The sequence below is a fragment of the Eretmochelys imbricata genome, chromosome 10, assembly GCF_965152235.1.
Source record: "Eretmochelys imbricata isolate rEreImb1 chromosome 10, rEreImb1.hap1, whole genome shotgun sequence".
Lineage (NCBI taxonomy): Eukaryota > Metazoa > Chordata > Testudines > Cheloniidae > Eretmochelys > Eretmochelys imbricata.
Window position 1 is genome coordinate 68,310,937 of NC_135581.1, and position 72,089 is coordinate 68,383,025.

General features: G+C 40.5%; 1 long non-coding RNA gene across 4 annotated transcripts; it reads left to right on the plus strand.

Annotated features, from left to right (window-relative positions):
• Window positions 1-25,481: 25,481 nt before the first annotated feature.
• Window positions 25,482-53,994, plus strand: LOC144271727 (uncharacterized). Of its 4 annotated transcripts, XR_013347414.1 has the most exons (9): window positions 25,482-25,671; window positions 26,384-26,465; window positions 26,826-26,946; window positions 28,273-28,454; window positions 30,945-30,991; window positions 31,402-31,544; window positions 32,687-32,788; window positions 48,550-48,643; window positions 49,262-53,994. It is a non-coding gene; the product is annotated as an uncharacterized LOC144271727 (long non-coding RNA). The 4 variants fall into 4 exon arrangements; XR_013347413.1 differs by having other exon boundaries at window positions 26,365-26,465; window positions 48,550-53,994; XR_013347412.1 differs by having other exon boundaries at window positions 30,940-30,991; window positions 48,550-53,994.
• The last annotated feature ends 18,095 nt before the right edge of the window (window positions 53,995-72,089 follow it).

Below are 72,089 nucleotides of genomic sequence, written 5' to 3' on the forward strand. Positions count from 1 at the left end.
TAGGGGTTTATAAATCAGTCATAAAAATTCACACAAGCTCAAAATTTACCATATAAAGCCTGTCTGGAATATTTTTTCTAAAAACCCATTTGGTCATTTTAAATTTGTGCATGTTTAAAGAAAAAAGGGGTATGTGTGGCTTCAGATGCTTATTTTGTGTTTCTATACCTGAAACCAGCTTTGGTTTTGGTGCTCAGATCTTATGTCCCTTGCGTGTACCTTGTGCAAAGTCTGCCTTAAACCAAATGAAAAATGACTGAGATATTTTTGAGTTCCTCTGGACCAGTGGACCAGTTCCTGCTACAATAAAAGATAACTGAAGTTTTATCTTTTGTTTTGAATGGGATCAGGATTTAGAAATAGTTTTGCAAACCACATTTTGAAAGTAGGTGTTTTTTTTAAGCACAATGGATGGGCTGAAATGCAAATGATTGAGTAAACAGATTGTAGTTTAACAATTGATCAGAGGTGTTACAATCTAGTCCATTTGATAAATACCTGTATTAAAATAGATGTATAATACATTGGATGATTGAGTTCACGTGATGAAGAACGTACATCAGTTTTTAACTAGAGATCACATTCAAACCATATTTCCTTCAGTATTGGAATGACTCCAAGTGATTAGAACCTTTGAATCTGGGAAATTCTACTTGGAAATTCATTCATGCCTCACGCTGAACGATACACATTATGTTGAAGAAAACTGAAAGGGACTGCTACAATTAATTACATTTAACAGTTAATAAGGAGAGAACATTGCCCCCTTCTTTTCTGGCGTGAAGTCGATAATATTGGTGTGAACCAACAGCATGATCTCTGGTTGTGAGAGATGGACTGCAACGATGGTCTCTGTTTATGAAAAGTTGCATGGAGGACAAGCAGTTAAAGGCATTGAATTTCTTTGGAGACAAGTTACCTCTAGGTCGCAAGCTCTAACATAGGATAGGTTAGTAGTGACTGCAAGCATAGCCATCTTAGGGATGTGATGTATGAGAAATGAGTTTGTGATTTGTTTTCAGTTGGTCTCGGTGGATTCTCCATCACTGACAACTTTTTAAGTTAAGATTGGCTGTTTCTCTAAAAGATCTGCTCTAGGAATTATTTTGGGGAAGTTCTATGGCCTGTGTTATATAGAAAGTCGGACTAGATGATCACAGTGGTCCCTTCTGGCCTTAGAATCTACTGTTGAGTAGGTGTCATAGTCACAAAATAAACCTGCCATTACAGTTGCCATTAATCAGCACCGTGTTGATGGTCTTAGTCCAGAGGCCAAGCAGGGAGTTGAGACCGAAATACTTCTTAGCCCTTGGCATGTTCCCTTCATGTCAAGGTTAGGGTTCATTAGCAGGGTAGTGTGAGGAAGCATAAAGAGAGGACCTTGGTTTCCAGAGGTATCAATCATTTCCAATCAGGTTATTTACTAAAATATCTTGGCGACAGCTAGAAAATGCTGTGTGATGAAAACTGAACAGGTGTGAAGTGTGGCACATCTCTTGTAACTTTTACCATGTTCACGCTGTGTAAGCAGTTTCAGTGCTCATGTAAGTGAGTGCCTAATGGCACCAGCCATTGCTGGGTGTGTTGCAGGAAAGTGTTTGTGAAAGGCATTTAGTTTTTTTCCGTCGTCCTCATAGTCCTGACCTGCAATGCCCTCATTATTCCAGGCTTGGATCTTTCTCCAGCAAAGACTACTATTCTTCCTAAGTCGTGTGGTTCTGGAATAAGGACAGATGTTCACTAGAGTTTTAGGAGTGAGACCACCTAGCTTGTTTCTCTCAGTGACCTAAGACAAGATTGAACCCAGGACTTTAAAGGTGAAAAGGCTTAGGCGTAACACATCCTCCCCAACTCTTAACTTTTAACTTCCTAGGTTTTGTCATTACCTTAATGAGATTTAGATGCTTTTGTATTTAATACATTACAAATGGAATAAAGGAATAAATGAGCCAAAGAAAATGCAAAAGAAATCTTCCATAGCAGATCTGTTACATTGGGTTGCCCTTGATAATGTTACTATTTTCCCCTTTTTCAACAGCCATTGTAATTTGGCATCTAGAAAGATATTCTTGCACTGCTAAACCCTTCTCTTTCCTTAGACCCTAAGCATCTCGTCTCTAATTTGCTCAGTCAATGATAGCTCCAGGCTTTAGATCTGGAAGCTATGTGTTTGGCTTTCCCACATGTACAAGTATGTAACAATCTACTAACTCATGGGACAACTGGAGCTGTGTTTTAGTTCGTTGCTGTACAAGATGCCAGGGCTTTCTGCCTTTGCACTCAAACCAGTGTCCTCTGGGAGTATGCATCCACTCAGATTCTGAAATGGGCAAAATTGTTCAGAGTGGGGTCTTCCAAAAAATTAGTATAGGGTCCCATTCTAAGGATTTCATGCTGAGGAGGGAAGTAGAAGAATGATTAGCTTAGTGCCTTCTTTCACCAAAAAACCAAGGAGGAAGTGAGAATGGGAACCAAGAGATCTGGAAAATATGAAAAGCTAAACAGATGCAGTTAATATTTTAAAGAATATGGCCAAGATTTTCAAAAGTGACTCAGCTTTTGTGTGTTCACACTGAGAATTAAGTGGACCTGATGTTTCAGAAAGTGCTGAGTTCCTGCTCTCTAAAAATCAGGCCTCTTTAAAATGTCTCCTGTAGTTCACCCGAAAGTACTAGTCACTTTTGAAAATCTTGGCATCGGTATTTACAAACCGTGGGGACTCTCACTTAGGAACATTGTAAGAAAATCCTTTCTCTGCGTGCAGTTTCTGAAAGACAGAAATGTTGGCAACGGTGAAGGAATGCGATTGGTAAATCAATTCAAAGGAGTTAAGGATCCAGATAAAGAGGGGGGCAAGGTGGGAGGTAGAGAGTAGTTGGAATTCAGTTTGACATTTTCTTTTACGTCTCTTGCCCTCAGTGAGTTCATGCCGTAATAGTAATTTCTCAGCAGAGTGTCAGGTACATAAAAAAGTGTGATAGCCCTCTCTGCTAACTTGGACTGCCTGCGAGACATTTTTATCATTCGTTCATTATTATTATTTTAACTAACTATGAGCCTGAGCCTGCTCCCATTGAAGTGGAATGGCAAAAATCCCACTGCCTTCAACAATACAAGCTCAGGTCGGATGCTCCCAATTGCTGTTTAAAGAAGGACAAGTGGCTGTCTGTGGCCATATTTATATTGTGGGGGTTGGGATTTAGGCTCTGATTTGTTAATGAAGTGTATGAGAGGGTAAAATAGTAGCTGCTTTTACGCTGAGAAAATGAGTTTGATGTGATTTTGGAGTATTGATATTATTCATTACCAGATGGAGCCACTCCATCAACATAATAGCTTTTCTTGGACAGTATTCTGATCCAGTGGATAAACTTAAATAATTACTCTACCACCACACTAAAAAAAAAAAAACCAACCCAACTCATCTAGATTCCTTGATTTCTAATTTGTTCAAGTTGATGGGAAACTGATAGGCTGGAGTTTCAATGCCTCTGACATGCTATCACTCAGCAACATTCAAATGCAGAATATTTTAAAATCAAATCTGCAAGCCTGCACACTACTGTGAAGAAATGTGTCAACAGATGCTGTCAGCTCCTTGCCTCCTGACAGGCTGTGCAGACTTCAGAACATTCTGAGCTGTAGCTTGTCCATCAAATCAGAAAATGTCTTTTGTGGGGCAACTGATCGTTATTTTTTAAAAGGCCAGAACTAGACAGTAATTGTAGCTAATGTTTAAGGTCTGCTGTCAGTGTAGGGTGCAGAGATGAGCAAGTGAAACTTCATGCAGGGAATGAAAGCAGTAGCATTCTTGCAGTAGAAGGAAACCCTGTAGACAGTCACACTTTATTAATTTGAATTCAGATAGGGATGAAGTGTCCAGAATGGCTAATTGAAAACTGTTTCTCTTCCCCAGCCCTGGGAACAGAGACAAATGCTTTAGAGAGACAAGGTGGGTGAGGTAATATCTTTTACTGGACCAACTTCTGTTGGTGAGGGAGACAATCTTTTGAGCTTACACTGAGTTCTTCTTCAGATGCTTTGGAGCAGTTGTGCTGTACATCACTGATCTTGTTGGTTCTTTCTGCTCTCATTATAGCATATAATGTTCTAGTTTTTCAAGAGGCACAGCATTGCAACGCCACAGATTCTGTATTATGAAAAAATCCTTTGCTCATGAGGTACCTTCAGTTGCCATTATCTTTGGTTCTCGTGAGCTGGCTTGGCTGGGTAGAGTCAGGTGTTTCTGGTTTGCACTGAAAGGAAAGATAATACATGGAGTCATCGGATTCAATTGGTTTAATATTTTGCATGCCAGTTTAATAGGTTGTTAGGCTGAAATATCTTGTTACAAGATAAAACAGGGTTAAAAGAAATTCTGTCTGTTTGCTCCACAGACTTGTATATGGTATCTCGCACACTTCCATGTGCTTTTCTTATCTGGTGTCTTCATGAGTTCATAAATATTCTTCTGTTGCCAATGGCTTAACAGCTATATGTTTCTCATATAACACAAACTGAAAGGCTACTTCCATTAAGACGACACAAAAATGGAGGTAAGAATTCACTATTTTTAAATTATTTCTTGCAAAGCTTAGTCTTGAGTTAAAAGATAAGACGATGAAACTGTATACTTCCAAGAATCCCAATACACATTTAAAATATGCTTTGATTGCTATCCTTTGTTCATAAGTTAAATCTGATTTTCCTGTATTTCATAATAGCCTATACTTTTATTTTTCCTGGCACAAAATTCCTTCTGTAATGTCCTTCAGTTAGTGGAAGGCAGAATGCTCTCCCTGAGAGAGAGAGATTAATTTGTTTCACTGGAATTTCATACTGTCGGATGACAGTCTTCTCTGGCACACATTAAGTTCACCACAGTCAACAGTATACATGAAATCATAATCAAAGACAGATGCCTTTCCCTGTTATAAATAATCATTGCTTCTTGCATATGCCAGGAAAAATCCTTGTTTAGACTGGTCTGTCTTACTTTCTTGGACCTCAGTATTTCCCTTGGCCTTCCCCTTTTTCATCTTTTCTCTGCCTCTAATTCTTTATATTTGCCTAAGGAAATAAAAGGAATGGGAAAAGTATTTTTTGGCACTCTCCATATTCTCACTGGATTACCCTATAGCATGAAATTAAATACACATGACATGTAAGAGGGGAATGGCCTTTTAATTTATAGAAGAAAAACACAGTTCAAAATAAATCTGTGCTTTCCTGTTTGTTCATGTGTTTGATGGGAGCATGTCACATGCTCCTGCAAAACCAGTGTAAAAGCTTTGTTCAGAGTAGGATTAATTTTTTGGAACCAATGAAATATTTCATATAATATCAAACAGCAAATGATACACTTTTAAATTGGTGGTCAAATTTATTTGAACTCCAACAAAACCAGAATATTACTGTTAAATACAAATATTTTGTTTGCGTCTTGTACAAGCCACAATTCTCCAACTTAAAAATACCTTTCAGATACAAATGAGCTTTGAGGGCATTCAACACCAAGTTGGAAGCACTCATCTTCTTGCTGGACTCGTCCCTAAGTGGTTTGTAAATGAGAACACTGAGTACGGACTAGAACCTAAATGGCAGCACCCAGTATAATTAAGGTGTCACGACAGTTTTCATGCTAGTCCCAGATTTCAACTTTCTGTAATTTGGGCCTTTTGAGTTAAAATTAACCAGCTTTATTTTCTGTCTGAAAATAAATTTTATTTTGAAAGTTTGAGCAAAAACAGCTCAGCTATTTTTGAGTATAGGAGCGAGGGTGGAAAGTTGAAACACACCAATGTTGTTTAAAAAGAAAAAAAATAACAACAAACTATTTGACTTCATTATGATCAGCTTGACAACTAAAACAGCAAGACGTTTGGCCTGGAAATAGCCCTCATTGTGAAGTAGTGTCTTTGAGTGATTAGTGAAAATTGGTTTTGATTTGCACTTTGAAAACTGCATGTTGCACATGTGCAATATATTTTGCAGGGTTTTCTGCTAAGGTTGTAAAGTGCACAACTAGGAAAGCTGCACTATGCTTTCCTAGCTCAGTAACAGACTGAAAACGGTACTGTAGGTGTGTATAGTGAGCCAAAGGTTCTTTGGGGCAAAGTTAAGGTTGCACATGCATTTCTTGACTTTCAAATGCTTTATCCAGGCAAATTTAATGTTCTCTTAACACAGGGGTTTGTACAGTATTTTATTCTTGGGGTGAAGCCCGTTGTATCACCTAAGTTCTACAGTGGGCTATGGAGGGATTTCTCTGCATCAGCTGTGCACTGTGGAGGGTTTCTCTGTGCCAGCTGGCCAGAGAGTGACAGTGGAAATGGTTAGGGGAAGAATTCCTCATAATCTATTACTATAGCGTGGGCAATAGCACAAAGCAGTTGTGTGGAGTCTGGTCTGCAGTTCTGCCCAGGGCTTTAGATTGGGGGTCCATGCTCATCCCCGTGACCCCACTTACATCTATATAATCTATAAATCTAGATATTTTTGCTGTGTGTCTGAGCAGGTAATTCTGTGTAACCGTTTCACCTCTGCATATTGCATTCTGGGCTTCCCACTCTTCATTCTCCATTCTTTTGGTCAGTCCTTGAAATAAAAATGATTGGTCTTTGGCTGCTACACAACCAACATTAGGAACCCTAATCTTTTTAAACATCTAAACACTATCGCTGACAAGCCCTTATCATGTTCTTTCTAGTTGTGGGATTTTGGGCAATGGCCTGTCATTAAAACATAGGTGGTGTCCATGGCTTTGCAGGGAGGCTTGTCAAGTATGCCTAGTACGTCAGTTTCACGGTTCATTGATTTCACCACCAAAGACCATGCTGCAGAAATGTCTGCTTGCATGATGCACTATGCTCTGACACTGGTAGGACTGAGGTTGGTACTGCAGAAGTAATAGGTGTGATCATGCTTATGCCATCCATCCATCAGTGCAGCTTTCTGCTGAGAACAGTATTTTAATAATGGCCAGCAAGATGGGGCAATAGGTTTTTGTTTTTAAATCCTAGCGGGTTAGCTTTTAAAAAATGGTATGGTAAACTCCAGGTTCAGCTGCTAGTCCCCTTCTAAGAGCAATGGCATTCCCACCACGCTGCCGCCACACACGTATATTAAAGGTCAGTGCTATTCATGATAATTTGAGTGCTGACAAGTGCTACTTTTCGGGGGGAATGGTGGAGAGGGTGGTGTATAAAAATAGCCAGCAGGGGCCAGTTACCTAAGTAATTACTGGCACTCTTCTGCTTTTCCCCAGAGGGAAGGAAAGAAAGAAATTGCTAGAGGCAGATGTCCCTTAGGATTCAGAGTTTTCTCTTTTCTCAGGTCTTTCTCCTATGTAAAGGCACATCAAAATATTATGAGGCAAAGGAGAGCTTGATCAGTTCCACCCTTAAAACATACACTCAAGCTTGTCAACAACTCCTATTCATATTAATGAAACATTTCACTGACTCAAGCTCTTTAGCAGTACCTACTTTGATTTAATATCCAGTTCAAGTGGACAGTTCAGATACCTGATAAACACCCACTCCTGGCATAAAAATGGCTTATCAGAACCCATCTCCTGAGAAACCACTGCAAATAGGTGGGCTGAAACAAAACTGGCTCTCAAGATATCAGTGAGTGGATGTCAGGGCAACATCTGCTTTGCCTATTATAATTTTTCATGGTTCTCTGCTGCTCCGGGAATCACTTAAGGATATAATAATAGAATTCTAATGAACTAACATCCCCTGTTTCAGATGTCTTGGCAAGATATTTTCTTTCTACTGCAGACTGAAGAATCTGCAGGCATTAAGCTTACCTATATTTTTCTCGCTATCTAACCTACAGATGATTAACTGTGCAGAGCACATATAAGCAGAGTACAAATCACAGTATATGTATGCAGTCAGGCACTATCTTCTACAGCATGTTCAACTTTGACACCATTCTCTGATAATATAAGTCCAGGGACTATGAGAATGAGGACCAAGCCAAACATGAAATTATTGCTGAAATTCCTGCTGTATCTGAAGTACACTGAAGACTTTTCAAAGGATTTATATTATTAAAGGGCATATATTTCCTGATAGCTGATATTCTATGTTTTGGGTTAAGTCATGGCAGAGGTGTCAGACTGAAAAATTGCCTGATGTATATTTATACCCATTTAATCTTCCATCGGACAAGTGGGCCACATATCATTGATGAAATGAATGTAGTGTGTGACTCGCCAGCTTTGCTTGATGTAGCTTGATCCTATGTGTAGGCTTACAAAACCAGTACATGAAATAAATTATGGAGGAGTTGTCCGTGTGGGTTGTTTTGGGTGGGTTTTTTGTTGTGTTTTGGTTTTTTTAGACTGCTGTTTGAATTCTCTAAGTCCTGGTAACAGTGGGAAACTAGAAGGCAAACTGGTGCAGTGACCGTCTGACCATTTGGCCCACCCCTTGAACCAAGCTACTTTGGGGCTAGAAGAACTGCAGACACTTAGGTCTTGTGTATATGCAAAAGTTGCACCACTTCAACTAAAATCAGGTTTTAAATCTATTTAGTTAAACCAGTGCACCATAGATATACTTAAATCTCTTTACTTTTAGAGTTATATCTTAAATCTGGTTGATCTTGATTTAGTTTAAATCAGTCAATTACCAAATTAAGCTAAATTGATATAAACCAGTTGTACACTGAAGGAAGGTCGACACACACTTTGAGATTAAATCATCCCTTGGTTTACTGTTATTTTGGTAACAATGACAAAAGCTAAATGAATATAAGCTAGATGTAAACATATGCAAGGGTTTGCTCCGGCTTAGCTTAATTGCTTTTGAAACCTGATTTTAGTTAAAGTTTTGTCTGCAGACAAGGCCTGAACCTCTTACTCCTCCAAGTGATCTATCCCAATCAGGGCCAGTGTAGGGCATGGCACTGCTGCCTGCTCGGTCTGTTCTGTGTATAAATGCAAATCACAGCCTGCAGAGCTGTCAATCCAGGACTGTTCATGAGTGCTCAGTGGTTGTGCATTCATCTTTGTGTAGCTCTACTAAATTTGCCTTCTTTTTGACTGATGCCTTCTAGTCACTTGCAGCTAAACCTCTCTCATTCCTTCTTCCCATCAGCTAATGGAGGATAGCTCTAAATTGCAACCTAAACGAATATGTGTTTTCCATCTTATTACATATTACATCAGCAAGATGCCCAGCTTAATCTTACTGATCAATGGTGAAGTTGTTTGCGTGAACCCGTGTGAAGAAACCTATTCATAGGTTTGTGCACAATAATGTACTATTTAGAATTTCAAAGGCAGTGCTGTCAATTGCAAGCTCACTGTTAAAATAACAATAAATAGAAAAGCCCACCATGTTAGCGCTCTAGAAGAATCTCCAATAACTGTTATAGGCATTAGGATAAATCACTTACAGGACTGAGCAGGGCCCGCATGGCTTGGTTTCTGGGAGGTACACGTACTGACCCTAGCAAGGTCTGTTTGCAGGCGTTAGTACCAGGCCAGGCTCTCCAGGTTCACCTGGAAATCAGCCTTCCAGCACATCTCATTTTACCTAAACCTCTCCTCCTGCTCCTTAACTTTCAAGCTTTGTAGCAGGATTCAGCTCCCTGTTCTGGCTGGATTGCCTTCTCTATGGCTCTCTTTAGGTACTGAGGTGGCCCCTGCTACTTGCTCCGTGTCTCAGCAGACTTTTAATGAGGCTTCCAGATAGGCTACTGCAACTGTCTCTTTCAGTCGTTAAGAGTCTTCAAGGAGGTAAGAGTCTAGGATTATTCTCGCTAATATGTGTTAGCAAGGAAACCCTACTTTGCTACCTATCCAAAGCAAAGGATGAGATTCTACCTTCCTGTGATTATTGACACCATTTGAGCTTGACTAGTTTTTCACTCCCACTGCCCATTGGGAGCAAATTAAGGTGCTCTTGGCTCCCTGAAAGCCCTTTGTGATGATTGGGTGGTCCTTCCTCCTGGCCCTCCAAAGAGTTGACTGAGCCACCCAGCATCCCCTGAAGAACCCAAGCCGGTGGATGTCGTCTGTTCTTAGCAGCGAGTGGAAACAGGGATCCCAGCCTCCCAAAGATATCTACTGATAAGTGTCAGAGTTTGAGCCTAAAGGTTGGTGGAGTATTTGCCAAGAGAAAGGACTGGTGAGTGCAAGTCAAACAGAATTCACCATTGCATGTCTGAGTGGATCCTCACATTCATTAAAAATCCTGATTCCAGTTGCTTTAGGTTCTATGTGAATGTTTTTCATCATCACAATATCTTTGTAGGTCAGCCACTACGATGAAAGACTATCGTACACTTGAACAGGTCTGAATTTCCATTCAGGAGGGAAGGAATTTGTACACAAAACCCATCCAGCAGCACATCAGTGTGTGTCAAAGGTATGTGAATGGATTCGGGGTGATCAATGACTTGGTGTTGCCTGGAGTTGCTGATTACTCCAGGTCCATTTATAAATCACTGTTTAAACAATAGCCATTTTCAGGAAGGTTTGATCTTAAAACAATTAGGTGGATGTTTCCATAATAATACACTGCCACGGTAGTTTGACACTGCGCTCTTGAGTCACTATAACTGACATTCTGAAAGAAATTAAATGAGTGGTAGAAGAGGATCAGGTTATTCCATTCATTATTTTGTCTCACAGACTAACAGCTAGTCCCTGTTCAGATGGATTCAGACGTTTTATATGAGCCACATGCTTGGTATCTAGGTATTCAGTTACAAGATTCTGAAATAAAGTTAATAACCCCAGGTTTAAAACTCCATTGAGCGTTTGGTTTTACAGCATTCCACTCCCTCTTCCATTGCCCAGCTTCTTTCTTTCGGTTTAGTAGCTGAATAACTTTGGAGGGGGCCCTGTGCTTTTGTAACATAAAAGAGCATGCACACAAAGATGGAGGCAGAATGACTCAACTGCTGGCACTCTTGCTTTTGAGCAATGGCCATCCATCTCTCACAAGTACCTGGCTCACAGCCATAGTAATACAGCAGCGTAGGGCTCTGGCTGGCCTGTTAGGGTATGTCTGCACTGCATGCAGTTAGACACCCGTGGCTGGCCTGTACCAACTGAGTTGGACTTGGACTAAGGGGCTGATTATGGATGTTCAGGATCGTGCTGCAGCCTGAGCTCTGGGACCCTCCCGTGTCACAGGGTCCTAAGTCTGGGCTCCATCCCGACCCTGAATGTCTACACCACAATTGAACAATCTCCCCATCCCCATGTGTCTCTGTGCCGCCACTCAGACACCCTCGGTCCCCTCAGCGGTAGCCTTACAAACCCAGTGATAATGAAAAGCTTTCCAATTTTTTTAATTTGAAAACCATTGAAGTCAGTGGGGTTACACGGTTGTGTTTGGGGGCAAAATTGCACCCCCCAGTGTTTTACACGGTTTGTAAAGTAATCAGAAATACAATGTAAAAGAACATCTTAAAAGAATGATCTAAACCGTCATCTTCTAAAACTACTAGGCTTTGTTGCATCTCTTTCATTTTCAGGATTTTTTGTTGTGACATTTCAACTACTGCCTCAAAATTCTGTTTAACAAAGAGATGCCTTAGCCTATTACTTTTCAATGAGACAAGAAGGTGAAAGTGAAAATTAACCCCATACAATACTTTTCCATACTTCCCCTAAGAGACCAAATGATAGACTATAACGTTGTGGCAGTGATAGCTGACATATGGACTGGCAGGTGCTGTTGCCTGACATGACTTGACAGCTGGCAGGCTGTTCATGTGAAGAGACCGCTGTCTACCATGCTGACCAGTATTGTCTCATTGTTAGTTGTACTCATCTATCTGTCTGTATCCATCCGTTGTCTCGTCTTATACTTGGTTTTTAAGCAACTTGGGGCAGGGACCATCTTTTTGTTTGTACAGTGCCTAATACAATGGGGTCTGGTCTATGACTAGGGCCCTTAGGCTTTATGATGATCATTGATAACCATACTTATGCCTATAGAAAAGCAGTACGGTTTGACACTGAATCAACCAGAACTTCTCTTATTGAAGAAAGCAAAATGTTGAGCGAGACAACCACCTAAAATCTGACAGTTTTCTAACTGGAGTTGGAAAAATGTCAGTAGTTTGTTTAGGGATCTGTTCCTCCCCTTTTGCAACTACCATTGAATGAGAAGTGTTCTGCTGTTAATACTTTCTGTCTTGCTCTGGCCAGTATTTTCTGTTGGATATTATTTGATGTTAATTTTTTAAGCAAGACTCAAGTTTTCTTCCTATGTTGTGTGCATAGTTGATGGTACCAACACGTTTTTTGTGTGCATAGCCTGGCTTTGTATATGCATGCCAGGCTTGTTGGCACTACTCCTGGGAGAATTCTGCGCCAAAAACATTCAAAATTCTGCTCACAATATTTTCAGATTCTGCAAAATTCTGCATATTTTATTTGTCAAAATAGCACAATACAGTCACTCCAGTTTCAATTATTTTTGGTCATTTATTTCAAAATACCTGTCAGCAAGTAGGTCTATAACAATACAGACAACAAAAAAGATGCAGAAAATGTTTTTTGACAAATAGATTCCTTACTTGGCATATTAATACAGAACTCTGAGTAATAATTCATTTAAGCTACAATACAGAACCATATTTCTCGCACCTACTAGAAGCAGTTCAAAGGCTGTGGGGAGTCACTTGAAGCTGAGGGAGAGGAAAATAATTGCTGGGAAGGAGCCTGGGTGTGAACTTGGAAGGTTGTTGGGTATGCGTGGGAGAAGTATGGAAGAGGTTTTTTTTGGGAAGCGGGGAGAGACTGTTAGGGAGCTTCCCCCATGCAGACCCTGGCTGACCCCAGCCTCTCCCATTCAGTCAGGCACATGTGTCCCTCCACCCCCCACTCAGACATCCACTTCCCCCATCCCCATGTGGCCCTGCACCCCCTACCCATCCCCATATGTCTCTGTGCCCCCCCTCAGACACCCTCTGTCCCTATGTAGCGCTGCACCCCCTCCCATCACTATGTGGCCTTGTACCTCCACTCCCATTCAGCCCCTGCCCTAGTCTGTCCTCCCCAGCACTCTACACTGTCTGTCTCCCCATAGCCCGTGTCTCCTGACCTGACCCAATGCAAAGAAGGCTCTGCAGGCTCTTTCTCTTCCCTAGCTGGCTGGGAGCTGCTGCTGTGTTCTATCACCACAGTGCCCTCTGGTGGGCCTGCAGCAACTTTTCAGCAGAAGCTTTCTTCTGCGAAAAAAATAAAAAAATATGTGAGGCTCATTAATTATGCATGCACGCAGTGGCGCAGAATTTCCCCAAGAGTAGTGGGCATTCAGCTGCTTGAGTTGAGTAACGAAATCGATGTCTGTGCATATACAATGGCTGCATTGCCCTCTTTGTGGATGCAGTTGGTTGCCTGAATAAAGTAGGTGTACAAAATCCAAGGTCAGGGCTGATAACTTGATCTTGAGCATCAAAAATATCATATATTTTTGTATTGTCTTGCAGTAGCATCCAAAGGCCTCAATGAGACCACTGTTTTACTAGATACTATGGACACATATAGTAAAAAAGACAGCATTTGCCCCAAAGAGCTTGCCATCTATACGTGTGACAGAGACAATAGGTTGAGGAAAAACAGACAAGAAGGACAATAACTTAAGTAGAACAAATTTTTGGAAATAACTTTATAAAGGACCTCTCTCTATCCCTTGATCTAGGTTCTTAAACTGCTTCCACCATCACAGTATCTGAGGGCCTCATTAGCTTTTAAACATCAAAATAAACGTAAACTTTCTCTCTTTCTTTCCCCATAGTAGGAGTAAATAGATTCTTTGGATTATTTAGAGAAAGGTTTTGGCTTTTTGTTTTGCTTTAAATTAAGCACATTTTGAGGGAGATATAAATGAAGAAATTAATCTTGCTTTTTAGTTCTGAAAGTGATACGGTCTGGGGTCATTTTTCTCTCTTGTGATATTTAATTCCACAGCCTCCATCCAGCTCCTGAGAAAGTTCTGTCTCATGTGCTCATGGGTCAACAGATTCATTTTTCAATTATTGGTCAGGAGTTTCATTTTTCCAATGGGATTTAAATGTTGTGGAAAGTCAGAGCCAGGAGGCTTTGAGGCAAAATTTTCAAACGTGTGCAAGGGACCTCTGAGTCCCATTGAAAACTAATAGGACTAGACATCAAAGTCACTTAGACACTATTGAAAAAATTGCCCTTGGTTTTAAAACAATTATGTCTACTATTCTAAAAGCATTATGTACAGACAATATTGTTCTGTAAAATAGTGCCACCTGCAAACATGTACCTAAAAATATTAAGCTGGAACTATGGGATGGCAGAAGTGATACGTAAAATTGGTGCGTAAGCAAGACTCACATCTTTGGGTAGAATTGTGATTCAAAAATATATATTGTAGTATAGCACAAAAGCAGTGGCTGTAAATGTACAATGTGAACTCCGACAATCTTTTAGTACTACAATCTTATTTTTTTAAATGGGACCATAAGGCATGACAGTGTTTTTCCCCCCCTACATTCTAGTCTTAATTCTTTTCCCCTAAATTTCATCTGCTATTGCTCATTTGTTTGTTTCCCCCTATACGGATGTAAAAGGTGGTGCAGAATGCTGATATGACACAAACTTTAATATCTACCCTTCAGCTGCACTATTGTGAAATCTAGTGGGTGCTGTTTAAGCACATTTTTTACAAGTAGACATTTATTTATGGAAGGAGAAAGTGTTTTTATAAAAATATTACCTAATAGCTGGGGTACTTCAAGTTAATAAATCTGGAGTTACCCCTTCAGAATCAGCAATCGGCTTTTTGGATCCTATTTTAATTCAAGGTTTTCATGAGCAGGTATAAAATGCTGCTGGGTTTGTTGGCCTCTTAGCAGAGGGATTTTTTTTGTATAACAAGCGGGTTGTAATCTCTTCTCATATTCTGATTTTGATTCTTTTTTTTCTAAATAATAATAGCAAAATTACAACACACTACAAGTTTATAGCCCCTCATCAACTTGAGGCCCGAACCAAACCCCTTTGAAATCCGTGGAAAAACTTCATTTTGCTTCAGTGAGCTTTGGATAACGCCATTCTTTGGAGCATAAAAAAATGCAGACTTCTTGTGACCTCTCACTACTGCATCCTTAAATCTGGATAAAGAGAAAATTGGTTTATAGATCTTAGTAATGGATCTGTGATTAAAAGAAAACACAACAAAAACCCAAAAGACCCAAAATACTGTACTATAGAGGGCATAGACTGGCGGGATATACAACAGGTAACAGTAAAATGTAAAAAATATGACAAACCAGATCAACTGCTACTAAAGCTACATCTAGACTAGCGATTATACGTATGTCCATGTCTGTGTCATAACCCTCCTGTTGTCCACATCTACACCTCACGAGCATGTGCCTGAAGGTGAGTAGAGGACAAGGACACTAGCGTGCCTGCATGGTGTGAATAAGTACCAGTGTGTGGTGTGTCCAGGGATAAGAAGAATGTACTTGGTCTTGCATTTCAATAGTCCTCCACCCTCATTCCCACAGTGTACTGACCCTCTTCTTCCTGAGCCTTACCCAACCTATAAAGGTCTCTGTCCACCTATTTTCATTGGTAGTAGCGTAGAGTTGCCAGGCATTCAGTTTTCAACCTGGTCGAAAAGGGACCCTGGCAGCTCCAGTCAGCACTGCCAACTGGGCTGTTAAAAGCCCGGTCAGTGGGGGAAAGGGGACCTGGGGCTAAGGCAGGCTCCCTACCTGCCCTGGCTCCGCACTGCTCCTGGAAACAGCTACCAGATCTCTGTAGCCCCTAGGTGCTGGGGTGGCTAGAGAATAGGAGGTTCCGTGCACTGCCCCCGCCCCAAGTACCGGCTCCATAGCTCCTGTTGGCTGGGAACCATGACCATTGGGAGTTGCGGGGGGCCGTGCCTGTGCTTGCAAAGGTAATGCACACTGCGCAGAGCCGCCTGACCGCACCTCCACCTAGTGGCTGCAGTGACCTGGCAGCTGCTTCCTCAGAACCGCGGTAAGCACCACTGGGCCCTCGCACACACACCCCATACCCCAACCCCCTGGCCCAGCCTGGAGTCCCCTCCCACACCCCAAGCCCCTCATCCCCGGCCCCAGCAGGAGCCCTCAGCCCCTCTGCACCCCAACCACCTGGCCCAGCCTGGAGCCCCCTCCTCCACCCAAACCCCCTCATCCCCGGCCCCAGACCAGAGCCCATACCCCCTCCCACACCCCAAACCCCTGCCCCAGCCTGATGAAAGTGAGTGAGGGTGGGGAAGAATGAGCGATGGGGAGCGGGAGATGGAGGGAGCAAGCAGGGGCGGGGCCTCGGAGAAGGGTGGGGCAGGGTGTTCTGTTTTGTATGATTAGAAAGTTGGCAACTCTGCAGTAGTGAGCTATGCTGACCACATCAGAACAGCTTTCTGTTGCACTCTTTTGATCAATACAAACGAACATGGCTCCTGTTCCAAGAGCAGTCACCAGGTCCCCCCACCACCTGCAGCTGCTGATCAGTGTGTGGTCAGAGTATTCATAGACTCATAGACTTTAAGGTCAGAAGGGACCATTATGATCATCCAGTCTGACCTGCACAATGCAGGCCTCAGAATCTCACCCACCCACTCCTGTAACAAACCGCTGACCTATGTCTGAACTATTGAAGTCCTCAACTTGTGGTTTAAAGACTTCAAGGTGCAGAGAATCCTCCAGCAAGTGACCCATGCCCCACACTGCAGAGAAGGCGAAAACCCCCCAGAGCCTCTGCCAATCTACCCCGGAGGAAAATTCCTTCCCGACCCCAAATATGGCGAACAGCTAAACCCTGAGTATGTGAGCAAGACTCACCAGCCAGACACCCAGGAAAGAATTCTCTGTAGTAACTCAGATCCCACTATCTAGTGTCCCATCGCAGGCCATTGGGCATATATTCTGTCCTTCATGACTTTGCCTGGAACAGCAGGAACATTCACCTGTGCTGAAATGTTTCAGAGAGGCTAGAGTAGCTGTCTTTGACATATCAGAAAGTTCTCCCCATATTCCACTTAGCAACACTGCGTAACCATCTGCCCCATGATCAGGAGCAGAACAACATCATCATCCCATTGCTCCACCCAGTTTGGAGGGGGAAATATGATCAGGAACTGCCATCCGCAGATGTCTGAAGGTGGGAGACAGTACCACCCCCATCCCCCAGATTCCTAGAAGGCCTCCCTGTGATGCAGAGAATCCAAGGATACCACACCTGAGAGCTAATATTGCATAACAAAAGCAGCAGTGTGGGTGTGGGTATACACATGTACACAGCATTATACCAACGTCCAGCACAACATATGTGGACACTTGGCACAGATATTGGGAACATGCACGAGCATGTACTGGTCCAGCAATATCATCTTCAAATTCTTTTTTGGCCTGCCTAATTATACTTTTACATTTCACTTGCCAAAGTTTATGCTCCTTTCTATTTTCCTCACTAGGATTTGACTTCCAATTTTTAAAGAATGCCTTTTTGCCTCTAACCACTTCTTTTATTCTGCTGTTTAGCCATGTTTTCTGGTCCTCTCACTGTGCTTTTTTTTAATGTGGAGTATACATTTAATTTGAGCCTCTATTATGTTCTTTTTTAAAAGTTTTCCTGTGGCTTGTAGGCATTTCACTCTTGTGGCTACCTTTTAATTTCCATTTAAGTAGCTTCTTCATTTTTGTGTAGTTCCCCTTTCTGAAGTTAAATGCTATTGTGGTGGGCTTCTTTGGTATTTTCCCTCCAACAAGAATGTTAAATTTAGTTACATTATAGTCCCTATTACCAAGCGGTTCAGCTATATTCACCTCTTGCACCAGATCCTGTGCTTCACGTAGGACTAAATCACAATTGCCTCTCCTCTGCATGCCAGTGTAGGAACTAAGGATATAATTTATAATATGGTCAAAAATGCATGACAGAATCCAAAATTGATAGGAGGGATCTGAAATTTATTACAAATCAACTGGGTAAATATACTCTAAATGAGAGATTCATCCAAATGTTGTTAATTTTGTAACTATATTCACACCTTTTACAAAGCAAGTATTTATAAAAGAATAAAAACTCCTTTCAGTGTTTGACTGAAATGTTGCATCCTGAATGCTGATTCCACAGCTGCTCTAAAATTCATCTAAATTGACTTTTTCATCAGATTTTCTTCTGCATATAAAAAACGAAGACATTTTATCTTTAATTTGAGACCGTATGGAGAAACTGAACAGCTATAAATAGGAATCCTGGGATGATGATGATACCCGTGACTTAAGGGTCAAAATATCATAGAAACATTCAAATCTTGGCAGTGTAACATCTTGTCGCATTTATAAAGATAGTCCCAAGAAGGGCAACTTGGGGGTGAGGAAGGAGGCCAATGATGAAAGCAAATTCATCCTCTGTCTGGGTCTCCAACTTCAAACAACTCCATGCTTTTATAACCTGTGAAAATTGGGAGTGCTACTTACACACCAACCTTTTCATCTGGCAATGATTATTTTTAATGTACTTTATAGCAATTCTGAGTTTTTATTAAAAAGACAGAAGACAGTCATTTCTAAAGAGGAAATAGCAATAAAACATGTACATCTCCTGTTTTATGGAACGTAAGCCTATTTTACTACCTTGTGTTTTATTTCTTTTTTGTCCCCATTATAATTACTATTAGTAGTAACTGGAGTTTAACCAAAGCTGAACCTTCTTGTAGTTGCAGACAAACAAAAATTTTCAGTCATGATGTGGAATGGTTTTTTTTAGGCTGGGCAAAATAATATACAACACCAGCATCAAGACTCTTCACCATAATGAAAAAAGTGCGATCACCTTATTCCACAGGTGTCCGGTCACTATAAATTGACTGCGAAGGTCTCCGTTTCCAGACACTTTTGCCTTTGTGTTTGGTATCATAAGATTATACAGAACAGCTACTATCACTGTTGTGCTGGTATAAGCTTAGCAAAAGGTTAATGCTGCATTAAGCTTGGTTGAATAAGGCATCCAAGGTTCACAGGGTTCCAGAAGTTCCCCTGTAGACTGCCCCTTTGTTGTAAACTTTATGCATAGCCCTTTGGTTTGTTACAGAGAGGCGAAATATTCATAATAATCCATAATAAACCTTGCCCACACAATGTTACTGGTTGAGCCACTGAAATCGAAATCACGTAGCCATGGGAACTGCTGAGACATCATGAGCTCACTAGGAACAGGGTCCCTTTCCTGATCTTTCTGACTAGATTGATGCTGCACTTGTTCAAGTTAGTGAAAGGAAATGAGAAAATATAATTTCTTGAGTGTGTCTGGAATTCATTGAACAGCAGAATACTGCAGGCAGCATTTGTGTGGTTGGTCTTTTCTTCCAACAGTGTCTGGAGTATGGAGTGATCCTCAGGCTGAGTCACAGGAAAAGAAGGGAGGAGAGGAAAAGTGTTTACAATCAAATATATACAGTATGACTTGTTCAAGTTTCCGGAATCCAAAAATATTTTGTTGATGCTTACATTTTCTTCCCTATTGACTTTCATTACATATTCATGAGGTTCCTGGACCTGACTAATTTGGAGAACATTTTATTTACATGGAAAATAATAAGTTCTCTCGGCTCAGCTGAAAATACTAGTGCTCACAATTATTCTGCTTCTCCAGAGTTTGGTGCAAAATTATTCTTATAGGGAGAAACCTTCCTTCGTGTCCTTATTTCAGGCAGGACTGTTAAAACAGCTCAGGAGATTAAGCTTTCTATGACTGTGATGCAGTATACAAACTCCACACTGGGCCGGAAAGGGATAATGAGCTGCTATGAGCTCAGTCAGCCCTGCCCTGCTACACCTGCAATAGGTGTCAGGCTTGGAGGGAGGAGTTACAAGGGAAGAGCACAGCTCAGCTGGGGCTGTTTGGGAAGGAAAGCAGATCTCTTGCTGTCACTCCGTGAGATGCTTGGCTGGGGCCAGGAACTGCTTGAGAGACTGCTGCCAGTCAGAGGCTCTCTGAAGGAAGGTAGGTCTGACACTTGACTACCTTTTGATTTGCAACCAGTGACTTGGCTGTGGAGACATGTGGTTAAAGGTGGTGCCCTGCATGAAGGGGGTGACCGCCAATCTCCCCCCACTCCCTTTTGTTTCTTTACACCTGAGCAAAGACTCAGTAGTGGTTTGACCCAAGCCTAAAAGTGACCCGGCTCATGCTGGTCTTTACTTCAAAAAAAAAAAACTGCATGATGATCACAATCTTGCCAGTTATCAACCTGCTGGAACGGAGCCAAAAGAGGCTCTGCATGGCCCCTGCTTCAGGCTAACTCCTGGGAGCTGGGGAATGCTGGCCAATCATCACCCGTCTCCCCAAGCTAGCCAATAGGTGCCAGAGACTCCCAGTGGGACAAGCTACCTATATCCCTTGGCAAGAGTCTCCCTCCCTTGCTGCTGGGACTGTCACCCTTTCACCACCTGCCCCATCAATTTCCCCCAGCTGCTGATGTGGTGGTGGTGGCGGCAATATGTAATTATCTCAGTAATTGTAGTCACATTATTACTGTTTTTACCTTTTTAGCATGTCATTAAGAAAAACATGAATAAGTACCATAAAAAATCATAGAAGTCTTTAAAATATATGGTCCTTATCATGCAAACACTTATACACAGGCTTAACTTTAAATATGTGCGGAGTCTAATTGACTTCAATTGCAAGTTTGGGTGATTTTTTTTTTTTCTGATTGACTTCAGAAAAAGTCAAGCATGTACATTAGTATTTGCTGCATCGGGGCCTCTGGTACTACTTTGCTTTTGTTCCCCCTTTGTACTCTTAAGTCTAGAAAATTAAGTGACCTTTTTTTCCCCCCTACAGATTCAGATAGTTAATAAGATATAAAGGCCCCAGACATCCCAGGCCCCATCCTTGCAAACACAAATGCACATAAGTAACTCTACACATGTGAATGGTCCCACTGGGACAATATTGAAGGAAGTGACTGTGGAATTTGTGTCTGTGTGTGGGTGTCATAAGTTCTTCTGTTTCACCTCTACACTCTGCGATGTAGTTTCCTCTTCAAGTCTCATATTCCCCAGCTATGCTAGTTCTTTCAAGGCTGTAGGTACTAAACCAACAACAGCCTCTAAAGGTTTTAGAAGGGAGATGTATGATCAGCTTCCTTATACTGTTGCAGTATTTATTTGTATCATATAATGGTTTAATAGCAAACTTCCCCATAGTTTGCTTGTTTTTTTAAATAAAGGTTTTGGTTTTTTTCTTTCTCTCTCTTTTGCATTATAGTTTTCCTTAGCCTCTTTGGGATTTCCTTAAGCATTTTTTCTTATATAATATTTAGGGCTGTCAAGCGATTAAAAAAATTAATTGTGAGATTAATCGCACTGTTAAACAATAATAGAATATCGTTTATTTAAACATTTTGGATGTTTTCTACATTTTGAAATATATTGATTTCAGTTACAACACAGAATACAAAGTGTACAGTTCTCACTTTTTAGTAGTATTTTTATTTCAAATATTTGCACTGTAAAAATCAAAAGAAACAGTATTTTTCAATTCACCTCATACAAGTCCCGTAGTGCAATCTCTTTATCATGAAAGTTGAACTTACAAATGTAGAATTATGTAAAAAAATAACTGCATTCAAAAATAAAACAATGGAAAATGTTCACATTTGAGTCTACAAGTTCACTCAGTTCTACTTCAGCCAATCGCTCAGACAAAACAAGTTTGGTTACAATTTGCAGGAGATAATGCTGCCCGCTTCTTGTTTACAGTGTCACCTGAAAATGAGAACAGGTGCCTTCGCATGGCACTGTTGTAGCTGGCGTCACAAGATATTTACGGGCCAGATACGTTAAAGATTCATATGTTTCTTCATGCTTCAACCACCATTCCAGAGGACATGCTTCCATGCTGATGATGGATTCTGCTTGATAATGATCCAAAGCAATGCGGACTGACGCATGTTCATTTTCATCATCTGAGTCAGATCCCACTGGCAGAAGGTTGATTTTCTTTTTTAATGGTTCGGATTCTGTAGTTTCCGTGTCAGTGTGTTGCTCTTTTAAGACTACTGAAAGCATGCTCGCACCTCATCCCTTTCAGATTTTGAATGACACTTCAGATTCTTAAACCTTGGGTCGAGTGGTGTAGGTATTTTTAGAAATCTCACATTGGTACCTTCTTTGCATTTTGTCAAATCTGCTGTGAAAGTGTTCTTAAAACAAATGTGCTGGGCCATCATCCGAGACTACTATAAAATGAAATATATGGCAGAATGTGGGTAAAACAAAGCGGGGAACATACAGTTCTCCCCCAAGGAGTTCAGTCACAAATTTAATTAATTCATTATTTTTTTAACTAGCATCATCTGCATGGAATCATGTTCTCTGGAATGGCGGCCAAAGCATGAAGGGGCATACGAATGTTTAGCATATCTGGCATGTAAATATCTTGCAATGCCAGCTACAAAAGTGCCATGTGAATGCCTATTCTCTCTTTTTGGTGACATTATAAATAAGAAGCAGGCAGCAGTATCTCCCGTAAACGTAAAGAAACTTGTTTGTCTTTGCGATTGGCTGAACAAGAAGTAGGACCGAGTGGACTTGAAGTCATTAAAGTTTTACATTGTTTCATATCTGAGTGCAGTTATGTAACAAAAAAAAATCTACATTTGTAAGTTACACTGTCACGATAAAGAGATTGTACTACAATATTTGTATGAGGTGAATTGAAAACTACTATTTCCTTTATACATTTTTCCAGAGCAATATTTGAAATAAAAATAATATTAAGTGAGCACTGTACACTTTGCATTCTGTGTTGTAATAGAAATCAATATATTTGAAAATGTAGAAAAACATCCAAAAATATTTAATAAATTTCAATTGGTATTCTATTTTTTAACAGTGCAATTAATTTTTTTAATTGTGATTACTTTTTTTAGTTAATCCTGAGTTAACTGTGATTAATCAACAGCCCTCATAATATTTAATTAAATTTCTAAGATATTTTATTAAATCTATAATTCCATGGTAGCTAACAAAAGAATCATAATAAATATTTATAATAGATCCAGAAGAGAAAATATTTTTGGAGGGGGAAAAACAGGATATAGGTATGTAGAAGACTTTGACTCACTCAGTTTATTTTAATATTACATCAATCCAGCAGTACAAGCTAAGATTTTCTATTTCATGTAACCCTTTCATTATTTATTTTAAATAGCTGTGGGACTGTCCTCTCAAATCATGTGCCAAGTGCTCTGCATATCAAGTCATATTTTGCTTTTCATATCCAAACTGTGTAGTGTTTGAATCTTTGTTGTTGTACCTTTCCCCTCTTCAGCACTGATCTAAGTGTTGCATATATATTCATGTTGCATATATATTCATCTGCTGGAGAGCATTGTAGTGCATTTCTACAGCCTAAAAACATCTAAGAATAGTAGATGTTTTTGGAAATGTGTGAAAAAAATTGTCTTATAAAAATTAAATTAGATTTTGTCGTACATGTTTTTACAAAGGATATTTGTACAGTTTGAATATATCACTGAAAAAAGAGAAGTGCTTTATTTTAGTGGCATAATTGGGAGTGACACACCCACCTTCAAAAAATATTGCCCACAGCTAAAGTGCATAGAAAACTGCCCTTACATCTTGGATGCCTGTTTCCATTTCCACCCCCTGAAGTCACAAAAATATTAGACACACCTAGTCAGTCTATCAAGCAGGACATTGTCTATTTTGATACTACTGTATTAGCTGATCCCTGTTCATTCAACCCAGAGAAACACTAACACTTTTAGTCTGTTGTGTTTGCACATATTCCTCATTAGGCATTCAAATAAAATCTAAACACATGAAATTTGCATTACTATGAATATATTTTTTTCATGAAACCACCCAGTGATACAGAAAGTAATTGATCCTGAAATTAGATTTCAAATACAACTTATGAAATTAAGTTTCTTGAAAAAAATCTTTAAAATAAATAAATAAATAAAATCCTATCAGTAGGACACCGAAATAACCACACTTAAGTCTGGTCAGCTTAAGAATGCTGCCTCCAGCAACTCTATTATATGCCACATTACATCTCTTTTGAAATTTACTTCATTTAAATGCTTCATTTCCTAACCACAGATACATTATGTCTAGAATCAATTTTTAATTTAAATACATGCTAATATATTTTCTATATTAAAAGGGTTTCATTTTTTCCTTCCTTTCTTAAAATCAGATTTGTGGCTCTTTTGTAGAAAATGGAGCTAATATAATGGAAGTTTTTCAGTCCCTTTCTGATTCATTATTTAATTAGTCATTTAGGGCCAGATTGCAAACCTCTTACAACCGCTAGCATGATGAGTCCCATTAACTTGAGTTACTCTGCTCATGTAATTACCTGCTTACCAACGGGAGTAAGGGGTTCACAATATGGCCCTGATAGGATTATATGGAAATCCACCATGTCTGTTGCTATTTTTTTTTTCAAGGTATGAAACACTTATAAGCAAGAGCACTCTGAATCGTAAGGCATGGAGTTGACATTCTGTATACTTTGCATGCCATGGAAGCTGGCTTCAAATTGACTCTGTATAAAGTAGTGCGGAGAGGAACATAGGGGAGGGCCCCCCTGGATATACTCTTAACTAGAACCAGTGGCTGCAAACAAAAGAAACGAAAACAAACCCCGCACCCAAACATAAGTGATGGGAAGAGGCAGCAGCTACAGAAGAATTGCACGGCTGCTCCATGGTGTGCTTATGGGTCGGGATAGGATTCTGTTCTTCCAGCTTATTTGCACACACCTACACTTATATGCTGATTTGGTGTACTATTGGTGTATAATAGATTTAAAAATCGGCTTGCAGGATCATTATATAATCACTGTTGACACAATGGGGAAGACCAAGAGGCAAAATATGACCCATTACTGTGAGCTGCCATCAGTTTCTCCAGTATCTTCAGTTCTCCCAGATCCAAATCCACTGCCCTGTGCACATCTTTCACTTGTATATGATATAGCATGCCCACTCTATTTAACACATGCTTTACAGTTTACATTTTGCAACATTTTCCCCCAACAAAAACAGTAACAGACCTATTTTTTGACCAGCTTCCCTACTCTGCATGCTGTAATTTTCTTGAAACATGAAGCTAGAGATATTTTCCTAACAACATTTGTCACCATTTCAAAAATCATCCTGGAGAGACAGCAAAGTGGCTTTGTGAGAGAGAGTTTCTGTAGCCCTAGACTGTGGTGTGAGAATAAATTGAACAGCAAGAGTCAGTTAATTTTAAAAAGGACTTATTTAGGCCATACACACTCTTCCTGTATGTCTTCAGTGCTTGAATTCTGGGGCATTCTGTAGAGACCATTTAATAGGAAAAACATCTGACCCAATGAGCAGACGGTCAAAGTGTGTTTTTAGATGGGGTTATCAGTCACCACCCAGGCGCATACTTGCATCTAAACTTCAAAGCCAGCAGAACTATTTTTTAAAAAGTTTCTGTAAGATACATGGCTCCTGTTCTCCTGCAAAAATCGTGTAGCACATTAATCATTTGCTACAAAAGAGATGGCTTTTGCATCAGTGAATGACATTAAGCATCAAGTAGCATTCTGGAAAGCAACAAGCCTATCTTTCCAAGAAACATCTGCTGCATGAGGAAGGCGTGCAATGAGTAAGTATGGTTATAGTGAAATAACCTTATGGCTCTCGTTTGGTTTTACTTTTCAGTCCCTTTAAGAGTGAGATAATATTCCAAATAACACAGTTTGTACAGTTTTTGAGCTTCCTTGGATGAAGTACAAAATGTAATCATAGCAAAAGAAATTTAAGAACCAGCAGGAATATATTATTTCCAAAAAGGATACTTTTTTTTATTAACAAAAGAATAATTTTAGTATACATTGAGTTTAAAAAAAAAAATACCAGAACCCAATTTGTGATCAATGTTAATGTAAAATTAACTTTTGCCACTGTATTAATTCCATCCTCCCACTTAGTCTCTGGAGTTGGTTTTGACAGATATGTAGATTTATTTAAATGCTATATCAAGAATCAAGTAATCCTTCTGACATAGCTTTTTAAATTAAAAATGTATATGTCCCTGACCCACAACTGGGTCAGCCAATGCTCATCAGGTGATGGAGGACACTTTTGCTAGTTTGCTTTGTTCTCTGTGCACCATTTATAGACAAATGGCCTGATGCTTCTCCTTCTGGAAGCTAACTGGAAGATTTGCTTTTGACTTCAGTGGGAGCAGAATCCAACTCTGTAAGAGGCCCTTAGTGATATGTATTATTTAAGTTAAATCTCAGACAGCAAAAGGATCTTGCTTTATTCTTACCATCTAACAAAACCCTTAAAACAGGGTTTCTTCCATTAACCAGGGTCATCCAAGTCAGTGTGGTTGCACGTGAGCAACTGAAGGCAGAATTTGGCTCATGCTGCATGAAGAAAGGCAAGGCACAGGTAAAGTAGCATTAACCAGAGCTGTTAGGTTCCAAACAAGGACTGGAAGAGTTGATATTTCCCCTTTTCCGCCCCACACCTTTTACTATGACATGAGTTTTGGCTCATGTTCTCTTTATCTCTCCAGCTTCCAGGGTTTGCCCATCATCTTCCTTCCTTACCCCAGCTCTCCAAACTGAGACTTCATTGACAGGAGGGGTATGAATGAGGATGGCTGGTGGTAGGGAAGATGAGAGGGTTGGGGAGCTCAGATGAGGGGGTAATGAGTACACATAGGGGTGATTGTCAGGTGGACTGGGGGACAATAAGACATGGGTGCCTATCTGTCAGCCTCATGTTTTCCCCCTTCTGTGTGTGCAGGATCTGGGGGGTCCAAGGCCCTCTTCCACTCCGCCCTCTCTGTCGGGGTCCCTGCTTCTCTGGAGTGTCTGAGCCCCTCTCCCTGTTCCTCCACGTGAGCCTGGATCTGGGTGAACTGAAGGTAATGCAAATTTAAACATCTGAAATCCAGAAAATAAATAGTGAAGATATACAACACCCCTGTGTCAGGTGGGGGACTGGCCAGAGTGGGGGGGCTAGTTTGGAGGAGGGGAGGAGTGAGTGGGCCTGGAGCATGGCTGGGGAAACCTGGCTGAAGCAGGGGTAGAAGTCCCAGCTGGGGGTGGGTAGTAGGAGCAAGGGGCCCAGCTCAGCGTGCAGCTTGGGCTACATAAGCAAGGTAGTTTGTGGCCCTCCAGTAAGCTGCTGCTTGTGATATTTATTTGCAGCAGTATAGGGCAGGAGACAACAAGGAGCAACTTCTTACATGTTAATAGCTTCCACAGTGCCAACTAGTGGCTTAATGAACTGGAAATGGTGGGGGAGGGGGAACTACATGTTGTGGGGGAGGAGTGGAGAAAGAGAATACTGCAGTCTTCTCTCACACTTAAGGTTACTGTAACAACCATGTAGTAAAACTGTCAAGATTTTGGGACCTAGGCCATGGATGAGATTTCTCTCACCAGCCCTGTTAGCAACTACATATTGCAAATATTTCAAAGCATGACCATCATCCCCATTGCATTATAACAAAATGTACTGGAATGGGGATGATCACTGAATACATAGCAACCCTGTGGCCAACTGGAAAGACCACTAGACTAGGACTATTCCTAGCTCTGCCATTGGGCTACTGAGTGACCTTGGACAAGTCACTTCAGAACTCGATGTTCTGAAGGGCACAGGCTTTCACTGGGCAGTCTTAACTCTGTGTTAACAAAGGTTTGTTGCCATTTAATGAGTGAGTGTTAGAGTAAGGATGTCCCTTGTTCAACACCCACTTCCCCAAGCTTTCAGACACTCTGTGTGGGAGGAGTGGGCTGGTGAATCTCCTACATTACTGGCAGAGTTGAGAGGAGATAGAGGGCAATGTTGTGCTGACTTTGTGTCATCTTTTGAAAAATTCACTGTTTACTTTCTCTTTGTGCATGCTTCCTGCATGCTCCCAAATTTTTGTTGTATTGCCTCTTTATACATCCTACCTTCTTCCATTTGCCCTCTTGGTTTTGTTGCTTTATGATCTTTCCAGTATCTTCCACTTACTCAAAGTATGGATTTGAGTCTATTAGCTCCCCTTTGCCTCAGTTTCCCCATCTGTAAAATAGGGTTAATACTTACATGTATCTAGCTGCTCCACAATTGAGAATTAATTAATGTCTGTAAAGTGCTTAGAACATATAAAGTACTAAGATATTATTTTACTTTATTTACTATTGACCCCTAAGGACTTTATTGTAAACACTTCTTTCTATGCCTGTATGATATGTAGTATTCAGAGATCCTCTCTGTCTTGAAGTCTGTGGAGTTTGAATGGATCTGAATGTCAAAAGAACAAAAAACTAACTTGGCATATATCAATATGGATAAAGAGCACCTGAAGAAATGGCATGTGTCTGTCTTTCACTTATAAAAATCAGAAGTAAAAGAACAACAGCCACTTCAGTTCATAAGGTGACAATTTAAAATATTTTTCATGTTATTCCAAGATTCTTCTCTCACAGGATCTAGAAAAATGTGCTCATATTCTGATTGCAACCAGGCAACTTGATAGGTTGGTACTATATAGAATATACACAATTGTGTTTTATTATAATTAGTACAAGTAAATGGAAAAGAACCAAAACATGTGACAACATCCAAATACATTTCACAACTTTGTTACTAAATCTAAAGGTATCATTTTCTTTCATAAATAAACACTGCAACAAATTCATCTGGAAAATTTGTTCTAATTAATATATATAAATGACTGTAATCACATTTACTTTTATCTTTTCTTAGCAACTTTTAACACCATAATTTTGGTGTCATACTTCTAACAAGGAATTTAATTTCTCATTTTAAGTAACTTCAAAATTAGTACAACTCTGTGTATCTAAGGATACATCTGCACAGGGAAAAAATGGCAGAAAGTCTCGGAGTCCGGGTCTGCAGAGTTAAAAATAGCAGTGTAAATATTAGTACTAAGGGTGGAGTCCAGTTTCTGAGACCCTCCTTCTCCATCCTGAGGCTAAATGTCTATACTGCTATTTTTAGCCCTGCAGTGTGAGTCCCGCGAGCCAAAGCCAGTGGAACCAACTCTGAGACGTGCTGCCACCAGTCATCTTTTGCTGTGTAGGCATACCCTAAACATGTATCGCGCACTCTGCAGATGAAAAATGTGCAAAGGATATAAAAATTCTTGTACATATATGTGCAAATCAGCTGTGTGTGCAAATTCACCTAATTACTGATTTGCGTCCAATTGTTACCCAATTTTTGCACATCATAATTTCATATACAAATTTGAATGCATATGGCTACCCAACTTCAAAAAAAAAAATCTCTCCCATTGCCTTCCCTAGTCTAAAATAAATAACTAAATTTCCAATTTTTTTCAAAAGGGGAGGATAAATGTGTAAGATATTGTAATCAATGTGGGTAACTTAGTAGACATTTAAGATACAGGTTTCAGAGTAACAGCCGTGTTAGTCTGTATTCACAAAAAGAAAAGGAGTACTTGTGGCACCTTAGAGACTAACCAATTTATTTGAGCATAAGCTTTCGTGAGCTACAGCTCACTTCATCGGATGCATTCAGTGGAAAATACAGTGGGGAGATTTATATACACAGAGAACATGAAACAATGGGTGTTACCATACACACTGTAACAACAGTGATCAGGTAAGGTGAGCTATTACCAGCAGGAGAGCGGGGGGGGGTGGGAACCTTTTGTAGTGATAATCAAGGTGGGCCATTTCCTAATCAATTTATTTGAGCATAAGCTTTCGTGAGCTACAGCTCACTTCATCGGATGCATACCGATGCATGCTTATGCTCAAATAAATTGGTTAGTCTCTAAGGTGCCACAAGTACTCCTTTTCTATTTAAGATACAACGACTTTACAAACCCATTTTTTCTGCTGCTTTACAAAAACCCTAGCATTTACTTGGGCATTGCACATATACATACAGAGCACCTCCTTAAAGAAACTTGCACATGTTATCATGGGCATTACAAGTCTTGGAAAAAAAAAATCTTATGGCAGTAAAACTGCTGCTATTTTTCCATATATTTAAGGGCCAGCTGCTATACTTCTCAACTTGTGCTTTCATTGAAATTAACATGGGCTTTTATGAGACAAAACCACAGATAAAGGATTCTGTTTTGCAGTTTGTCCCTTTTCTTGCTACTGCTGGGGGAGAGAGAAAATGCAATGCAATGGTGGCTTCTAAAATATAATTAAATTAGGAAATAAATTACAGGGTGTTCACTGTGTTGTTGTTGGGTTTTGCTCTGCTTTTTTGTTTCTTGGGGTAAAAAATAATGTTTCCTCAGTCTGAAGTTGATTCCCATACTTAATTCTGCATTTGCTTAAATTCAGTACATTTCTGACATTATTGGCCGTATGAAATAACTAGCCAAGTAGTGGAGTACTGTTGGTTGATTATACAATGGTGTTTTGTGTTGTCCAGTAAAACCTATTCCTTACTTTATCTGAATGACTTACTCTGTTCTTGGAAAAAAATTAAAAATAGCATGTTACAAAAAGTCAGGTATTGTGATAACCTTTAAAGCCCCAATCCTGCAAACATTGAGGTACATAATTATGCATGTGAGTAGTCCTGTGGAACTCTGAATGTGGGAAAGTTACACACATACATGTAAGTATTTTTTGAGCAAATCATAAGTGGCCTTCCCTCCTAGCCCCAACAAATACATAGATAAATAAACAAAAAGAGAGCATGCTGAAAGCTTTTATACACAAACATCAAATGGACTTTTTTTTGGTCAAAGGAATCCCAAATAAGGATTTAATCTAGATTGAACTAAGCAACTGTTTCAGATTTTTGATGTAACTAGTGATTATTGAAAATGTTTTGAATTTTGCATGTTAGTGTGTTCTTAAGTATTGGTAAATATTTTATGCAATTGATAAAATAATTTTTCTCAAAGAGTAGAGTGGACTACAGAATACTCATGACTTCTTGGATACCATCAACTGAAGGTACTCATTGATTTTGTTTCCATATTTACTGTATTGCTCTGTGGATCTTTCCTTGAGATAAGTGTAATTGAATCTTCTACTTTACTTTAGACTCATCTCCGTTTTACATTATTTGAGTCAAATTCTTCATTTGATCTTCTAGCAATGAGAAAATTAACCAATTCACCTCATTATGAGGTCTCAGCAGCACCTACCTTCTATTTAAATTGTTGACAGATGGGTTCCAGTTGTGGTCACCCGTGCAACCGGGGTTAACTAAGTGACAGATACGTGGATTCATTTTGAATTTTTTAATCATAGCTTAACACTTGTCAGCTTCAAAATATACACTGTTGGGAAATTAGTGTCCTATAAAGTACTATAGCAGTTGTAAGTCTGCAAAGAAAACAGATTGTCTAATTTTTCCATAGGTAGTGTTAACTGTCTGGACAGCTGAGAGTCAAGCCATCAGGACACGCTGCTTTGTTTGATTGGTCTCAGTCTTGATTTGGCACATGAAAGGAAATGTGAGGAAGTTTCAAGCACAGATCATTCTGCAAGTCCAAAGATTAGGGTGAGGTCAAGTTCACTTGCATTTTCACAGTGTCTCATTACAAGCATAAAACAAAGTAGCATGTAAGCAACATGAGGTTTATTATAGCAATGATTTAACTTTCAGGAGGTTCACATTGCTGGAACATTCTAATTTTCTGTTTATTAGCATCAAAGAAACCTACACTAGTAAAGAAATAGGGAAAAATTATAATTTTTGTATGTTTGCAATGTGATTTTCCCCCTCTAAGTCTGAGATGCAACTTATACATACTTTACCAGTATTGTATGTGACTGCAAAATAGGCTTAACATTTAGTAAGGCGTATGTAATTTATTCATGTTATATTAATTCAGGCCATAACATTACTGTAAATAACCTCCTCTTGTAGTATCTTCTAAGCCTAAGATACCAAGGCTATTGCAGGAGTCTGTGTGGTAGGGAATGTTGAATTTTCAGTGGTGTCCACTGTAGTTATGAAACTTGGTGGGGCCAGTGTGCAATGCTTAATGAGCCTTTTCTTTTTTGCTTGGTTTGGGCTCAGGATTCATATGAAGCAGAAAGTCAAAGGGCAAGTGTGGGGGTGCAAGTAAGGTAAGGGCTTAGGCATAGTCCCCAAACTGAGCTCAGTGAATCTGAAGCCCCAGTGGGTATGTCTACGCTCCAATTAAAAACCCACAGCTGGCCCGAGCCAGCTGACTCAGGCTTGTGGGGCTCAGGCTAAGGGGCTGATTAAGTGTAATGTAGTTGTTCGGGCTTGGGCTGCAGCCCAAGCCCTGCGACCCTCCCCCCCCCTTGCAGCGTCCTAGAACCTGGGCTGCAGCCTGAGCCTAAACGTCTACACTGCAATTAAACAGCCCCTTAGTCCAAGTCAGCTGGCATGGTCCAGCTGTGGGTGTCTAATTGCAGTGTAGACATACCCATAGACACCTATTCCCTTATTCTGAAGGGTGCATAGGAAAAAGGATGTGGTAAGTAAATGTGTGGGAGATGTGGCCTTATGTGCAACCCTCGGTACTCCAAGTAGATGGGATACACTGTCCTCTTTGGCCTTAAGAGCTGTAAATAGGCAGGAGTAATTATGTGGGTACACAATAGCCTGTTTATCTGTATGGAACTGAGTTTCCCCTAAGGTCTCTGTCACTGTTTATCTTGTACTTCAAGGTTTGATCCAGTGCCAACATCAGCCAATGGGAGCCTTGCCACTGACATGGATAGACATATGTATGACATCCCAGACCTGTACTCTGCAGTACCAAGTCCCAGGTATCACATGATTTCCTCCTGAAGCCATACATTGGGCCAAGGTTGACTTTAAACTCAATCCAGGCTCACCCAAAGGTTCACAAACCTCAGCAAACCTGTTGGTTAGGGATGAGCCGTTACTTAACAGCCAATAACCCTCCTCCCCACTCTCTGCACTGTGGAAAAATTCAGATTCCAGTGTGAGAGCCAGAGCCTCACTTGTTGTAAACTGCCTTACTGCCATTGAATTCTTGGCCTGAGTTTTGCATTAACCGTGTTTTAAAAAAATGTGTTGACATTTAAAATGTATGCACTGGCGTTCAGCAACACTCTATGAATACCTGTTTTTCCTAAGGGTGGGTTGCTGGTTAATTGAGCTCATCGTTAAGCCTCTCTTTAAAATTAGGTAGGCTAATTTAACCACAGGCCTATGTGTAAACATGGTTCTATTTTTTTCCCAGTACAATATTATGAATGAGGAATATATCTGCGTGTTTGTGTATAATAAAACAATGTTCCTTTTTCTTATCTAAAAACACATCACAGATAAGTTGCTCAATTACAAATGGCTGGATTTTTGCAAAAATAGAAATGCAGAACACATGTGGCCAGTCCCCTGCCCTATGTTACACCTATGCAACCCCGCTGAGGACAATGGATTGACTGTTTGAACTCTTCGCTTACCAATGTGCATGTGAATAATTACCATGACCATGCATGCAATTATAGGAAATGTCATGCAAATACAGCTAACTGATAAAGATGCACGTACACTTATTGCAGTTGTGTACGTAACTGCAGTACAAATGATGAGGATGCAAAATTTTACAAATCTTAGCCTATATTATTTAGTAGTGATGTATAGCCAAGAAAAACATTTTAAGTTTCCTCAGCCGTTTTAACCATGGCCAACTTTTTATTTACTATTCCCTGAGACTGTGGACTATAAGTAATGCAATTAGACTGGAAGAAACATCGTTTTTTGAGGCCTTGGAACATCATGATTCTAATGCTGGAAGTTGTCCCTAAGGTTGTACATTTCTGACTGTAGCCTGAAATGTCAAGCCTGAGATTTGTGAAATGGAATAATAGTTGGCCCTTTATCATTGAGGCACTGATCATAAATGCCTCTGAAAATTTAAGAATATACTTTTGGACTATCCTAATAGCTACCCTTCAAATTAATCCACCGCTCTTGTCACAAAAATAGAATTCAACATGTTACGTGTAAAACCGTAATAATGGGCATCTTTCTAAATTCTCTTTGGATCTCTGCACACAGCAGGCAGTTCTGATGATGAAAATGCAATGCTCAAAGTGAAATCAAAGTGTAGCAAATATTATGTTGTGGTGGAATATGGAAACATTAAAGACCAGAACATTGATCTCCTGTTAATAAGCATCTGCTCTTATTTTTATTTTAGTAAATTGTTTTCTTCCTGATTTTTTTTACATAAACGTTCAGAAGGGAATGTTTAAAAAACAGAAGGGCCCAACCATGTGAGATACCGATCACCCTTTCCAACTGCGGTGGGAGTTGAGCACCTCAAGGGACTAAACCTGAAGTGCGAATCTCTCATATGGTTTTGGAGGATGATTTTATGGGGAGAAATGTAGGGGAACATAGCTCTTTCACTTAATAGCAACAGCTTTTCTATCTATTCATTCTTCTAGAATGGTACTGATCTATGAAAGCAATAGATTATAGTAGGTATTCTGTGCTTTTCTTTTTTATGTTGCTCTTCTCATATTAGTTGTGGCTCCATACTTGACTTTATGTCCACACAAAGCTGGCCTCTCTACCTACTTTATCTGGGCTGTCTACCCTCTATATGCAGTCTACACTGAACAAGGCAATTAGAATGTGATAAGATCAGTGAGGTTGGGATACTACTCCAGTCTCCTTCCTGGTGGTATATACAATACATGAAAACATCAGATATCTAATTTAAACTTAGATCTGCAAAATGACACATGCTGTGTAAACCAACTTCCCCAGAAAATAGGGTGATCCCCTATAATGTATGTTAGTTTTCTACAGTGGCTCAACTTGAAATTATTCTCCATTGTTGGTTTCTAGTCAATTTGTATGTTCTCCTTCCTTTCCATTTCACTCAGAGTACTGAATATTTTCACAATCTGTGCCTCCCAAATTTCAACTTTGCTTCCTTATGCCATTGCTGTTAGAACATTGGTGCAAAAAATGTATTTTTAAGGAGAGGCAATTTTCCTCTTCATGACAGTGTCTAATCTTTCAAAGGTTCTCCATCAAAGCTTTATACATGTCTTCAACTTAGCTTTGTGTTTTGGAATAACAGATCAGTCGGACTACACTCTAATTTTTTTTTCCATTTGCTGCAGTTGTTTCTTACTCCACATTTGCATTAAACATGATTTTGATCTTTGCTGTCTATCTTCTTGAAGCTTTACTGAGACATTCCTGACTCTTACCTATGTGAACTGCTTGACCACCAAGTTTTCTTGTTAAATGCTTTTTATTTCAAAGATGGTAAATAATGCAGCTTAGCTACTGTTGTTATACATAAATGTAAATAGTTAGAACCTAATTCATTTCTCAGTTACAGCTGTATAAAATCTGGAATAACTCCATTTGTACTCCAAAGTTACACCAGTGTAACTGAACAGAATTTCAGCTTTTTAGAAGACAACATCAGGCTATTATCCATTTGTGTATCTCCACTATAGTTCTCAGTTATAATACAGTCAAAGCTGTTTTATCCAGCATGTTGGGGGAATTTGGGGTGCTGGTAAGTGAAAAATGCTGGTTAATTAAGAGGAAGGGAGTTTGGGTTCAGGAGGGGATGCAGGGCTGGGGCATGAGAAGGGGTGTGGGGCGCGGGCTCTGGGAGGGAGCTTGGGTGCGGGAGGGGGCTCAGGGCAGGGGGTTGGGATTCTGGGGTGCCGGATCCGGGAGGCGCTCACCTCAGTTGGATCCCCACAAGCAGCAACCTGTCCCGGCTGCTCCTAGGCGGAGGCGCGGCAGGTGGCTCTGCGCGCTGCCCCCGCCCCGAGCGCTAGTGCCACAGCTTCCATTGGCAGGGAACTGCAGCCAATGGGAGCTGCAGGGGCGGCGCCCTGTGGGTGGAGGCAGTGCTCGGGGCAGGGCGGGGGCAGCGCACAGAGCCGTCTGCCGCGCCTCCGCCTAGGAACAGCCAGGACAGGTCACTGCTTGTGGAGAGCCACCCAAGGTGAGCACCCCCCCCCCCGGATCCAGCACCCTGAGTCTCCTCCTGTGCTCCAATCTCTTGCCCCAAGCCTGCTCCTGCACCCAAACTCCCTCTCTCTTAGTTAACCAGCATTTTTCACTTACCAGCACCCCCAGTTCTCCCAACATGCTGTTTTAAACAGCTTTTGCTGTAGAATTGGAAAATGTATAGAGAAGGGCAACAAAAATGATTAGGGGTATGGAACAGCTTCCATATGAGGAGAGATTAAAAAGACTGAGACAGTTCAGCTTGGAGAAGAGACAACTAATGGGCGATACGATAGACATCTATAACGTCATGAATGTTGTGGAGAAAGTGAATAAAGAAGTGTTATTTACTCCTTCCTAAAACACAAGAAGCACAGGTCATGCAATGGAATTAATGGGCAGTAGGTTTAAAACAAACATAAGAGAATATTTCTTCACACGGTGAACAGTCAACCTGTGGAACTCATTGCCAGTGGATGTTGTGAAGGCCAAAAGGATAACTGGGTTCAAAAAAGAATTTAGATTAGTTCATGGAGGATATTGGAGTATAAGTTCAATAGCTATTGGCCATGATGGTCTGGAATTCAACCCCATGCTCTGAGTGTCCCTAATCCTCTGATTGCCAGAAGCTGGGACTGGATGGTGTGGAATGGATCACTCAATTAAATTGCCCTGTTCTGTTCATTCCTTCTGGTACTGGTCTCTGTAGGAAGAGAGGATACTAGGCTAGATGGACCATTGGTCTTGTCCATCCTGGCCATTTTTATGTATATCTCTATGACTTCTACAGATGAGTCTTTTAAAGGAGGTCATGGATGTCCCACTTGGCCTAGGGAATGTACATGATACTGGACCATTGGTTTGGTCCAGTATAGCTGTTCTTATGTTCAACATTTAAAATTTAAAGAATGATAGATGTTACTTAAAATTCTTTCTCATTTTAATGCTATTTAAATAATTTTTCTCAGATGGCTTGCAGGTATTTTGCTCAAGGCATAAGCCAAAACTATATTTTCTGTAGCGTACAGAAATATATACATTAGTTAAGATCAAGGGCACTGACTTTCTAATTTCCCCAGGGGTCTCGACCCCTGCTCTGCCCCAACCCCGCCCTCACTCCACCCCTTCCCCCAAAGCTCCACCCCCACTTTGCCTCTTCGCACCCCCATTCTGCCCCCTCCCACACCTCTTCCTACCTTGTTCCACTCCCTCCCTCAAGTATGTCCCACCCTCGCTCCTCCTCTTCCTTCCCCTGCCCCCTCCCAGGGCCTCCTGCCCACCGCTGAGCACCCAGAGAGTCGGTGCCTATGATTAAGATGCACTTTATCTTAAACTGTGAGACCTATTAAATATACATGTTGAAAACTCATATTCAGAATCTTTATTACCAGCTACATCAGCTAAACTCCTGTAGTTTGTGGATAGATTTAATATACAAACAGATTCTTGAGCCATTTTTAGTGTACAGAGCTAAGCAAATGATAACTTTTGCAATTGAGAGAAATATTAAGAGAATCTTCCTAAACAACAGCATCAACCTTTACATTTCACTAGGTCTGACTCTCATTTATTGACATTATTTAGAGAGCTCTGCAGGGATACAAATTTATATCCCCCGATTCGGATATCCACGGATATAAATCGATATCTGCGGAACCGCAGGGCTCTCCCGGGAACCGCAGCGGTGAAAGGAGCAGAACATGGGGCCACCGCTCCCAGGAGCCAGCGCCCCACCCCAGCCCTGTCCTCTGGTGCGGCTGTACAGACCCCAGACAGGAGATGCAGACAGCTGCGTGAAAGGGATGGGGGTGGGGCTGGGGGCAGTACAGCTGCACGGGAGGAGCTGCCAGTGCGGGGCGCTGGCTCCTGGGAGCAGTGCCCCACGTTCTCCTCCTTTCACTGCTGCGGTTCCCGGGAGAGCCCTGTGGTTCCACAGATACTGATTTATATCCGTGGATATAAATTTTTCTCCGTGCAGGGCTCTGATTATATATCTGTTTTAGCGTAGAGTATAATTAATGTTGTGCTGTGGAGTAGTGGTTTAGCTATGTAAGATATGTGAACTCCATACTGTGAAGTATTTTGTGTATTCCCTCTGGCTTTACAAATGTAGTTTCCCAGAATTGTAGCTGCTATTTCTGTTTTAAACTCCATTATTTAAAAGTTTATATTTCTGATTGCATTTAGGTGAGCCCATGAGGTGGGCTCACCTTTGGTTCCTCCTAGGGCTCTAGTCCATATAAAATAGTTTACAAGAGCACTTTGCTGTGGATGAAGACTAGTTAGGCTGAAATGTGGGATTTTAGGAGGTGTGTTTATTTGTCATTGCTGCTGGATCATAGGAATGGAACCAACAGCGTGAGTGGAAAGGAAGTATAGTTTGAATGCATGGACCTGCACTTCTGATCTAATCCTAGTGTTGATAGCTGATAGATTTTTCTATAGTAGCATTGGACAGGGAAGTCTTGTATAGGGCAAAATGTGGGATTGTGTTTCATATTCTCTGAATCTAAAGGAATCTAAATAGGGGTGTGCCACCTTATACGGGTCCCTCAGCGTGAGAGTTAGGCCATCTCAGACTGCTTTACATTCAGATTAAACATCCACTTACTGTGGTTACTTTTGCCAACGTGAGAAAGTGCTTTGTGGAGCTCACAAAAGCTTGTCCCTTCCACCACCAGAAACTGGTGCAGTAAAAGATATTACATCACCTACCTTGTCTGTCTCCTACCCTGGAACCAACAACAGTACAAACCATCCACTTACTGACACATAGTTAACCCTATTTATCCATCACTTCTGAGTTTGGTTTGGATTGTTCTTTTAACACATGGCAGCCAAAGCAAGTGAGCAGGCCTCATTAATAAACATATATAAAAGTTATATTGTGTATCAAAAAACTATACCAGATCTGAGAACTGTTTTAATGCATTCTTTTACTTCATAACTACTGGGAGTATTAAAACAGCATACTTGGAGTTGCAGGAGTTACACTATTAAGTGACAGAGTAGCAGCCGTGATAGTCTGTATCTGCAAAAAGAAAAGGAGTATTTGTGTCACCTTAGAGACTAACAAATTTATTTGAGCATAAGCTTTCGTGAGCTACAGCTCACTTCATCGGATGCATTCAGTGGAAAATACAGTGGGGAGATTTATGCTCAAATAAATTTGTTAGTCTCTAAGGTACCACAAGTACTCCTTTTCTTTTTACTATTAGGTGAGTTTCACTGCATCTCTCGAGCTCTCTGCCTGAGTGTCTCAAGCCCTCTGGTCATCTCTTGACCCTTCTGACTGCATTTTTAAGCTCAATGGACTGTGCATCTCAGTCTCTCTGCTAATACCCATTATTCGGGTGTCATCCCTCACCCCCTCTGGCACAATGACACTCAGAACTAGCCTAACAGCCAAATGATGAGCAAGTAGTTGCACATAATGGGCAGGACTGAGGGAGAAATCTGAGGGTGGAGGGAAGGGGGTGTTGGATGGTAGTTCTAAGGCAACAGTGTAAATGTCTAGCCAGACAGTCCAGAACCACTTCGTTACATTACTCTGCTTCATACCCTGCATGTCAGGTTAGAACTGTGTCAGGGATGGGTCCTGAAAACTTAAGAAGGAGATCAGGTATCTCTTATGATAGAAGAACACATCAGAGTGTCCTGCCCCACTAGGCTCCAGTCCTGGCAGCTAAGTTCTAACACTTTATATCCATGTATAAGTGAAATAATGGAGAATATCTCTAACATTTTTGCTGCTTTTTTTTACTTTGGCTTTAATTATTTTGAATATACTAAAGATTCTAGTGCCCTCTCTGATCTTAAAACAGGTACCATCTCTCAGCCTGCCTGTCGCTTCAGCCCAAACTCTACACACTCTGATAGCAGATTATTTGAAGCTATGCAAAACCATTTGAGGACAGAGACCTTTTTCTTCTAATCAGCATTAAAGCTTTAAAGTCTTCAGCACCTGCTCTGATCAGAAAACAGTATCTTATGTGGAAAAACGGTCTCTTTTTTTGTTTAAAAAACCCCAGCTTTTCCTCCACTGCTGGAACTGAGAGTCTGATCCAATGGGAAAGACTCTCACTGACTTCAAGAGCAGGTGTGCTGAAACAGTTTTTATAGTTGGGGTGCTGAGAGCCATTGAACCAAACTGTAAACCCTGGATATAATGGAAATCACTTCAAGCCTGGGGGTTCAGCAGCACCCCCCGCACCCTTAGTTCCAGCACCGATGTTCAAGAGGCTTTGGATGAACATTTAAGTTAGCATGTTCTTTGGCCAGCAGAATTTAGACAGCTTACATTGAAGCAGAGAGAATTCTGTAAGATGCTGCCTGGTCTTAAGAGCTATAAGGTCTAGATATATCAGTTAAAAATGAACTGTTGAGAAAAAGCTACCGACGGGACATATTGAGTATTAAATTATATTTATATAAGGCCTTTCATTTGAGAGGATCTTAAATCACCTCAAAAATTTAGTAAATCAAATTTAATTTGTGCATGTTTACAGATACACAGATATCTGCAGTGGGTAGGTGTGTAATACATCCTGGATGTGTTTATTACATGCAGAGAAAGAGCTGCAGAGAATGTGGATAAGTTCACTCATTTAAATGCTGCCCCCTCTGGGATGGAAAGCAACTGCTGTTAAACAACACGTACCAGAGCTACACAACAGTTTAAGACATTGTTGAAGACTTCTGTATCTAGTCTGAACTAAAAGGAAGCTGTTCATAAGCAGAAATATACTTCCCTTTTTAAAAATGTACAGTATTTAGGTTTTCGAAAGTCATCTGAAATAAAAGTAGTATAGTTTAATTAATAAAAATGATTGTATTAATAAAATCTTGCACATCTTTGACCTTGTCTATTGATGTAGCCCAAAGCATCCAGAATGATCCTTATTTTTATCATGTTTAATGCACAACAAAAATGGGGATAAAAGTTTTCACTCCGGTACTAACTTTTCTGGTAACTGGCCCAGATTAGTGCCTGCTTAACAGAGTCTTCATGCTTATGTTTTAAACATTGAATACTGTATATCCTGCAGACCAAGAGATGTGCAACTACAAATAAACATTCTATACTGACAAAAGTATTTGTTGTTAATTTTAGATGCATCTCTGCAGTGATGGGATTATCAACACACTAACAAAGGATATTTATAGTAATTTTGAGGACCACTCTCTTTTCCAGCTCTCTAGCGCCATCTTGAGTTTGTTCTATTTAACAGAATATTCCAGTAGCAAATTTTCACTAGTTGCAGCATAATGCGTACACAAGCAATGGAAAGATAGTCCTTTCTTGCTGGCAAGCTGAAGAGAAACACAATTACTTAGCCTAATCAAGACTACACAAACTGCAAAGAACTTTAGAAGGTGTTGATTGGGTAACAGGATGTTAGATTAAATATGTGGTAGGCCAGTACAGTGTAGTGCGTGTGAGCAGGAGCAACTTAAACTCCTGGCACACAATAATGAGTTCTAAATAAAATGTAACAATCGGTAACTCTGGACTGATCAGTGAAAACATCTGCTACATTGGCGGTGATGGTCACAAAAGCAAACAAGATTTTAGGATACATGAAAAAAGGCTAATACGTTGAAAATACCAAATTCCATTATACAAATAAATTGATGCCATGTGATTGCATAAATGTCCTTTATGGAGCTTTGCCCCTTCCTCTGAAGCAACTGGTACTAACCACTGTTGGAGAAAAAAGTAGATCATTGGACTGATCAGGCATTGCAGTTCCTATGCTCCTAACTATTTATTAAATAAAATCCATGCATTTCAAAGACATTTGTGGAATAGGACTATGGAAAGTATGGTGCCTGATGTATTACAACCATGCATTCAGTATTTAAGCTGAAGCTTATATGAGTAGTTTTAAAACATCCTCCTTCTCCCCCAAATTTTCCATATTTCTGTTTATAGATTTTTTAGCTTAGAATTGTTCTCTCTTCATTGTCTTTTCCATTTTCTTATTTCATGCTCGCTTACAGAAATGTTCAGTCATTATTCAGTGCTCAATAGATTTTGTGAGTAATCAGTTCCCTGGGCAGCAGTAATATGATTATAAGGCCATCATTACCACTAAAATGATCAATGGTATCTTCCCCTATCCTTCACTGCCGGAGATATACTACAAAGATCTTACTGAGTGCTGTGCCTCTAATAAAAATTCTCAATCTGAAACGCACTTGATATTACGGGAATCTCCACTAAAGAAGCAAAGTACAATATGGAATGCATGCTTATGCTATCTTCCCGTATTTGTGTGTAAAATAATGGCAACTTCTCGTGCTTCTCTTTCCCCTCCCCACCCCCACCTACAGGCTAACTCTTTTAGGCTCCATTTACACTCTCTGCACATAGCAGTAATTCACCACCAGCACAGATCCACCAGAGAGCTAGATGACACAGTAGTGGACACATCTGGTCCAGATTCTTTGCCTTGCTTTGTCTTTTTTGTGCTTCTCTGGTGGCAAAAAGAGGATGGGATGGGACTGCTGCTTCCCTTCCCACAACAAGAATACCTCCCTGATGTGGAGGAATCCACAGGGTTTGATGTAGAGCCACTATGCTCAGTTCCTACACCCCCCTGTCTTCCCTGCCTCTCCCCCCGTGCAGGGGATGTGTTGGAATGAGTCTGGTGTGAGTGCTCTGGCATACAGACACCACCCTATGTTGAGGGCAGCGCAACTGCACTGCATCAGCCTTCAAAGGCATTGTACCTCAGGCAGGAACATTACCTCCCAGAACTACCAGCGCAAAGGAAGAATGTACCTACTACACTTAATGGTTCACATGCGTGCAGCGTGTGCTCCCATCCATGGCTGACCAACTAGCTCCCTCCCCACATCTTTTGGAGTGGTTTGTGGCACTAGCCCTGTGTTGTAAAGGCTCATCTCGGCGCTTATGTTGTCTCCCCCACCTCTGCACATCCCCAGAGGGACTGATCACTTTCTAGCCTGAGATGAGCTTCTCCAAACGAAGATGTTAATTTTATAATACACTGGAGTCTGTTAGCTCATCTGACTGTTGGTGAGAAATGATCTAGCCATAGAAATGCACTGGAGGTGCCCATTAAATCCGCTTTCAGAATTGGTGGAGGTGACCCTTTCAAAGGACGTTCTCAGAAGTGGTCATCTCTGGAAGGTGGTCTATCGGGGTTTGTGATCACAGCACTGTCTTTCATATGTAATTCCAGACAGTGTCACATCTGGGGGCAGGGGAATTCTTTTGGAAATGCCATGGTGCTGCTCCCTCCCCCACCCCCCAATTTGCAATAGTAACCTTTCCACATACATACCAATCTCTGAGCATAACGCAGTTTGTCGGACAAGTTCATTTAATCTCATCCTCTGTTCGTGGTGCCAATTTGTGTGCCTGGAGCAATGGCTTTTTGCTTCGTTCCAAAAAAATGTTGAGCGATTTTAAAGATTACTTTGGTATTACAGTTGGGGCCAGTTTGTTTTTACATGGTTTACATTCCCCAATAACTATTAGCAGACATTCATATGGATACTATAAATCCTTTCCAGCTAGTGTGTAGGTTGCTTGTTATTGCAAACGTATGTGTATCAAAGAACCATTGCACTATTTAAACTGTGCAGTGTAGAGAGGATGGAAGAGGCAAATACTATCCAAATCTAGCTGAGCAAATAAGGGGGTGAAGACAGCCAAACAGGCATCATTGTATTGTCTGGGACAACCTAGAAAGATGGAGCAAAAGGAGAGACACACTTTCTGTGCACCATTTCCTGGCCATTTTCCAGTGGCAGTTAATGTTAACTGTGTCATTGCCAGCAAGTGGGCAGGGCAAAGGTGAGGCAACAGTTAATAGAAGTCAAACTGCGAGAGTTAGAGATGTATGAGGAGTAGTGTGAAGGGGCTGTTCTGGCTCGAAGGTACAAGGAGATCTGCAGAATTTCCCTGGAATTTCAGGACATTGTATGGTTGGAAAATCCACAACCCCCATCTCTTCTGTAGGCCTGCAAACTTGTTTCTTTTTGAAGGGATGATGACTCTGTGTAGTTCACCACATCAAGTTTACCAAATCACTTTCCGCTCTCGGTTTTTTTTTTCCTATGTGAGGGATCATGGAATCATAAAATATAGGGTGGTGAGGGACCTCGAGAGGTCATCTAGTTCACCCCCTGCATTGAGGCAGGACAAAGTAAACCTGCACCATACCTGGTGGGAGTTTCTCGAACCTGTTCTTAAAAACCTCCAGATGTGGAAATATTCCAGCTGAGGTCTCGCCAATGCCAAGTAGAATGGACCAATTACCTTGTACTTTCCATGTCTTACATATGATACTTCTGGTTAACCTGCCTCAGAATGATATTTGGCTTTTTTGCAACTGCATCATACTGTTGGCTCATATTCAATTTGTAATCCACTCAGACCCTCAGATCCTTTAGCTCATAGAAATTAGGAATGAGGAAAGACCCATTACATGTTTTAGGCCACTCCTTGCCAATTCAGGATTATTCCCTAAAGTATATTCCCTAGGCCAAGTGGGACATCCACTACTGCCTTTAAAAGACCCATCTTTAGAATTCATATAGATGTACATAAGAACGGCCATACTGGGTCAGACCAATGGTCCATCTAGCACAGTATCCTGACTTCTGACAGCGACCAGTGCCAGATGCGTCAGTGGGAATGAACAGAACAGGGAAATTATCAAGTGATCCATCCCTGGTCGTCCACTCCCAGCTTCTGGAAGTTAGAGGTTTAGGACACCCAGAGCATAGGGTTGTGTCACGGACCATCTTGGTTAATAGCCATTGGTGGACCTGTCCTCCATGAACTTATCTAATTCTTTTTTGAACCGTTATTCTTTTGGCCTTCTCAAAATCCTGTGGCATGAGTTACACAGGTTGAGTGCATGGTGTGAAGTAGGGGCTATTTACCTCTCTCCATTCTGAAAACTGATCCTTTATTTCTACCTTTTGTTTCCTGTCCTTTAATCAGCTAACTGATCCTTCCCTCTTAACCCATGACTGCTTATTTTGCTTAAGAGCCTTTGATGAAGAACTGTGTCAAAGACTTTCTGAAAGTCCAAGTACACTGTATCCTCTGGATCACCCTCGTCCATGTGTTTGTTGACCCCCTCAAAGAATTCTAATAAATTGGTGAGGCATGATTTCCCTTTACAAAAGCTGTGTTGACTTTTCCCCCAACAAATCATGTTCATCTATGTGTCCAATAATTCTGTTCTTTACTATAATTTCAACCAATTTGCCTGGTACTGAAGTTAGGCTTACTGGTCTATGATTGCCAGGATCTCCTCTGGAGCCTTTTTTAAACATTGGCATCACATTAGCTATCCTCCAGTCATCTGGTACAGAAGCTGATTTGAATGACAGGTTATATACCACAATTAGTAGTGCTGCAATTTCATATTTAAGTGCCTTCACAACTCTTGGGTGAATGTCATCTCGTCCTCATGATTTATTACTGTTTAATTTATCAATTTGTTCCAAAACCTCTTCTATTGACACCTGAATAGGGGACAGGGCCTTAGATTTGTCACCTAAAAAGAATGGCTCAAGTGTGGGAATCACTCCCCTGCCTTGCAAAGAACTCATTTAGCTTCTCTGCAATGGCCTTGTCCTCCTTGAGTGCTCCCTTTTGCATCTCGATCGTCCAGTGGCCCTACTGATTTTTTTGGCAGGCTTGCTTCTTCTGATGTACTTAATTGCTGTTAGGTTTTGTGTCTTTTGCTTTTCAAATTCTTTTTTGGCCTACCTAATTGTACTTTTACATTTCACTTGCCAGAGTTTATGCTCCTTTCTATTTTCCTCACTAGGATTTGACTTCCACTTGTTAAAGAATGCCTTTTTGCCTGTTGTTTAGCCATGTTTTCTGGTCCTCTAACTGTGCTTTTTTTAATTTGGAGTATACGTTTAATTTGAGCCTCTATTATGTTCTTTTTCAAAAGTTTCCCTGCGGCTTGTAGGCATTTCACTCTTGTGGCTACCTTTTAATTTCCATTTAAATAGCTTCTTCATTTTTGTGTAGTTCCCTTTTCTGAAGTTAAATGCTATTGTGGTGGGCTTCTCTGGTATTTTCCCTCCAACAAGAATGTTAAATTTAGTTACATTGTAGTCCCTATTACCAAGCGGTTCAGCTATATTCACCTCTTGCACCAGATTCTGTGCTTCACTTAGGACTAAATCAAGAATTGCCTCTCCTCTTGTGAGTTCCAGGACTAGCCACCCCAAGAAGCAGTCATTAATGGTGTCTAGAAACTTTATCTTTGCATCCCATCCTGAGGTGACATGTACCCAGTCAATATGGGAATAGTTGAAATCCCCCATTTTTATTGAGTTTTCTATTTGTTATAGCCCCTCTAATCTCCCAGAGCATTTCACCATCATGATCACCATCATAGTCAGGTGGCTAGCATAGGTGCTAGAGCTAGGAGTGCAGGGGTGCTGCAGCACCTCCTGACTTGAAGTGGTTTCCATCATATCCAGGGGTTACAGTTTGGTTCAATGGCTCTCAGCACCCCCACTATAAAAAGTGTTCCAGCACCCCTTGTGATTGGTAGTATATTCCTTCTGCAGTGGTTCTCAAACTTTTGTACTGGTGACCCCTTTCACACAGCAAGCCTCTGAGTGTGACCCCCCCCCCCTTATAAATGAAAAACACTTTTTTACATTTAACACCATTATAAATGCTAGAGGCGAAGGGGAGTTTGGCGGCTGACAGCTCACGACCCCCCCACACACACCCTGAGGGGTCACGACCCACAGTTTGAGACCCCTTGTCCTACTGTTATACTCTTATTATACAAGCATGGAAAAAATGTGGTATAAATTTATTTTTTGACATGGCCATAGCCCAATTTTAATGGTCTCTCGCAATCAATTTTAAAAAATTGCTCCTAGTGTAAGACCTTGTTAACCAAGTTTTATCCAAAGCTAATTTTTACAGCCCTATCATACTACCCAGAGAATAGGAGTTTACAGTGGAAACATTGACCACCCCTGTATTGATGTGAATGGCATTACTATAATTTAATTACTCTTCCGTTTCTTTCTGCCACAAGGTGTGAAATGTTAGGTATATACCTTATGAGATCACAAGCAATCATACCACAGTACTGTTTCAATCGGTGGTAAATGAAATCATTCACTATCCAATTACATTCCAAAAGCGTTTGCTTTAACAGGCTGACTACTTTGCTAATTTATCAGCTAATCACTACAAACGCATTTGGCCTCAGTTCAGAGACTGTTGGGTCCTGAGCCTCATGCTGGGGCTAATAGTACTGAAAAACCTGACATAATTCTGCGTAATGAAATTAGTGCAATCCTGACCCACGCAGCTGGGGACAAGTTGGAACAAATGTTTGTTTGTCCAAGGTCATGTGTGTCTCCCTGAACACGTACACACAAGAAAAGTTCAGTATTCTAATTAATATTTCATAGTATCCTTGCCTAATAATTGTAAATAAAAACACAGGACAGGATGGAAAAGTCAATTTTCATACAAACAGAACAGTCTCACAAAATTTTACTTGTGCACTGACTCAGAGGGAGGGTGGTTGTATTTTTGATTGGGTGAGTAAAGCATATTTTCATTGTGATGAATGCAGGCTAGTAGGCATTGTGCTTGGACTGGTATATTTTCCACAGATTGAAGAATGGCTTTATACTAAGGCACTGAGCTGCGATTTAAGAAATCTAAGCACAGTTCCTGGCTGTGGCACATATCTTCTCTGGGATCTTCAGCAAATCACTTCCGTTTCCCACCTGTGAACTGGAGATAGATAAAGGATGAGAAAAAGCAGAATGCCTGTCTCGCCTATTTAAATTATAAGCTCTTCAGGGCAGGGAGTTTTTTTTTACTAGGTGTTTGTTCAGTGCCTAATGCACTGGGGCCTTTGTCTCATTTGGGGCCACTGGTTGCTACTGCAATATAAATAATTAATAACATTGCAAGGCTACAAGAGTGCTATTAACTGAATTAATAAGGATAGCCATTGTAACCTTGTTTGATACAGCCCTAGTTATGGGGTACATTTTCAAGGTAGGGCTATAGCAAGTGTTTTATCTGGGAACATGATATGGTCAATATGAAAGCTGGTGTTTAATTTTGGGCTACCCACCAGTCTGCATTCTTTCTGGGGGAACAACAGTGCAAAGCCGTATATTTAGAGTTTGACAACTAGAGAAGAGATGCACACAAAAAGGAAAGCATGCTTTGGTAAACCTCCTCCTCCTCCAACAATTAAGCCACTAAATGAAACAACTCAAGTGATAACATTAGGAATAACAGATCGTTAAAAAGGGAAGTGACAGGAGGAGATGTAGCAAACCTGCAGCATGGTGCTTGAGCAGAGAGCCAAAGGAACAGTCTTTTAGCCTTTGGTGGGGAAAACACAGCCTACTCTTCAACAGATGTAGCATATTAATCCTTCTGACCAGTGTGAGTTCTCTCTCTCTTCTGTCCCATGTTGCTGAATCTACCAGTGGTTTAAGAGCTGACCACATTTCTTTTGGGCTATTGAATTGTTTAAAAGATTTTCAGGTTCCAAATATTCCTTAGATCTCTGGAAGAAGATGAGATGATCGATCAGGAGACTGTGGTCAGCACGAAGATGTGAGTGAATAGACAAGTGCCATGGTAGAAATAGAAAGAGGTAAGCAGATCTAGCTTCTCTGGAAGGTTCCCATTGACTTCAATGGGCATTGGATGTGGCCCCAAGAAGAAGGGAAAGCACGCTGACCTATTTTCTCTCAATGCAGTAGCTATTAAAGGTCCTCTAATGTTTGTTTCTTTTCACTGGGGAGTATAAAAGATTGTCAAATTACAAATATTTCTTTTAACAAAAAATGCCTGGCAGCTGTTCTACAGATGTTATGAAAACCGAAGAAATGACCTAGCAGAAATGTATTGGTATCATTCTCCATTAATCGAATCTTGCAAGCTACTAATATGATTATTGTTTTGGTAGCATATTCCCTGAAACAGTCACAAATGGGTACACAATAAGATTACAAATGTACATAGCACAATACTGCTAATGCCATCAAGCCTGCTGAGCCACTTAGAAATCTTATTTTACTTTTCTACGCCATTTAAAACCAGGTAATAACTCAGATGATGAAAAACTAGAGTGGCATAGGGAAATTTCTCTGTTACCACATGGGCCATTTTCTATTCTCTTGTAAGGTAACTTTTATTCTTAAAGAGGATCCATTTACCTGTCCGGTGTACATTGTATAGGCCTCCATCTTTTCACAATTATTATTTACAGTAGTCCCTGCTGAGTGCTCTCTAAACCTTTGGGGTGCATTTGAGAAAACCTGGTCCCTGACCCTGGAAGCTCACATTCTAAGGAATTCATAAGATAAGTCACTGAGCTTTATTTCTTTGTACCAATTTATTCGATGACACCATATTGTATTAATTAATGTGATTATTAGAGCTGGTTGGAACATTTTCAAGGAATCGTTTTTCATCAGAAAATGCGGGGCGGGAGGTTCAGAATGGAAATGTTCTACAGGAATGTGCAAATTTTGAGAAAAATGTCAACAAAGTGTTGAAATCATTTCAGCTTTCTGAATTTGTTTTGGTAATGTTATGTTTTGTTTTTATAAGGTAACCATTCCATTTTTACCTTATTGTTTTGTTTCATTTTGGCATTTATATTACAATATTTATTTTAACATCATATTATATTATGTTAAATATTGTTATAATGTTTAGACATTAAAATTAAACATTTTTATCTCATTGTAATGAAATATTTTGAAATAATTGAAATACAATGTTTCAATATTTCCGAATTCAAAATTTTCAGAATTTTCATTCCATGATAAAATTACAGATTTTGAAATGTTGGCATTTCTTAAAGGATGGAAATTATTTTCTCTCCAATTCTAGTAATTTTTCTTCCCACCATGTCTATCTTTTCAAGTTATCATACAAAAAATTATATTGTTGTTTTTAAGAATGGGATTTAATACTATACTGCTGCCTTCTGTACTATGTTTGTTTAAACAAAATATAGAGAGAAGATTGAATCATAAGATTCAGGTCCAGATTTGTAGCTTTCCAAAGTTTGGGAGTGTTCAGATTGAGATTTAAGGTTTTTAGACCCTTCTGTAAAATATAGGAGGGAATTGCTAGTAACTTTTTTGGATGTAGGGTTAAATAATTCTTATTGCAAAACCAGGATATTTTCGAAAAAAGGACGTCATCACAGCTGACAGCAAGCATTTTTTTCTTCCCCAACAGCTAATACCTACCCATTCAGATAAACAGAACTAACGAGACTATTTTCAGTAATGTCAATGACATTAAACAATGTATACATATTTGTTGCCAAGAAAAAAAATAAGGAAATAATTAGCATTAATTGCTTAAGCAATATGATTCTTTATGGCAGCTACAATATTTAGGAAATTATATATAGACTAAACAAAGCTTTTATAAATCTCTGGGACACCAGAGGAAAAATGATCTCATAAAATTTCATTGGAATTCCTTTTAGCTAAGATCAAATGTAAGTATTAGTCCAATATGACTCCTATTGGGAGCACCACATCTTGCCCTTGCAAGAAGACGTACTTGGTGTTCTTAGCTCTTTTTTCCATCTGTCAGTAAAAGCTGACTGACAGACAGCAAGCATTGTGTCTCTCTTTCCTACCCATTATTCAGGAGGATAGAGGTAGAGGTGGGAGGGATGATTTGGAGAAGGAATAAATGAGAAGAATGTAGAAATTTGGCAGTAGAAGAAATTAATATTCATAGTAAATAGTTGAATTATGTAATGGAGACACAAGAATAATGCATCTACATCTTATAAATTACTAAAGAAAATAAATCCATCCCATATTGATAAATTGCAGTATCCTAAAGTGAACCCAGTCAGCTGAATGTTCTGATAGCCAAGCAGCCGTTGGCCCCTTCTGCATTATCTCACATAGGTTTGCAGTCACAGTTTTCTAATTAGACATCTGAACTCTAAATAAGCCTACATAACCTTCCTTGTTCTAAGGGGCCATCTGCACCATGGACCCAGAAATCAGTGGGATTTAAACATTTGCTTAAATGCTTAACTGAATCAGGACCTATAAAACCACTATGCTGGGGAACCAAATTGCAATTCATGTTTATATCAGAACTCAGTCTTGTGTTATGGATAGTCTCCTCCCTCCCATCCTATTTTAATTTTGACCCATTACTATAGTGTTGGTGTGACCAAAGCTGCAGCAGTTTTGGGGATGTGATGACGTCCCCTGTATACAATGTGATAGAAACGTGGTTTAATTATTTTGGGGGACAGCTATGTTTGTAACAGTGGGCCCAGGGGGTTGAACCTACATGGTCTTGTCGGGCAGACTGCACAGTGCCATCATTCTAATATCTGGTACCATAAAATCTTCCTGTTTTCAGTGATGTTCACAGCCCACTTCCAAATGTGTGAAATTGTTGTAATAAAATGCAAACACGTGGAAAACATTTGAGGAGAATGAGGGTTAGATGTTTCTCTGATCAGTAGATTCATTGACAATCTTGGTTGTCTTTCATTAGCACAATTATGTATGTCAGGGAAGACAATATATCTTCTATAGAAAGGAGAGAAAAGGATGTTGCCAAAAGAACCTCCTCATACTGTCTGGTATTTATGGAAGTCTGCCAGAAAATAGCTTCTAATCCACATTCTGTAACTATATATGCGCCTAAATTCTTGAGAAGATAATCAGATGTCCCACTATGCCTGGGATAGTCTAAGAGATTGCTGACCTTATCACTTTTTTTTCAGTAGGGGAGTGGGAGTGGGTGGTAGGAAAATGAGGGCTCCTGCTGACTTCTCCTACAATATAAAAGCTCTGCTTTTAATGGAAAGTTGCCAGAAAACAGCTCATTCTGTGTAGCCCAAGTTCCTTAAAAGAAGAGCTGAAAATACCAGATGCTCCAATTTGTCTTGGATTTTCTCATAGCTGCTAACATTGGTGTTCTGCTTGGTGGAGGTTTAATCAAATAAGGGCTGGACTGTGCCTTCCGAAATCCACATGCAGATACCATCCCCCCTCAGCCCTGATCAAAATGAATAGGCCAGCAGACAGCGCTCTCTGCACTAGATTCCACAGAAAGCCATGCCAGGGAAGAGCTGGGTGCGGTGTCACGGAATGCAGCACAAACATGGTCCCAGCACATCCCTTCTCACTCCTGACACACCCGCTATTCTGAGAGTTTGGGAGAGGGAAGCAGGCAGCCAGTGGAGGGTAGAGCTGACTAGAAAAAGGAATCTGTTTCCATGAAAAATGTGTGGTTGACAAATGTCATCCTGAACCAGGATGAAATGTTCCAATGTGAAATATTTCGCAGAGAGGGTTTTAAAGAAAAATTCTATTCTGGAAGAACTAAAATGCAATTTTTCAGCTTCTCGGCTGCCCACCGGGACAGCTGCTGTCATTTAGGAAAGGGGTAAGAGCCTGGCTGCCAGAGAGGCAGAGAGCCTGGACGCTCAGCTTCCCCTGCAGCTCTGGGAGCTAGAGAACCCAGGTGCTTGGCCTCCCTTCCCCGCTCTGGGGCTGGAAAGGCAGAAAGCCCGAGCACTCAGCCTTCAAACCCCTCCACAAAAGATTTTTTCAGTGTTACTGGCAGAAAGTTAAATTGATGAGCCTCCCTGGGGGCAGCCAGTGAGCCGTTATTTTTATTTTACCCAACAGAAAATCACAATTTTTTTGAAAAACTGAAATTTTCTTAATACAGGGGCTCGGCTCTGGAATACTTGCGCTAGATGACACAGACGACTCAAGAATTGCATCATCAGGTAAAACAGACTCCTGTGAGGATTGGCTGGAATCAACACTAGATACTGCAATGACATTTAAAATATACCTGTCCTTGGCATCAGTTGCTTGCTCACATAAAAAGAAAGTCTTAAGCACCTAATCTGTCCTTGATAGCGGATTTGAGTCTGGAAAAGTGCTGGTAGACCATTGTTGAGCTGTACCAAAGACATCAACATTCTTTAGGTTACTTTCAAGGTATACCTTCTGTATTTTTTGATCTAATATTATGCTGTGTCTTGTTTTTAAAAAATGCTTCCTGCAGGCAGAGTGATTAAAATGGTGTTCCTGTTGAGCTAGGGATTTCATAAACTAGTTTTGGACAATCTGCTGTTTTTAGCAGTACTTTCTTCAAATTTTGAAAGCTAGTCAACCATAAAAGTGTATAGAAATTTTAAGATGTTGATAATAATTATTTATTCATTATTTGTATTACAGTAGTGCCCAGCCAACATTAGTGGCCTTTTGTGCCCTTTGTGCAAACACACATGCCCTGATCCAAAACCCATTGAAATAAATGGAAGAATTTCCATTGATTTCAAATGGCTTTGGATCAACCCATAGTAAAGAGACAATCTTTAACCCGTATAATGTACAGTCTGATTAGACAAGAGAGGTACATTTTTGCAAATATCTATATATGATGTAATAACATATTACTTCTGTATTTTTCTAAATCTGATATAATGAAATATGTCATCAAATGGTGCCTGTATCAGTTATCTTTACCATCACTTTGATACACACACACATTGTTTATGAATTTATAAAATAAATAACTATCAATAGGATTTATATGTTCTCAGTAAATTCTGTAATAATAATTTAACACATAAAAGCGTTCTTCCCACATTGAAAGTGGTACATTGACTTTAATCAGTCTCCACAACATAAAAAGGTTCCAATTTTGTGTGTTTTTATTGTGGACAATGTTTGTCGCTTATTTCTTGACATGTAGTAAAATATATTTCTCCTCCCAATAGACCTTCTAACATTCCCAGTGGCTAAAGCAGGACAGGTCCTACCCATCAGGGAGCTGGTACTGGCTGCTGCCCCAGGGGAGTGGGAGATCCGGGTTGCAGCAGTGAGTTGTAGAGCAAGCCTGCCTTGCACTCATCCTACAGTGGCAGCTCCTGTCCTATGGGGCTGGCTAAGGTCTACTCCAATGTTCTGAGCTCTTGCTGCTGGGCACAGGGATGGGAGGGGGGGATGATTAGGAGGAGTCCAAAATGAAATGAAATTTTAAATTGAAACTAAGTGAATTTTGTTTTCAAATCAACAAATTTATTTAATTTCAGAATGCAAATAAAAAACAATGTGTTTATATTCTCCCAATTGGAAAATTGAAAAATGTCATCAGCATAGATATTTTCTCATGGAAGTGGAAATTTTCAAGTTCAATTTACCTTTTATGACATGAAAATTTAGAATTTTTCAATCTAAACCAGCTGTATCCCTCACATGTTAATCACAGCACTGTTGTACAGCCACCCATGTGCCTGGGAACTGGATTTGGCTTACACTGAATGTTCTGCAGCTGTCTCTTTTTGCACGACTAATACAGATTGATATAATTTACACACTTTTAGAAATTCCACTGCAGAATTTTCTGCAATGTCCCTAATGGGTGACAATGAAGCAGGTGGGGGCAAGTGAATTTCAGTGAATTCATATCTGAGCATGTCTTTAAAAGACCAATGAGACATGCCTACATTCAGATTCTCATAATAGCTTCAGAGATGGTTTCAAAATCAGATCTTTTTAATGTACTTACACAGTTCAAGGCAATGTTGCCAACTCTCACAGTTTTTACACAAGTGATGTGATTTGGGCTGGGGCTGGGGCTGGAGCCAGTCTTATGATGGGAGAGAAGTTTTGGCACTCGAGCACATGTGAGCCCTCTGATTGGCTGTCTGATCCAATTCCCATCTCCTGGAAGAGCTTTCTTCTCCCCACAGCCCCGGTAGCATCTAATATTTTGATTTTACAAAGTATGTCTTTGGTTGTAATCGTATAGTCTCTGCAGCCACCTAGTGGACAGTCCAGACATATTCACTGAGGATCGTACAAGGGAGAAGGAGTGGGGACCTTTCTTTCTGTAATAAGCTTGACACACAGTGACAGAAATACTGGCAGAACCAAACCAAAACACCTAACTTTATTTCCTTACCACAGTCACCTGACTTTGATCAGGATCACAAAGGTGAATACCCTTGTCAGATGGGTCAGTATTTACTGACTGTTGTAACTACTATTACCATAAACTTCTAATACCAATTTCTTCCATAGCAGCACATTGACTCTTGAAACTCAGCCATGACTCTTGAGCTAAATCTTTGACAGGCCTTGTAAAGCTTATCTATTTCTTTTAAATTGATCCAAACTAACCTGAGTTATAAATTTTCATCTCCTTCCCTTTCTCTGACACATTCTTTCTTCCTTCCTTCCTTCCTTCCTTCCTTCCAGTTCAGTCAGTTTGCTTTAATTCATATATCCGACCTTCTCTTTCTTCTAACTGCTGCTCCCCATCCCAACCTCCAGCAAACCATGCTCATAATTTCTCTCCTAACCCTCTGTTACAGGATAGGTTTAAGATAAGGCCTGGGTCCAACTTATCCCTTCTCCAAGTGCTGCCTTACAAAAACAGGCATTCTGGAATTTGTAGTCCCCCAGAGGATCATACAACTACAGCCTACAAAAAAGTCTGCAGGGAAAAGGGACCAGCCTGTAAAATAGCTGCTTGTTGCTAAGTGCAGGTAAAGGCCCAGAGACACCTGAAGGGAAAGAGCTCTGGCTGTTTTGTCTATCCTAAAAAGGAGCCAGGGAGCTGGGCTGTGACCAGAAGTTGGGAGAGGGCTGGGGAGAAAACATAGAATGATCGCAAGTGGGGCACTCTAGTAAGTGGTCCTGGGAAGCAGAGAAGCAGGGCAGCATGGAGAATGAGTGTTGACAGCTGCCCAGGTGTAGTGGGTGGGACATTCTGTACCTCAGGGGAGCGCCCTATAACCCCCATATTCCTCGTTTATACATGACTGTGATCTTATATATAAAGCATGCCATGTGAGGTATCAGGGGAAAGGTTATGATCTGCTGAAAGTCATTTCTCTATCCATATATGTCTATTATTAATGCATATGAAGTTATGAGAATTATGTTGTATGGTGGTCACTAAAACATGCTGTAAGTTGGGGAATCAGCCAGATATTAGCTCCCCAGAGGCAACAGCAAGGAAAGTAGCCAACACCCAGGCGGGGTGTTAAACAACCTATCAACAACCATTGTCCAGCAAGGGAGCTGCAATTCAATGACTCACCTGCATGAGGCCACACCAGAGGAATTGCTTAGCCTTGCCTGGAGACTCAGCAATGCACCCAGACATGCCTGGACTTGAGTTTTCCAAGCACATGGACTAAAGGTATAAAACAGACACAGTGGCCACATGCTGGGCCTTTCTCCTTCACCCACTTATGCTGCAAGCAGCAAGGACACCCTGAAGACTCCAACTGAGGAGACTGGCCCAGATTTCAAGGGTGAAATCTGTGTACTGTAAACTGCAGTATCCGGTGGGGTCAGGGAAAAACTGCTTAATCTAGATGTTGCCCAATCTAATAGGCTTGACTGTCTAGACTGCATGCTTATATTTTATTTTATTTTGGAAACTAACTCTGACTTTTTGCCTAGCACTTAATATCACTTAAAATCTATCTTTTGTAGTCAATAAATTTGTTTTACTGTTTATCTTTACCAGTGAGTTTGTATGAAGAAATTTAGGATGAAAGAATCCCATGCATTGCTACAGACTAGGGACTGAGCAGCTAGGCAGCAGTTCTGCAGAAAAGGACCTAGGGGTTACAGTGGACGAAAAGCTGGATATGAGTCAACAGTGTGCCCTTGTTGCCAAGAAGACTAGCATCATTTTGGGCTGTATAAGTAGGAGCATTGCTAGCAGATTGAAGGACGTGATCATTCCCCTCTATTCGGAATTGGTGAGGCCTCATCTGGAGTACTGTGTCCAGTTTTGGGCCCCACACTACAAGAAGGATGTGGAAAAATTGGAAAGAGTCCAGCGGAGGGCAACAAAAATGATTAGGGGGCTGGAGCACGCGATTTATGAGGAGAAGCTGAGGGAGCTGGGATTATTTAGTCTGCAGAAGAGAAGAGTGAGGAGGGATTTGATAGCTGCTTTCAACTACCTGAAAGGGGGTTCCAAAGAGGATGGATCTAGACTGTTCTCAGTTGTACCAGATGACAGAATTAGGAGTAATGGTCTCAAATTGCAGTGGGGGAGGTTTAGGTTGGATATTAGGAAAAACTTTTTCACTAGGAGGGTGGTGAAGCACTGGAATGGGTTACTTAGGGAGGTGGTGGAATCTCCTTTCTTAGAGGTTTTTAAGGTCAGGCTTGACAAAGCCCTGGCTGGGATGATTTAGTTGGGGATTGGTCCTGCTCTGAGCAGGTAGTTGGACTAGATGACCTCCTGAGGTCCCTTCCAACCCTGATATTCTATGATTCTATGAAGTGTGTGGCAAATCTGCTCAGGTTTTGCAAAGGCTGGTGTGTGTCCATTTTCCACTGTTGAAGTGGTAAACCAATTAATAAATTTGCTCTGCTCATCTTGAGCAGTGCAAGACAGTATATTGCTGAGGTACAAGGCTGGGAGCAGGGGGGATTTGGCTCTGTTGCCTTTCTCTGTGTGATTTATGAGTGGCTCTGGAAGCATTCATGCAATCTAGCTGGGTGTGAGGTTTCCACATGCCGCCGTGCTGAGTGATAACACCTGGAGGGATTTCATAGAATCATAGAATATCAAGGTTGGAAGGGACCTCAGGAGGTCATCTAGTCCAACCCCCTGCTCAAAGCAGAACCAATCCCCAATTAAATCATCCCAGCCAGGGCTTTGTCAAGCCTGACCTTAAAATCTTCTAAGGAAAGAGATTCTACCACCTCCCTAGGTAACGCATTCCAGTGTTTCACCACCCTCCTAGTGAAAAAGTTTTTCCTAATATCCAACCTAAACCTCCCCCACTGCAACTTGAGACCATTACTCCTTGTCCTGTCCTCTTCTACCACTGAGAATATTCTAGAACCATCCTCTTTGAAACCACCTCTCAGGTAGTTGAAAGCAGCTATCAAATCCCCCCTCATTCTTCTCCTCTGCAGACTAAACAATCCCAGTTCCCTCAGCCTCTCCTCATAAGTCATGTGTTCCAGACCCCTAATCATTTTTGTTGCCCTTCGCTGGATTCTCTCCAATTTTTCCACATCCTTCTTGTAGTGTGGGGCCCAAAACTGGACACAGTACTCCAGATGAGGCCTCACCAATGTCGAATAGAGGGGGACGATCACGTCCCTCGATCTGCTGGCTATGCCCCTACTTATACATCCCAAAATGCCATTGGCCTTCTTGGCAACAAGGGCACACTGCTGACTCATATCCAGCTTCTCGTCCACTCTCACCCCCAGGTCCTTTTCTGCAGAACTGCTGCCTAGCCACTCGGTCCCTAGTCTGTAACGGTGCATTGGATTCTTCCGTCCTAAGTGCAGGACCCTGCACTTGTCCTTGTTGAACCTCATCAGATTTCTTTTGGCCCAATCCTCCAATTTGTCTAGGTCCCTCTGTATCCTATCCCTACCTGCCACCGTATCTACCGCTCCTCCTAGTTTAGTATCATCCGCAAATTTGCTGAGAGTGCAATCCACACCATCCTCCAGATCATTTATGAAGGTATTGAACAAAACCGGCCCCAGGACCGACCCTTGGGGCACTCCACTTGATACCGGCTGCCATCTAGACATGGAGCCATTGATCACTACCCGTTGAGCCCGACAATCTAGCAAACTTTCTACCCACCTTATAGTGCATTCATCCAGCCCATACTTCTTTAACTTGCTGACAAGAATACTGTGGGAGACCGTGTCAAAAGCTTTGCTAAAGTCAAGAAACAATACATCCACTGCTTTCCCTTCATCCACAGAACCAGTAATCTCATCATAGAAGGCGATTAGATTCGTCAGGCATGACCTTCCCTTGGTGAATCCATGCTGACTGTTCCTGATCACTTTCCTCTCGTGTAAGTGCTTCAGGATTGATTCCTTGAGGACCTGCTCCATGATTTTTCCAGGGACTGAGGTGAGGCTGACTGGCCTGTAGTTCCCAGGATCCTCCTTCTTCCCTTTTTTAAAGATGGGCACTACATTAGCTTTTTTCCAGGCGTCCGGGACTTCCCCCGATCGCCATGAGTTTTCAAAGATAATGGCCAATGGCTCTGCAATCACAGCCGCCAACTCCTTTAGCACTCTCGGATGCAACACATCCAGCCCCATGGACTTGTGCATGTCCAGCTTTTCTAAATAGTCCCTAACCACTTCTTTCTCCACAGAGGGCTGGCCACCTACTCCCCATGCTGTGTTGCCCAGCACAGCAGTCTGAGAGCTGATCTTGTTCGTGAAGACAGAGGCAAAAAAAGCATTGAGTACATTAGCTTTTTCCACATCCTCTGTCACTAGGTTGCCTCCCTCATTCAGTAAGGGGCCCACACTTTCCTTGGGTTTCTTCTTGTTGCCAACATACCTGAAGAAACCCTTCTTGTTACTCTTAACATCTCTTGCTAGCTGCAGCTCCAGGTGCGATTTGGCCCTCCTGATTTCATTCCTACATGCCCGAGCAGCATTTTTATACTCTTCCCTGGTCATTTGTCCAGTCTTCCACTTCTTGTAAGCTTCTTTTTTATGTTTAAGATCTGCAAGGATTTCACTGTTAAGCCAAGCTGGTCCCCTGCCATATTTACTATTCTTTCAACATATCGGGATGGTTTGTCCCTGTAACCTCAATAGGGATTCTTTGAAATACAGCCAGCTCTCCTGGACTCCTTTCCCCCTCATGTTATTCCCCCAGGGGATCCTACCCATCAGTTCCCTGAGGGAGTCGAAGTCTGCTTTCCTGAAGTCCAGGGTCCGTATTCTGCTGCTTACCTTTCTTCCCTGTGTCACGATCCTGAACTCGACCAACTCATGGTCACTGCCTCCCAGATTCCCATCCACTTTTGCTTCCCCTACTAATTCTTCGTGGTTTGTGAGCAGCAGGTCAAGAAAATCTCTCCCCCTAGTTGGCTCCTCCAGCATTTGCACCAGGAAATTGTCCCCTACATTTTCCAAAAACTTCCTGGATTGTCTGTGTGCCGCTGTAGTGCTCTCCCAGCAGATATCAGGATGATTAAAGTCGCCCATGAGAACCAGGGCGTGCGATCTAGTAGCTTCTGTGAGTTGCCGGAAGAAAGCCTCATCCACCTCATCCCCCTGGTCCGGTGGTCTATAGCAGACTCCCACCACTACATCACTCTTGTTGCTCACACTTCTAAACTTAATCCAGAGACACTCAGGTTTTTCTGCAGTTTCATACCGGAGCTCTGAGCAGTCATACTGCTCCCTTACATACCATGCTACTCCCCCACCTTTTCTGCCCAGCCTGTTCTTCCTGAACAGTTTATAACCATCCATGACAGTACTCCAGTCATGTGAGTTATCCCACCAAGTCTCTGTTATTCCAATCACGTCATAATTCCTTGCCTTCACCAAGACCTCCAGTTCTCCCTGCTTGTTTCCAAGGCTTTGTGCATTTGTATATAGGCACTTGAGATAAGCTGCTGATCGCCCCTCATTCTCAGTATGAGGTAGGAGCCCTCCCCTCACAGACGTTCCTGCCTGTGCTTCCTCCCGGTATCCTGCTTGCGCACTTACCTCAGGTCTTTGGTCGCCTTCCCCCGATGAACCTAGTTTAAAGCCCTCCTCACTAGGTTAGCCAGCCTGCTCGCAAAGATGCTCTTCCCTCTCTTCGTTAGGTGGAGCCCGTCTCTGCTCAGCACTCCTCCTTCATGGAACACCATCCCATGGGCAAAGAATCCAAAGCCTTCTCTCCGACACCACCTGCGTAGCCATTCATTGACTTCCACGATTCGACGGTCCCTACCCCGGCCTTTTCCTTCCACGGGGAGGGTGGACGAGAACACCACTTGTGCCTCAAACTCCTTTATCCTTCTTCCCAGAGCCACGTAGTCCACAGTGATCCGCTCAAGGTCATTCTTGGCAGTATCATTGGTGCCCATGTGGAGAAGCAGGAAGGGGTAGATCTGATGGCTTGATGAGTCTCGGCAGTCTCTTTGTTTGCTGGTCACTAGCAAGGTATTGTTAGAGACATCCCAGGCTGGAGAGAGTTCAGGGGGCACAGCGGTTCCACAGTCCCAGACTGTACGCCGGGGATCCCGTGACTCTGGGTTTCCAGACTGGACCATGGTAGGAGAAAAACGCTTATTGGCTAACCCAGTGGTGCATAATCTAGGTATGCAAGGAATGCATTGCGTGCCCTACATGGCTGTACATTGTCCAGCTGGAAAGTTCTGTCCGGCCCCCATGGAGAATGCCATCCTCTGCACAGCATGAGCTCACGTGCACTCTACTTGTCTGCATTTTGCAAAAATGTGACCCATTACCAAGACCAGATGACTCCTTTCAGTGTATCTTCAGTTTTTCACTCCCAGTACAAGTCTGCAAGGCACTCAAATTACCACTATTTAGACAGATAGTTTTTATTCATCTTATAGCCCAGTCATACTAGATAGCATCTGTAAAACACTGATGGGGCATCTAAAATGCAAGCCCCACTGCTTTTTCAGCCATTTTCAAAGAAGTTCTCTATTTCCCTCTGAGGAACTGGCTCCCCTACAAGCATTGTATTGGACACCTCTGGAAATAATTTAGTTGCTCAAGAAAAGATTTCACAAATCTTGCTCATTAGGGAACTCTTCAGGTGTCTCCTCCCTGTAGGCCACTGGTCAGATGGTGACCTCTGTGGAAACTGTTCCATGATGATGTAGGGCCCCCGCACTCTATACACTTTTTTGGTTTATCAAAGGAATGTTCTGAATCAAGAAACAGATTATAGTCTGCACCATCCAGGGAGCTCAAGGCAAATAGCTGTCTCAAGAATCTCATCACAACAACTTCCTGTAGTGGCAAGCAGTTAAACAAAGGATTTTTCTCTCTCCTCCTAAGATTCCCTTTGGCTCTGATCACCATTGAAAGTGACAACAGAACCTCTATGGCATAGTGGTAATGCCAGCGATGAACAAAGAAGCGCCCCAAAAATCCTAATTGAAGCCAGGATCTCCTGGATCAAGAAACTGTGTTACTTCCTTCCTTTATTTATTGTGTGTCACTTTCTAAACACTCAACAAGTATGATCCCTGTTAAAAGCATCTCACAACAAAAAGAATCTAATGACCAAAATCAATTACATTTAGGCAAAAGAGCAAGACTGGTTGACTCACTAAGCAGCTGATGGTTGGATACAGGAGAATGAGATCTAAATTAGTGAGTTATTGAGCATTTATCAGAAATGTAAAGACCCTGTCACTCATGGTTTTCCAGATTCCTACAGATGTCAGTTCAACTCTTTCCAGTGGGAGCTTCTACGCCAGGGCCCTCTCAAGCACTCACGCGTTGAGCACCTGAAGCTCTTGGCATGGAACCTGAGGGGTGTACCCTCCTTAAGTGTGGTTACTACAGAGAGCTTGTCAAGGTTCCTTCCCCACTCTGAACTCTAGGGTACAGATGTGAGGACCTGCATGAAAGACCCCCCAAGCTTATTCTTACCAGCTTAGGTTAAAAACTTCCTCAAGGTACAATTTTGCCTTGTCCTTGAATCCTATGCTGCCACCACCAAGCGTATTAAACAAAGAACAGGGAAAGAGCCCACTTGGAGATGTCTTCTTCCCCCCGCCCCCCAAATATCCCTCCAAGCCCTACACCCCCTTTCCTGGGGAAGGCTTGATAAAAATCCTCACCAGTTTGCATAGGTGAACACAGACCCAAACCCTTGGATCTTAAGAACAATGAAAAAGCAATCAGGTTCTTAAAAGAAGAATTTTAATGAAAGAAAAAGTAAAAGAATCACCTCTGTAAAATGAGGATGGTAAATACCTTACAGGGTAATCAGATTCAAAACATAGAGAATCCCTCTAGGCAAAACCTTAAGTTACAAAAAGACACAAAAAACAAGAATATACATTCCATTCAGCACAGCTATTTTACCAGCCATTAAACAAAAGAAAATCTAATGCATTTCTAGCTAGATTGCTTACTAACTTTTTACAGGAGTTCTGAAGAGCATTCCTGATCTGTTCCTGGCAAAAGCATCACGCAGACAGACAGAGCCTTTGTTCCCCCCCCCCCCCCCCCGCTTTGAAAGTATCTTGTCTTCTCATTGGTCATTTTGGTCAGGTGCCAGCGAGTTTATCTTAGCTTCTTAACCCTTTACAGGTGAAAGGGTTTTGCCTCTGGCCAGGAGAGATTTTATAGTTCTGCATACAGAAAGGTGATTACCCTTCCCTTCATATTTATGACAGAGCTCATGGACTGTCTGCTCACACGTAGGAAACCATCCTCTAATCTGGGCATTTCAAGAGATTCTGAGATCTTGGTCCTTGAAAGGACCAAAAAACCCTGTTTGTTTCAGGACCAGGGATATACTAGAGTTCCTTCGATATAGGTTTTGACTTGGTATGAGCTCTTGCTTCCTGAACATCCAATGTTCAATGTTAGGAGCAATGTGGCCTATTTCTTCCCGTTTTGGTTGGTTGGTTGTTTAGTTGTTAATTTGTTTGGTGATTGTTGCATCCTCACATTCCTTTGTTCTTCAAAGTTGTGTCCTGCAGACCAGGAGACCACTAAAACAATTTGATGCCACAATCCACCACCAAAAACTACCTCTTGATTGTTGTGGGATAGGCTGCTACATCCTTCATCTCTTTCCACCACCACCACCTTTTCTTTGGCTAATCAAGGTAGAATAAAGTTTCCTGCCTGGAGATTTGTAAAATATTAACCATGACTATTTATCAGAATATATAGTTTTGTCTTCTGGGCCATGGTCATTGACTGAGAGCTGGAGATGTAATCAGTATTCTGAACAGCATCCTTGCTGGCATTTCACTGAGAAGCTGGAAAAAGAGAACCTAGTTAAAATGGATCAGAAAGCACCAGGTACCCACTTCAGAGCATTATGGGTAGGAAAGGAAACTTTACCTTTCAAAGTCATTTGATTCATAACTGATCTGTAATTAATCATGTTCATTTTAAATACTTTAGAAAAATATTGCAATTATGGGATGCCATCCCAAATAAGAGAGGCTAAATGCCTTCCAGATTCCAACTGCTTTCTCACTGTGTATGTCTGGATTAAGCTAATGTGTTTCCTTCTGTGGGAAATGGATGTTGCTAATCTCACTGATATAGTTGCTTCATATTAGATCATGTTACAGATTCTAAATCAGATTACGCCAGAAAATCAGATTAGTTTCTGGTTTTTAAACAAAGGAGCTGAATGTGTGTATTTCTGAATTTGTTGTGTTACAGCTCTTGTCTGCTTTCTCTACCCAAGAGAAAACAGACATTCAACATTGCATGTATCCCTGTACAAAATTTTAGTAGAGTAGATTTTCTGTATCAAATGGATAGTGGATTAAAGTCACAGTCTGGGAGAGAGGGATTCAAAATGCTCTGCCACTATAACAACATCTAAAGAAGCTAAAAGTTTCATTCACCTTCTGAGCACACTGCCATAAGTATTTTGTATAATGTACAGTTTGCACTCCAGCTCTGCTTTATACTCCTCATCATCACTCACGACAATCTGCCATCATAGGCAAAATTTCATTATGCCCTTCACCACTCTCACTCACCCATAGAACAGAGGTTTTCAACCAAGAAGAAATGTTCCCCCAGAAAATCTGCGGGGGGTGGTACAACAAGCCTTCTGACGGTTCAGTGGTTATGATAGAAATGGGGGAGGAAGCAGGTACCAGGTTGTAGCCTGGTTTGGCCCTGCCACCTCTACATCACACACCTTTTCTACACTGAGTATATATTATTATAATTTATATATTTTATAGATCTGTACTCCAAAGAGCTTACCAATGTCCTCCATCAAAAGAGAGGGAAGTCAGGATCTGATATTCTTAATATTTCACTAAGAAAAACTTTTTGAAGAGAAAATGAGGCGCCTGTATACCTCATAAAATAACAGAAAAGGCCAATAAAATGTTATGGGGTGTGTGTTTGCTTTTGTTTTGTTTGTTCGCTTCATATTGAACATAAGCTCTAGTTCTGGTAGTTTTCCTTTGAACTAACTGCCCATTCTCTTTAGATGGCAAGTTTTAAATGCTTGTCTGACATTTAAAAGTTACTGGACGGTCACATGAATTTTTTTGTACAGTTAATATTTTTATCCTCTTGTCAGCCTTGCAGTGCATTTTGTACTGTAGAATTATATTGGATCTGTAAAATCATAGTTGGAGTCAGGCTGCTTGCTGCCAGTAACTTATAGAAAATGAGTAACGAGGGGAAATAGCTATATTTTAAAAAACTAAACTCAGGTTTATTGGTGTTTGAATTAATCATACATCATAGCAGGTATTTTATGTACAAAGAAATAATTTTACCACATGGTGGAGCTTTCTGCTTACTCTACAGGATCAGAGACTGTCAGATAGCAAAACAAGTTGCAGAGCAGCAGCCGTGTTAGTCTGTATTCGCAAAAAGAAAAGGAGGACTTGTGGCACCTTAGAGACTAACCAACTTATTTGAGCATAAGCTTTCGTGAGCTACAGCTCACTTCATCGGCTGCAAGTTGATCATTTCTCAGAATTGTTTATGTAGCTGACAGATTTGTACTCTAAGGACCTTCCCCAAATCCTCCAGTAAAAAGAGAAAAGTCAGGATCTGATAAAAATGTAGAATTGACTATGGAGACATATGCATCTGTGCCTTAATGAGAAGTCTTGGTGGCTTTTACACCAGCAAATATTTACATGGATAAAATGTTCTTTAGAAAATCTATCCGTGTATTTATTTATGAATTACAGCTGCCCATCACAGTAATATCTAAGTGCCAATCCTTCACAATCAATGGACTAGAAGCATAGCCAGAGCTGTTTCTCATTGTGAAATGACTAATCAGCCCACACTTGGCTGGGGCAACATTTTTAGCCAACCCTTTTTTTATTGCAAAAAATTCAAAGTCACTAAACAGTTTAATTGTAAACAAAAAAGTCACAAAGAATTCTGAAAATATCTTAACTGTTTGTTTTGAATATTTGAGTCAAAATGACTTTTCATTTTGAAATGTCCTTGAAAAATTAAAAAAAAAACATTAAATTTAAAAGGTCAAAACATAATGAAATATTTTGTGAACTGATTTTTTTTAAAATTTAAGTTTAAAAATTTAACTTTTTTTAAAATTTCAATGTTTTCTTTTGAGTCAAGCCAAAACGATTTTTTGAGTTTTCAGAAATGCAGTATTCACACTGTTCTACCTCCTGTACATAGCCCTGACATCAGACCCAAGCACTGACAGCTATGTAGAAAAATTAATAAAAATCTAAAAAACCAAAAGCCATGCCCCAAGCAGAGGTGGTTGATTTCTACCACTGCAGATCATTGATGTCTTCACTATGGTAGATTTAACAGAAGATTCTGCAAAAAAAAGATTGCTTTTTTAAAAAAATGTGACCCAATTGTGGCATGTACCATGTCTTAAATAACTAGCTCACTTTCTCTGAGTAGGGTGTCTTAACTCTGATCAGGAGAGACCACCTCCAATAATTCCTTAGCTTTTCTGTTGATACTGATAACCAGGCCACGTTTATGCTATGGACATTTGCATCCTGTGACAAAGAATCTGACTGCCAATTATTTCATATAAATTAGCGTATTCCAATGCCTTTCAAGCAGTTGGATCAAATCTGATACTCTGGCATAGAGAGGGAAGGCTCTATAAAATATTACCTGTTCTCTCAGCCATCCAACCCATTCATACATATACATTAATTTTTAAAAATAAAAGTTACATATATCTTTCACCGCGGTAGCTCCTTGAAATATAGCACACAAAATCACACCTTAAGAACAGCCTCCTCTTCTTCCCGACTCAATTTGCACAGCACCTGACTCATATCACATTGAAGGGAAAGGCTAAGGTCACTGCCACAGATGCAGATACATTGAAAAATAAATTGCTAATTCATCTTCATTAACAAAGAAGTCCTTCCAAAGTGGATGCAGAGGCAAACAGAGTATGTGGCATTTGCAGAGATTTAGGAAATATCTGTGTTTGTAATGACAGAAGATTCATTGCATGATCATGGAGCTAAGGAAAATTGTTTAACTGGCAAAAATAAGACCAGAGGGCCGACTTTCACTATTTTTTTTTTGGTAGATTTGCTCATTGACATAATCTCATCACTTTAGTGCAGGGGTTCTCAAACTGAGGGTCATGACCACTTAGGGGGTTGTGAGGTTATTACATGGGGGTCACAAGCTGTCAGCTTCCATCCCTAAACCCCACTTCTCCTCCAGCATTTATAATAGGGTTAAAAGTATAAAAAATGTATTTTTAATTTATATGGGGGGGTCACACTCAGAGGCTTGCTGTGTGAAAGGGGTCACCAATACAAAGGTTTGAAAACGACTGCCTTAGTGCTACGGGTGGCATTCCTGCTGGGCAATGAGTGCTAGTCACAAGGGAACTAATTACACATACAACATTGCACGTGTTACAGTTGTAGTCCATCTTTTAGCTTCTTTGTTTAAGGGAACAATGTATTCTAGTTTAGAATGCAAATTTCAGGGCTTGTCCACACACACAAATTGCACTGATTGAATTAAATCAGTTTCTAAACTGATTCACAGTTAAATTATGTGGGCACCTTAAACTGCTTACCAAATTAACCTACATCAATATTAGCTACTCTTAAATCAATTGAAGGGTATTAACACAAGAGCGTTGCACCGATTTAACTAAATGAAGTTAGAATTTGATTTAATTAAATCAGTACAGTTTGTGTGTAGATTAGATCTAGGTTTTATTTAAAAAGTAGGCTCCAGAAGGGGAGATGTCTTCTAAATCTTAACAAGAATAGTGAAGCTGTTTTAAACAATGTATATGGAAGTTACCATGATGTTGGAAGCCAAGAACAACAGAATTGCATGAGGGTAGCAGAAGCAGGAAATGATAACCATAAACAAAAAATGAAACTGACCAGTCTAGTTTTATAACTCAGTATTAGAGCTGGTCAGAGAAACTTCGAAGGAGTCATATTGCATAAGAATATACAGTTCTGTCCAAATCAAAAAGCTTCAGAAAATCAGGTCAATTTTGCTGGAATTTTGGTTTAATTTTTTTTAATGTTCTGACAACATCCACACGTTCAGTTTCAATATTTTGGGAATGAAATATTTTGATTTCTTGTTTTGAATTTTTATTTTGCATTATGCCATAATACAACATAAAATAAAGTCTAAATCGATTTAATCAAAGTAAAACATTTTGAATAACCCAAAATTATTATTATTTTAAATTTTCCTTTGTGGAGAATTTTAAAGTTTTGAGGGTTTTTTCTTTTTTCTTTTTTTTTTTAGTTTTTGCTCTGATTTGGAATGAAGCCAGATTTCAACATTTCAAAATCCTTTGCGAAATAGAACTTTTGTCCTCTGCACAGCTCATCTCAACATATGTGAAGAGCAAAATGGTAACTAAAGCACCTAGATCGAGGACCATTACAGATGTTTCACTTACTGATATATCATTCTAAAATAGGGAAATATCACAAATACAGTAAACATAATAAACAGTAAAAGAGAAGTTAGTAAGTGTTCCCATTGTACTTTAGGAGGCTTTTACTGATGAAAGACATTCTGAGGTTAAAATAACAGAGATGCACAAGATTTAATTTATGAGACTCGCATTGATTTTAATACCCTGCTTTGAAAATTTATACCTGACATAAGAAGACAATAGTCCATGCAAAATTACATGTTTATTTTCTCCTGCCCAAATCTGACCTGTACTCTCATTTATCCTATTGCAGGGTTTTGTAGCAAATGGAATTCATCCCCATTTCAGCCATCTTGGCTTTCTGGCTAAGATCATGTATATTATCAGTTTATTATCTGCTGTATCCTTCATTGGGAGACTTTTGCAAGGGGAATGGGGAGAACTTAGTGAGCTCTTAAATACCTGGAAACCAGGAAAAGAAAGCACCTATCTTTAACACAAGACTAGAAAAAACATTTGCATTACATATGTATCCCTTTTAAAATGTGTCCTCTTCATTTTAAAGGTCTTGCTTAATGAATTCCATGGTTATTTAATCATAAATGCAGACTCTTATATTGAAGTTATATCACCGCAAATTTTCACCATGCAAAATCTATTTTGGAGATATGAAATTTATTGCTAACCCTTGTTAATGCTGTTGTTTGTAGCACAGATCTCCCCTAATAACTTCTTTTAAATAAATACTATGTTAAGTTAGGGTTAAATATTTTGCTGTACCTTGAAAGGTAAAATGGGAATGAATTAATCTGGAGCTCTTCCAAGGACAAAAATGTTGTTATACATCACTGTAATGTGCCTTCTGTTCAGATCAATCAAATCACATCCATTTGGACTACTCCAAAGTGAGATATAATTGTGTCTTTTCCTTTTGAGAATTATAAAAAAAAATTATGAGAAAATTTGTTATGCTGAAAAGTTAAAGGTGTGCTAATGGATTATCAAATGCCTCATTCAACCTTAGTGGAAATGTTTTCATTGGGATAACTCAATTTAATGCAGCATAATATTATTTGATGAAACATTTTGAAGTCCATATAATGAGGTTTAAAAGCAAAGAATGAAAGTCCCTTTGGAGCAGTCTGCTAACAGTGATCGTTGGAAATAGCCATAACCTTATAACTTTTTGGCTGTATGATGCGATAATAATATAATTCTGGAGCTGGGTGGTATAGTGATATATGCTTCATTTATACCCATTCTACCAAGTGACATTTATTGAAAACTGACTGTTGGACTGCTTTCCATGTCGGTTGCTATCCATCTGCCTTGGTGCTGCTGGAGATTGTAATTACATTTTGCTTCATTTCCTGTATAATTTATGTGAAAAATCCTTCAATGGCAGGGAAGTACAAAGCCCAGACATTGAGAACATGACACTGTGTAAGATTTAAGGTGGTTGTTTGGAACCGAAGATAGACGTTGGCCATGACTCAAGCAATTTCAAGGTCATCCGGCATAGACAGAGCTCAAGCAATGCAGCAGTGTTGTGACTGTGAAAGCTAAAAATGTTTTGCTACTTCTATAAACATTGATCTTCTGTCATTCTTCTCAGAAATGAAGGTGTGTCTTATGGGGAGAGTAATTAGAGATTATTAATTTTGTTATGTCTAGTTACCAGGACATTTAGAGATTAGGATACTCAACGTGTAGAGTGATTAAAATGTTTTTCGTTCCAGAGTTTAACATTTTGTTACATTGTTTTATTAACCTCTCATAATTTTTTTTTGGCTGTTTCTTGATAGGGCTAGCTATTTTTAAGAAATTAACAAGTATTTTTGTACCAAATGATTATCGGCTGGGTTTCTTTTTAGTAATTTTTTCTTCCTAAATCTTCATCCTTCAAGCTTCTCTCAGCACCACTCAGGTATAAGCTGTTACAGTCTCGAGATAATAAGCTGGGTTCATTTTTCCAGGAAAAAAACAAACCTCTCTTCAGCGGGTGCTTTAAAAATTGTTCAGTGTTTTTTGTCAGAAAATATAAGTTCTGTCTACTAATGACATTGCTGTTGATTTCCATAATGGCGTATGAATAGTAAAGGAAGGCAATCTGCAATATGTATTCATGATGTGTGTTTGGAGAGCATCTAGCCCTGATCCACAACTGGACTCCTAGGCTTTACCCACAATGTACATAATGAATAATAATAATAGCACTGTATACGATAAATAATGCTGGGCTAGATTTCCCTTTCTGAATTGCTAGGGCTGGATAACACCTCATTTGTAGAGAAATCATTTAATCACTAAATCACTTAATTCATTGTTGAAGGCCTTTTTAAATTGCGGTGCACTCTGCATATACTGAATTTTAATGCTGTGAAAATGAACTGACTTGCTGCTAAAATCAAGGAACACTGGCTGTGCGTATTGCGTAATGTCCCTTCTGTGTATCTGCTCAAGCCCATGGCTCCTGACCTGAAAGACACTTCCTTAGCATGTCCAGATCTAAATTTCTCAGTCAAGCCAAAATGTTGTATGAGTCTGACGCAATTCCTTGTTAAGACGTTGTGCTGCATCAGGTGTGAATAATTTCCAACACGATATGATAGAATATTGCCCATCATGTTAGAAATTAGAGACATGATTGAATCAACCCTCCTCCCCCAGGTCTGAATACCCCCAGATTTGTAGTGTTTGAAATCTGGAACTAGAATTTGAAAAAGCCCACTATGTTTATAGTAATTTAATCCAAAGGCATAGGTCTGAACACCTCAGAACTTTGAGATGAATGAAGCTTGAATCTAAATGTTGTGGGTTGGGCCCATCTCTATTTAAAATGTTGCTAAAGGAGAAAGCTGGTAAAATCTGCAAGAATTATTTTATTAGTTTTTTCAGTGCATCTATTTTTCTTAGTTTCCTTTTTAAGACACCCAATGTCTCCTTCAGTAATACTTACCAAGGAAACAGGTTTTCACTTGATTAGCCAGGCATATGGAATGTTCTTCTCAAAAACCTTTTCCCAAAATATTCACTACAGACCCTTTAAAATTAAGCTTTTGTGCTTCATATTTAATGTTTCTTATCGATATTCCAGGACACTAGGATTCTAACAAGTCATTTTGCAATTGAAATAATTGGAATGCAAATTATATCATTTCATTTCGGAGCTGAAGTTGATTCTGCACATGTTATTTTTGAACCGTATAAAGACACACTCCCCCAACACAGTATTTCAGATTTATTGCAGAGCAGAGAGCATCCTCTATTGAATTAACCTAGATGATCATCATCATTCATGGGCCTGCCAGACTTTCTGTTGCAATTTACCACTTTCATTTTGTTGCATTTGATTGTGCTGTCATTATGTCATTTATTACATTGCAGCCGAGGCAGCTGACTGTACTTGCTCTCAGTATTGGATGATTTCCATCATCCCCATTATGCACGTGGTGGCTTAGGGCTTCACAAAAATATAATATTGGAAAACATTTTGAAATCCAAAGCACAGCAGAGTAAAAGGGGGATAGCTCTGACTCCAATAAACTGAATTTCTTTATGGGGCCTCTCAGACAAGGATCTCAAAGTGGCTTACAAATATTCAATGAATTAAACCCTAAATCTCATAACAGCCCTGTGTGGGATAAAGTATTATGCCCATTTTACCGATGAAG